At 35.7% G+C, this 72,089-nt stretch overlaps 1 protein-coding gene across 1 annotated transcript; it reads right to left on the reverse strand.

Moving 5' to 3' along the window:
• Positions 1–257: 257 nt before the first annotated feature.
• LOC145664542 (uncharacterized) lies at positions 258–43,749 on the reverse strand. The gene is made up of 3 exons (XM_081731305.1): positions 43,556–43,749; positions 27,592–28,195; positions 258–873 (listed from the first exon to the last, which is right to left on the reverse strand). Exons 2-3 carry the CDS (start codon positions 28,137–28,139, stop codon positions 303–305), a joined length of 1,119 nt encoding a protein of 372 aa, XP_081587431.1. The 5' UTR covers positions 28,140–28,195; positions 43,556–43,749; the 3' UTR covers positions 258–302.
• Positions 43,750–72,089: the final 28,340 nt, after the last annotated feature.

The raw sequence follows: 72,089 nt of genomic DNA on the forward strand, positions 1-72,089 counted from the left end.
AGGATTTGTGCGTTCTCTTTTATATAATAGATTAACTTTGTATAGTGATATGAAAACATTCGCTTACGAGCTGCTAATGTTTAATTTTGAGGTGTCTTTTAAAGAAATTCGATCCCGGTGGTAATTGAGAATAATTTGTGCAAGGGTAAGGAGCAGAATTCTGGCAGAGATGAAAAATAAATCCCGCTCTAGATTAAACATTAACTCATCACTTTTTCACTTCTATGAATACGTAATAAATAAAGACAAATAATATGTACTTTTTAAAAAAATAATTTAAATTTTATGAGAAAGTAAAATCATTACACTTCTTTACATGGCTCGTCTTCATTGTCCTTTACTTCCTCTTCCTCGTTTGTGTATTCTTCATGGCTTGGCGATGGTGGTGGAGTTGGTCCAGGTTCAATTGAGGTAGGAGTTTCAGATATAATTGAGTCCCTACCTTTTCTTGTGTCCTTTGAAGAATTTGATACCGTCTCAAGTAACTTCTGTAACTCTATACAATCTGGAGGATCCTTACCCCCTGAAGTCTTCGAGCCTTTATATTGATCTGACTTTGCTGAGATTTTCGAACTCATTCTCGGAGATGATTTTGATGCCCTCTGTGATCCCTGCCTCGACAAAATTTTCACTTTAGTTTCTGGCGATATTGCGAGATTTTCATTAAGTTCCCTTTCTGGAATTTCGTCTGAAGTTTCTTCAGGTTCCTCAGCTGTTGCTTCAGGATCATCTGATTCAGGACAAGTCTCAAATTTTGAACTTCTTTTCGACCCTGTAAGACTTTCTGATTTAATCTCGACAGATGAAATCGTTCTTTTAGAAGTTCGAGATTCTTGTTTTGACACACCATTATGACGAGAAACATAAGGTGATCTACAACAGAACAAAGATAATTGACGTAAGTACTTAATATGCGCTAGAGAATATGATATATATACATATAAACTTTCTAATAAAATATTAGAAAAAAGAAAGTTAATAATACAAAAATGTGAATGTGTAAGAATGTGAATTATTCACTATTTAAGCCATAATGAAAATTCGTGCAACTGATACTTCGATCGGCACATTAAAATCTAGCGCACTTCGAGAGTTGAGAATCATTTGCGTACTATGTGCTTGGAAAAGATGAATGTATATTGTGTGAACAAACATAACCTGGGCCATGTATTTTAGATTTTAAAATTTAGCTCATTTACTTCATTAAACAAATCTGGTGAACTTTCGTGTATTTTCTATTTTTCACTAGTTTCTAATGTATATACAAAACATTCTAACGATTTCTTTGCATACTGTACTCCGTTTTTCAAAATTACTCAAAATTTACGTTTTAATTGCTACATGATACATCTTCTTAGGGAAGTCTTAACAAGATGCTTCCACTGAAGGGTGAGATTAATCAGGGAAGAATATGTTATTAAGCATAATCATCGCAAGATATAATCAAAAAGTAAGGGGATGTTGTATCCATTTCGACTAGTAAGCCCGATAGCCTAAATCTTTGGTACAGTCAGTGTCGAGTTTGAACGAGTTGTGACATGTTAGTTGGCTTCCAGAGGCAGAAGAGTGAGGACGTCTTAAGAGTGTCTGTCGCGCCCAACATTAACTTTTGTTCTAAGCTGAAAAAGAAAAACAAAGAGGCTCACGAAATGACAAAAGCAGTCTATGGCAGTGAAGCAGTGGCATTGAAAACTATTTACAAGTGGTATGAGCTATTCGAAAGCAGCAAGAAGTCGGTTGAAAACAAGCAACAATCGAGATGTCCTACCATGTCAAAAAAAAAAAAAAAAAAAAAAAAAATGAAAACGCGCAAATAGTGGCGCAAATGATTTGTTCAAATAGGCGAATGACTCTTCGAGAACTTTCCAAATAACTAAATATCTCATATAGGTTCGTGAAAAGCATTTTAACTACCAATTAAATGGTTAAATGGCTTCCTTCTTAAACATGAAAACGCACCGTGCCACACCTCCCCATTCCGTAAGCTATTTTTTTTCCGTTCGCTACGCTCAGTATATCGCTAGAGTTAAGTCTTTTTTCACCAGCGTCTTCACGATACTTATTTTGTGGGGGAATGAGATATTTTGGGCCTCTATTATAAACCAAATTATTAGCTTGAGGTGACAATTCCTTTGAAATACAATTTGTGTCATTTGAATGTCGTTTAATGACATAACAGAATTCTTTGCAGAGCAAAAATGTAAGAAGAAAACTTTCCTAACAATGTAGCCTTGTACAGCTTTACTTATTTGTATATGATTTTTCTCCTTTTACTCTACTAGTGTTTTTGCAGAGACTGTTGACGATTTGCCTTGTATTTGTGTGTTACACTGCAGTATATGAACATTTACCTGTTAATTATGAATGTAATTAAACTAATTATTGTAAGTTTGGAGCGCATTAAAATATTACAACAGTTTTTGGTGTATCGGTAAACCCATAAGTCTGTCGAAGACAGCAAAGAAAATTTATGCGCTGGAATTTTTCGTAACATAGGACCCCTGGAAGTAGTCGGCTCCAGGAACCCAAAAACCTTAATCCGCTCCTGGTCACTATTCAGATTTTGCAAATATTGATATTCTAATATTTTCAGTGTTGTTATATTTCAAATACGATTGCTTCCACAGAACGTGTATTACTAATTATCCTGTTAGTTTCGTCATACTTTATGTAACAAATTAGTTTACTACACTGAGAAAAACAGGTAAGTGGAGTACTTAAAAACGTAGGTTACATGCGTAATTTCTTTAGTTTTTGGACTTAACGTACAGCAGACGTATAACTGAAAACGTATGTTTTATAATATTTTCCGTACAGCAGACGTATAACTGAAAACGTATGCTTTATAATACTTTCCGTATAGGTGTTCTGTGACATACTGTCACAGCATTAATAGTACAGAATTTTTGTTGGGAGGGAACACACTTTTTATCCCGAGTATACCTCGCTAAAATTTTTTTATACTTTTCGGTCGGTATATTTTAGTTATTTGATTATTATTGTTCTCCAAATTAGTATTTATTTAAACTACAAATCGGTAGAAATTATATTTTGAGGGAAAATTACTTTTATTTTACATTAGTATATGATAGTTTTAGAAGCAAACACATTTATTGCAAAGAATTATGGGTAGTACCGTTTCACTTCTAGTTGAAATTATATATCCGCCATTGGGTAAAATTTTTGGCTTTAAACACTAATCTCAATTTAAAAGAATATTTTAAATCCCCTTCCACTTAGTCTGATATACTTTAATTATGTTAAAATTCAGTTATATTTAGAATTTTAGTAAATATTTATTCGGTTTATTTTCTCAACACCAAGTTCCTTGCTTTCATTGGTACAATTTTATTTGGGGATTATGGGTGATGAAGAGGTTGCTTGCGTACTTTGGCATCGGGTTCTGTGGTGATAAGTCAAACTGTTATAGCCGTTCGTCAAACATTAAATTTTACCTGGATTTTGTGGCTGAGTGAAGGTAAATTGATATTATTTATATAGTTAAAACAGTATAGTTCATCGAGAGAAGCAAATGAATTAATTAATCAGTAATCAGAAAAGTATTTTTGAATATCACTACTAAACGGTGGATTAGTGACCTGCCATGTTTCGGAAGCAATAGCAGGACAGGACAGGAATTGGAATTGGTAAGAAATAGTGTACAGTTCATTTTATTTCAAAATTTCCTTCTAAATCCTTTCCCAGATTCAATTAATAGCCTGTCCTAAAGTAGGTTCATATTTGCAGTTAGTATAATTTGTATTATTTATAACATGGCGGTATCTCTAGTATTTTATGTTGTTAGGGTAATTTCAGTGATTATGTTTGAGTAAATTTAGATAGGGGCTCCCGCTCAGATTTCTAGAATGAATACCGTTTCCCACCAAAAAATGGGTTGAATTACCAGTTTTTGGGAGACTTCCCTTCAGGAAGGGGATCTCCAAATCCTCTTCTGTTTTGTTTTGGTAAAGATGTAGTAATTATAAGTAGGGCCACCAGGTCCTAGATCAGTTTATTCTTTGAATTCAGAGCCGGTTTAGTGATGATTTATTTGTGGTTTTGGTGTGCATTTAATTTTGAGTAGTATGTGTGTAATTGTGTAGTGATGTGAATGGTAGTTAATTGTAGTATGTTGATGAGTATGGGATATGAGTGTGCAGGACTGGACAGTGTGTTGTTCATTACCAAATTTTCCATTATAGTTCGTGGACATGAATGCCAAAGCATTTCAGTAATTTTAGCAGCGAATTAATAGACTGAGTACAAGGAGAATTCACATGCGAGTACAGCGCCGTTGTGACCAAATTTCGTACTTCATTAGTGAAATAGGTTCGTCGACATTTGTGGTAAATTAGTTATTATTTAAAATTCTATATCGTTACTGGCTTAGATAAACCATTTCGTGGCTATATTGATATTTGATACAACATTACGGAAAATCTTGACGTTCTATCTAATCAAACAACTGAAATATTAACGTTAATAAACTTCACTTATTTCCTTAAATAGTATTTCAGCCATATAAACTAGTGTTTCAAGTCAGACCATAACATTAATTTTATTTTGATTCGTAACCGCAGAATAAAAGTTCATTGTTGTAGTTTAAACAAATTGCATTAAATAGAGAATCAGTTTTGATAATTTCTCTTTCTTAACTGTGTAAACATATAATTTTCCTGGCTGTGAGGGGAAATGTATTAGGTTTTGAAGCTAAATGGTCTTGAGTTCATACATGGTTTCCGTGTGTTAATCAATACTACGATTTTATTGAATTTTAGTTGAATATAAGTATATTAAATGAATGTGACTGCCTCGAACAGTAAGTAATATGAAGTATAGGGTGCCTATTAGTAAATCGACGACATATTAGTTATGAGTATATATGAATATGAATGATAAATATGATTACTGATTATAGTGAAGTAAATATTTACGAATAAGAAGGCGCTTTGAGAAATATATGTGATGTAATGTGGGATTATTAGTATTATTATGATTATTTCGGGTATTTATTTTCACACCCGAGTCCTGTATGAAGAGGTTTGTGCAAATACAGAAGGCTACATTTCTACTTCACAGTTTGGGGGAGGATTTGTTTACATTGACATACAACATCGAAAATTTGGTCTGACATTCTAAATAGTATTATATGGTTGAATTACAAAACATTTTTAGAATATTCATGGAATTTATTGACCAGCTGAAAACATAGTTTGATGAAATCCTTGCATTTTGGTTCAGTGTAACTCTGTAATTTAGATTTTTTCCTTTTTCGCGTCACTCAACAAGCCTATTTTACTATTGTTTATATTGCTCAAAACGGAAATAATTTGGATGGTAACAAGAAATTAGATAAAAATATACAGTAGACTTTCGATATACCGTACCCAGGTGTCAATTTTCCCCCGCCACACATTTTCATTCTCTTTTAGTTTTAAATTAAGTAGTTACGAAATTTGATAGACACCTCAAGACTGGCACTCTTGCGGATGGGTAGCCACTGGCGTTATTTGGCTGTTAAAATCGCCAGTACAAAATTAGATTTATTTTTTTTTAATTTTGGCAAATCCCTAATTAGGTTTTCCTATTCTTATTGTAGTTCACTTTAGTTTCCGCTCTGTCCTTGAACCTCTAGACTTCTAAGGGGTCGGATGATTTTTTTTGGGAAATTCTAAATTAGAGGCTACACCAACCTTTCGGTGATTCCGGGGTCTTCAATGGCGTTGACCGGATACGATGAGTAATGGGATTTCCCTAAAGCCTTTGTCTTTCCGAAAATCCCATTGAGGGCACAGACTCGCCTCGTTGTTGAAGATATTTGTTTTTCGGCTATTTATTTGGTAAGCCGAACCCCTTTTGGCATAATAGAAAATATTTGGTTATAGTATGATGTATACGTAAGTTTGACCACTTATCTTTCGTAGTTGTAGTTCTGTCTCCTCTCTTTTTTACCTATTCTTTCTTCTACTCCTTCTCTAAAGGTTTTTTTTGTTTAATTTCAACCTCCCCCCCCAAGGTTTGAACCGTATAATTTTTCATTGCCTAGTATATGTTCACATTTCAAATCTAAAAACTGAGCTATTGTAAGACGTAATTCGTGGAGGTAATTCACTAATACATCGTAACAAGGGAACGGGTTTTATCGTGATTTGACCTGCCACAGAAGCGTCTATGGTTCTTTTGTACTTTCAAAATTATTTTTTTTACCTCCGTTTTCTCCAGCCTTGTCTTAATTTTTTATTTCATACTAAAAGATGGATCATCTCGATACCTGTTTTCAGTTAATTAAAATAGATATTCACATAGTAATAGTTTGGACCCAAAAGAACTTAGTATATCAACGTAGATTTGTTACCATTTAAATATATATATATATATATATATATATATATATATATATATATATATATATATATATATATATATATATATATATATTGTACTTACATGCCTGCCGGAAATAATCAATAATATTTTATTTCTGAAAAGTATATCCTATTCTTTAATATTGTGTATGCGCGGGTATTTATTAAAACATTTATACTTGGTGTCGGATTTTTTTCTTTCTTTCATTAATGTAAAATGAATGTAATGTAAAATGTAATGCAACCGAAGAAAAGTTTATTGATCGGGGTTGTGGATATTACAGAGAATATGATTATTTAATGAATGTTTATTATATATATATATATATATATATATATATATATATATATATGGAGATATATATTAGAGTATGTATGACGAATTATTAATTATGAACGACGGATGATTATAGTGTAAAAGTAATTTAATATTTGTTGATGAATTAAGTAAATATATATATATATATATATATATATATATATATATATATATATATATATATATATATATATATATAAAATGTCGTCGTGCTTAACCCCGAACATTAGTTGGTTGCCATAGTAACAAAGACCCGACATACAGTAGTAGTAAGAATACCGCCATTTTCTGTGCATGATTCTGCTTGAATAACTTAATCTCAGTAAGTAAACTAGTGGTTGTTATTATAAATGGCATATTAGTTTAACTGAAGACAGGCTATCCCCTATTTCTGTGACATCATACATAAGAAAATTCGTTGCAAATTAAATAAACTTATATATCCATATTTGAAATATTTTACCTGTCCCGCTATCCTCCAAGCAAGATCAGTGAAGTTCTTATATTCTCTTCATCGAATAAATAAAATAAAGTGAATTCTTCCTTGGACTCGGAGTGAAAATATGTGTGTTCACACATACCATATCGACTATGTGATAACGATAACTATGATGGTATATGACTGAATATAACTGAATATGACGAATATGGCTATAGTAAAGAAAATATATTGATACGTATTCCTCGTAGAGTGGAAAGTCTCGAACTATATATATGTGTGTGTGTTTATTTACCGAGGGTGTTAAAGTGAGCACCCAGAGACTACATAATTAGTGTATAATACAGGGATAAAATTAGTGAACGATACCCAAAAAGGTAGTAGTTCCCTGTGGTCTTAGTTGAATTAGTAAACATTTAAATTGTGGAATTAGTAAGCATTTCATCAAATGAGAAATGGACTCATGATATTCCAATAAAACTTCAACTTAAATTTATATAAAGTGATCGAGTGAGAAAGGACTCACCTTTATCTAAATTCCAAAGTTTCTTTTGTTTTCATTGATAATTTTTTTCTCAATCAACGATTCAAACTATGTATGTGAAGTACGTTAAATATGTGATGTGATCTAATTGTACGTTAAATAAGCAAACCTAATTTTTTTCTTTCTTTTGTCAGATATACATATGTATATGTCGAATGTGTTAGTATGACGACGTATGTTTTATTTTATATATTAATCGTAACGTTGATGTACTAATATATGTGTAGATAGTGCATGTTGCATAATGTTTCATAATAGATATTAATAAACGTATAACCCACTGTAGTTGTTTTGTTTCCTTTGACTATGATATCACTGTCCTGTATGAGTGCGAGTGTGAGTGGGAATCGTATTTAGTGTTAAGTTTAGAATTTAAGACTAATTTGTAGTATTTAAAACAATCATAGTCGTATAAGGTGATTTATGTATGTTAATTTGTTTTGTATATCATACAATCTAACCTTCAATTAAAGTTAAATCGGCTCTGAGAAACAGTTAAGCCAATAAAATAACTCGATCAACCAAATTGATACGATATACTAAAATAAACGACGATCTCATCAAATGTCCAGAAGTTTCATCTATAAAAGAAAATACGGTTATTAAATTAAATAAATATTGATATCATATATATATATATATATATATATATATATATATATATATATATATATATATATATATATATATATATATATATATATATATATATATATATATATATATATATTTCCCTGAATAGTTCAAATGTGCAAGGTATCTCAACTGTGATCAACAAATGCTAAATATTAGTTGGATTATTGGCATTACAAAATAATTAACAGTTCTATCTATACGTACTTTTCGTATGAAACAATATAGGCGGTCAGGATCTCACATACAAATTGACGTATATAACATATAGCTGAGGAGTCTAACATGCATCTGATATACGGAAAACTGTTAGATATCAGACATCCTGCAACGGCATGATGTAATATCTAAGGGGAGTGCGTATGTAGCATATGGATAATGTATGCTTCTTACTGATTTCTGTAGTAAACAAGGGGATTCCGTATATTTTTATATACAATATATCGCTGTCGAGAGAAACGATTTTTCTCAGTGTGAGTCATTAGATTCACTGCGTGCTCATTACTTCAAGAAAACTGTAATGTATTTTCTTATTTCATCTATCGAAAATTAACCCTGCATAATAATATGGATTCGTTTAGCAAATAGAGATTATAAAATATCATGAGCTCTAAAATTAAGTGCTTGGTTTGCAATTAACTCTCAATAGCTATAGTTATTACTGTTATATCTAGATTGGGGAGTGTTTATGTAGAGTGAAGTTTTGTAAATCATTAAATCATATAGTGATACATGACGAGGTATAATAATTGAACGTGTTTACATATACTTTTAATTAAATTTTAAGTACTTTTTCGTATGGAAAAAATCTCTATCTCTCAAAATTTAAGGAATTTGTTTCGCAATTTTTTAAACTAACCATCTCAGTGAAACTAGCATATATTTTTATACCTTAGGTTGCGTAGTATTTTCCGAAATATCTCTTGTGCAGCTACCTGAGCAAAGACGTTTGAATTTGCTACATTAAAGGATTTTTTTTTCTTTAGGAAATATCGAGAACATTTATCGAATTTATGCAAAGTAACACATGGTATGCATATCGCCTGTTTATTTCAGGAGTGACATAACTAAAAAATCACTCTTATTGACTTATGGGCAAAAAATGAAAGCTAATCTTAATGTCTATCTCTCTTTAAAATTTCACAGATGTGCTTCCAAAACTGAGCGCTAGAGAGCACATTGTGTTGTTCTTACGCCCATTTGTTTTCATAGCGTTTCGAAACTTTTAAACGCTTCTCCTGAAAAGTTAAGAATTTTGAGTTACGTCTTCTTGAAATAAACGCGATTACGTTTTTCTTGAAATAAAGAGGCGATTACGATATCATCTGAAAGTCTGACTCTGTTCTAAAGACAATGATATACGACTCGAGATTCTAAAATATTTAGTGTACGAGCAGCATGTTCCTAATTTTTTTTAAATAACACTAACTAACTCTATAGCCTATGGAACCCAAAGGTTCAATGCCGCGTTCACGAAAGCTCTCCACCGAATTTCATGTAGCCAATTGGATCCAGTTTCTACTTTGTATTCCTATCTCTGCGAGATCCATCTTAATATTGTCCTCCCATCTGCGCCTAGGTCTCACTAATGGTCGTTTTCCTATTGGTCTTCCAGTCAAGACTTTGAAAGCGTTTCTCCTTTCTTCCATTCTAGCTACATGACCTGCCCACCTAAGCCTCCCAGACTTGATGACCCTAACGATGTTGGGTAAACCGTTTAAATTATGTAGTTCCTCGTTATGAAGTTTCCGCCATTCCCCATTCCCGTTCCTCTCGAGCTCGAATATTCGTTTCAGGATCTTGTTCTCAAATACTTTCAGTCTATGTTCTTCCCTCAGAGTAAGCGACCATGCTTCGCAACCATACAGAACAACAGGCATGATTATGGTTTTGTATATTTTAAGCTTCGATTTCTCGACAGAATTCGCGACGACAAGAGATTTTAAACAGAATAGTAATACCAATTTCCTGCTTAATTTCTTCGTCAATATGATTTTCGTCTGTTAATACTCTTACTAGATATTTGAAAGTCTCCACTTTATCAACAGTATTATTTGATATTTCAACGCTTCCATAATTTGCCGCATTACGGTCCCGACGCACTTCCATGTATTTAGTTTTCTCTGCATTTACTTCTAAACCCATGTCCCTGCAAGCGTTTAATAAGATCTCTCCATTTCTTTCTATTGTTCTCCTATCATCCCCTATTAAATTTACATCATCAGCATATGCCATAACCTGGTGAATACCGTTCCACTCTAGACCCTGGTTGCAATCTTTGATTTTCCTTATAGCGTATTCCAGAAGAAAGTTAAACAATACTGGCGACAACGCATCGCCTGGTTTCAGGCCATTTTTGACGTGAAAGCTCGTGGACAAAAATTTTCCTACCCGGGCTTTACTTTGGTATTCATTTAAACATATCTTAATTAATCTAATTATCTATCTCGGTATTCCAAGTTCTTTAAGAACGTTGTAGAATGTTTCTCTCCTAAACGAGTCGTACGAATTTCTAAAATCAATAAATAGTTGATGTACCGGGGTATTGCATTCTCACTTTTTTTCGAGTATTTGGCAAATGGTAAATATTTGGTCGGTAGCTGATCGATTTCGTCTAAATCCGCACTGATAATCTCCAATAATTTCATCTGCGTATGGGGTCAATCTTTCTAATAGAATATTTGAAAGGATTTTATAGGATGTTGACAGAAGAGAAATGCCTTGATAATTATTTCAGTCAGTTTTGTCGCCTTTCTTGTGAATTTGAACAGTGATTGATTCTTTCCACTCTTGTAGCAATTCGTCCTTGTTCCAGATAAGGAGAATGAGTTTGTGTATCTTCTTCCACAGTTTTTTCCCTCCAGCTAAAATTAACTCAGCCGGAATTTCATCTACACCCGGAGATTTGTGTTTCTTTAATTTCTTTATAGCGATTTCTACTTCTATTCGGTTGGGTTCTGGAATATACGGTTCTGCGGTGTGCATCTCCTTTTCTCCACGCACATTAGATTTTGGCTGCATATTCAGCAAATCGTCAATAAAATCTTTCCATCTATTTAAGATGCAGTTTTGTCGCCTTTCTTGTGAATTTGAACAGTGATTGATTCTTTCCACTCTTGTAGCAATTCGTCCTTGTTCCAGATAAGGAGAATGAGTTTGTGTATCTTCTTCCACAGTTTTTTCCCTCCAGCTAAAATTAACTCAGCCGGAATTTCATCTACACCCGGAGATTTGTGTTTCTTTAATTTCTTTATAGCGATTTATACTTCTATTCGGTTGGGTTCTGGAATATACGGTTCTGCGGTGTGTATCTCCTTTTCTCCACGCACATTAGATTTTGGCTGCATATTCAGCAAATCGTCAATAAAATCTTTCCATCTATTTAAGATGCAGTTTTGTCGCCTTTCTTGTGAATTTGAACAGTGATTGATTCTTTCCACTCTTGTAGCAATTCGTCCTTGTTCCAGATAAGGAGAATGAGTTTGTGTATCTTCTTCCACAGTTTTTTCCCTCCAGCTAAAATTAACTCAGCCGGAATTTCATCTACACCCGGAGATTTGTGTTTCTTTAATTTCTTTATAGCGATTTATACTTCTATTCGGTTGGGTTCTGGAATATACGGTTCTGCGGTGTGTATCTCCTTTTCTCCACGCACATTAGATTTTGGCTGCATGTTCAGCAAATCGTCAAAAAAATCTTTCCATCTATTTAAGATGCTATCCGTATCAATGAGAACTGTACCGCCAGCTTTCCATACTATATAAGCCCGATGTTGATAGCCTTTCTTAAATTCGTTGATCCCCTTATACATGTTCCGAATATTTTTATTTTTACTATTATCTTCAAGTTCCTTAATTTTAGTTTTCAAAAAATCGCGTTTCTTTTTTCTAAAAGTTTTGGAAGTTTCCCGCCTGATATCTGCGAAATTTTGTGTGGTTATTTCATTCGGATTTTGTAGCCAGCGTAATTTTGCCTGTTTTGTCTTCTCTGCTGGTGTAATGCATTCTTGGTCGAACCATGGTTTGTTCCTACGTATTTCTGCGTGTTCCAATTTTTCTTTTGCTGAAATTTTAATGCTATCTTTAATTTCATTCCAAGTATCCTCAACACTAGTGCATTAAGAATCTTTTAAAACCGAGAATCTATTTGAAACTTCAATCTGGTATTCCTCTCTTACCTGGCTCTCTTCTAATTTCTTTAAATTAAATCTCTCCGTTTTCGGACATCGAATATTATTATTATTCAACGATAATCTCTCTCGTATCATCGGTGCTATCAGGTAGAGATCAGTATCATAATCAGCCACTCTAAACGACCGGATATCAATTAAGCTAGACTGCCTTCTTCTATCTACCAAAACGTGATCAATTTGATTATGTGTTTTTCCGTCTGGTGATGTCCAAGTGTATTTATGAACATCGCGATGTGGGAATTTTGTACTTTTCGGGATTAGGTTTTTGGATGTTGCAAAGTTCACGAGTCTAACACCTTTATCATTACTTTCCTTATACAGACTTTCGTTCCCTTTAATCGGATTGAAAATATCCTCTCGTCCTACCTTCGCATTGAAATCCCCTCTTAGAACTTTCATATGGTATCGCAGGAGTTGGTCGAATATCCGTTCCACTTCTTCGTAAAAGCTGTCTTTTATATCGTCATCCTTATCTTCAGTTGGTGCATGTATATTTAAAACAATAATAGTGTTTAAGTTTTAGTTTAACAATAATAGTTTAAGAAAGAAAACTATTATTTCCTCATTGAAGTCATTCGATATAATATATTACTTTGCTATACTATACGTGAGTAACTATTTTAATACTCTTTATCATAATATTTGTAAATGAAAATCGTAAACTATATATCTCAAATCGTACGATTTTGCTTTAGAAGTGACAACCACACTAATGAAAATTATGCCTTATACCTCACTACAACTATAACACGAGAACGTTATTATAATACATGTTTTACAATTGTTAAATTGCTGGTATGAGCTAATATAGCATACCAGTAGTAAATTAAATTAGTAAGATATATACCAGTAGTAATATATATAGGTTATAGTACATTACCAGTAGTTAAAATGAAGTGAAATGTTTGAGTTTTACGTCCCACGGTTATGCCGGTTAGGCTAAAGGAGACGGTGATGATGAGAGATGAATGAAATGGTGGAATGAAGAAAGTGGGAGGAAACGGGACAACCCCGAGAAAATCCACGCACACGGTGTTTGTCCACCACAAAGTTCACTTGGCGAGAGCAGGGTTTGAACCCGGGACCACATGCACCAGAGGTGAACGCTCTACCACTGAGAAAATTTTAGTTTTCTTAGAACTCTTAAAGAAGTTTGTGCTGTAAAATATACGTGGGGCAATTGTCAGAAACATTGCAAAGAAAATATGGAACAATTTAATATCGCTTCAAAACAAAATACACATTAAAATAAGATAAATAAATATTGCGGAGTGAGACTCTGCGCGCGTGCCTTGATGTCACAATTGACCACGCGTGCTATGGAGGGTTAAATAAAGGCAGGCAGCAAACGTAGCCTTAGGAATTAGGGCTACTCACAGGCTAGGATAACTTTGTATTACAAACAGATTGGTGAGTTTAATTTTTAGTGTATTTATTAGACCTAAATTGAATATATTGATGCTTTTCTATTTATGAAAGAATACTATTGGATGCGTCCTCAATGTTACATTTATTTTAAACATTTCTATATTAACACGTAACTACAAATACGATATATTACTGCAAAACAGAAATGGAGAATGAAATAAATATAGAAATGAAGAGAGAGTAAATTTTGGTTAAGACGAGCAATTAAAAGCGATAACATTTTTAAGAACTTCTCAATAAGTATAACGAAGACTGGTCTCTTTTACAGAGCTTATCGGTACTAATTTATTTTCAACTCGATCACTGCAGTTATATACAGCTACTTGAAATATACAGTATGTATATTCTATGGGATACAACGCAAAGAGAAGATAACATTGTATTGCAGTACCAAAATACATGCATTTTTGTAGAAATTGCACTTACTGTTATGGTAAGGTTTTCGCCTATTCAAACATATTGCAAATTGACGCTTAAAGTACTCGTATATCTTAACTCCTAATTCAACTACGAAATCTTGTATTGTACTGTTTGTAGGCATTTTCCGACTATTAGTCATTTTGGAACTTCTATCCCCAAGTTTAAAAAATCTTGTTCCATTCATTTTATACTAAACATATTGTGAAACTATCGTAGACTATAAAACTATGGGAATTTAATGATGAAACCGGAAGTGACGATTTTATCACCTTTGGTTGCAATACGAAGATAAGACTGAAGATGGAATCTATTCTTTTGATACAGAATCCTTATTAAAAAAAAAAAAAGATTTCCACTATGTATTGACAATTTTGTTTTATGGCAATCAGCGTTGAAATCGGAAATCGTCAATTTATATTACTTCCGTTATAAATAGAGTGAAACGAGTTGGAGATAAAACGTATTCTCGAAGCGCAAAATCCACATCAAGAAGCGGTATCTTGCTTCCTCTTACCGTTTCTCATTTAGGATTAATATTGAAACCTAAAATTGTACAACTTCTTGTTTTACTAAAGAAATAAGGATGGAGACAGAAACTTTTGTTTTCATAAAGAGATAGGGGTGGAGATGGATACTTCTGGTCTTTTAAAGACATAGGGGTGGAGATGGAAACTTCTGGTCTTTTCAAGATATAGGGGTGGAGATAGAAACTTCTAGTTTCGGTAAAGATACAGGGGTGGAGATAGAAACTTCCGGTTTTAGTAAAGAGATACGGATGGAAATAGAAACTTCCAGTTCTAGTAAAGAGATAAGGATTGAGATAGAAACTTCCTTTTTCAGTAAAGAGGTAGGGGTAGAGATATAAAATTCCGATTTCAGTAAAGATGTAGGGTGGAGATAGAAATTTCCAGTTCCAGTAAATAGATAAGGATGGAGATAGAAACTTCCGTTTTCAGTAAAGAGGTAGGGGTAGAGATGTAATCTTCCGGTTTTAGTAAAGTTATAGGTTTGGAGATAGAAACTTCTAGTGCTAGCAAAGAGATAAGCATGCAGATAGAAACTGCCGTTTTCAGTAAAGAGATAGGGGTGGAGATAGAAACTACCGGTTTTAGTAAAGAGATACGGATGTAAATAGAAACTTCCCCTTTTAGTGAAGAGATAAGGGTGGAGATAGAAACTATCCTTATAATGTTAAATCAATTTCAAGGAAATATTTTTTGGTATTATTACGATTTTTCCCTATTATAATCAGAGTTGAAATCGGAACTCGGGTAATTCTATCACTTCAAGGTAGAGATTCAACTTATTCTTGGGACGATCAAGTTACATCCAACAGCTGTATATCGTAATCTCTTATTGCCTACGATCTTTGGAGATAAGCAATGAAACCAAAAGTACTACTAACTTCATACTACTTCTGATTCCAGTAGAGATATACAAAAATAGAAATTGAATCTTTGCTTGACACCCTGGGTCAATTTATAAAAGCTTCGTTTTCTTCTATTATCAAGCTCATTCTGTGATATAAAGAATTATATTTTTATATGTTCATCGAAAAATCGAAAGCATGAGAATATATCTTGGAAACGCGCTCTTACGGATCAGATTAAAACAAAGAGAACTTACAGAGGTCGATAATTTCAAGTAATTGAGAAGTATTTTGATGACAGACGCTTATTGCACCTAAAATATCAGGTCAAAAATTGCCATAACAAAAGAATCATTCAACAAGAAAACATCACTCTTAACTAGTAGGCTTAAGAGGCCTCATCACTGCGAAATTAAAATACCGCTAATTTTACAGTAATTATGTGATATCTTCAAATAGATAAAAACATAATCGAAAAGTGAAACAAGACCTCCCTAGACAATATTATTTTGCATGAGATACCGTTATCATGACTCACTTATCTGCTTTCGATTTCCAGCTATTTAGAAAATCAGCATTTATTTTCGCGTTTGTAAATAACTGCAAACGGAAAGCTACTAGGTGACTCGTGATAACGGTACTTCGTGCAAAATAACATCGTCTAGGGAGGTCTTGATCCACTTTTCGATTATGTTTTTATGTATTTGAAGATATCACATAATTACTGTAAATTTAGCGGTATTTTAATTTCGCAGTGATACGGACTCTTAATATTAAACTAAGGAAAAAGTTGATCAGGTGCTTGTGGAGTATTGGGCTGGCTGTATGGTTCAGAGACTGGGACATTACGGAAGTTAGAGAAGAAATAATCAGAGATATTCAAAATGTGGTGTTGGAAGAAGATGGAAAAAATAAGACGGACAGAAAGCATAACAAATGAAGATGTTTTAAAGCCGATAGGACGGAAGAGAACGCTTTCAGCCATCATCCTTCGGAGGAAGGCGGATTGGATTGGACACATCTTGCGAAGAAATATTTCTTTTATGCCATTATTGAAGGAAAGATGGAAGGAAAGCGAGGAATAGAAAGAAGAAGGATACAACTGATTGGTGATTTGAAGAATAGGAGAAAATATTGCAAGTGAAAAGAGGAAGCGAGAAACTTGGAAAAAAGATTTCCACGTCGAAACTTACAAAAAAAAAAAAAATATTAGTCCCAGGACCCGCCAAAAGCAGAATACTTAATTGTAGTAATAATAATGTATATCTGCAGTGCCCGAGAATTATCCTGGCAGTGACGTGGACACCGCTATTGCTCAAATGCCATCCCACTGGTTAAAGCAGACGCTTCGTTCAATTCAACGTCCAATCCCAGGAAAGAGAAAATGCGCGAGCACAAATACCAACTTAAAAGCAAGCTCCGTTCTCTACAACAGGAAAGCGAAAGGAAATGAACCGAATATGGGAGATTCGTTTCTAACAAATATACTTGTCCTCTTTGTATAACGATAACTGGAGTTCGAGGAGACATAAATGCTACGTTTTTCGCTATTATATTTATATAACTTTCATAAAGAATATGGTTATTTTATATTTGAATTTTATATTACAAGTATGTGGAAAATCATTTTAAATGATAGCCATTTATGCTTTATTCTGTTCTAACAACATTCAGATTTTAACATGCTACAAACTTTCGTTTTGTTGAAGATAGACACAAACATGCTGTGGACGAAATGGGCAGGGAAGTCCAACGTTTATTTTAAAGAAACCCCCATGTCTTTACCTATCGCGGTCCTTGAGTTAGAGGATGATATGTGAACGAGTTTTCTGGTCGCGGAAACAGAGCGTGGGGGTTAGTGAATAGCTTCGAAGAGTATAACATTTACCAATAGAACACAAGAACATCGCTTCCAGGAAACACACACACACGCACAAATAAACCAAAAAAAAAAAAAAAAAAAAACAAAAACGAAATGAAATGAACTGAAAAGCGCGTCTCTTCTTTGTATAGGGCTATAGAGTATGTGGTGACTTGTGAAAGTTGTCAATCCTTTAATCGGTTCTCGTTCTCGAAATTTTGTGTATAAGAATGGGTGATAGTACCATAAAGAAGGACAAGCATTGCATAGTGATGCAAGAGACATTGTTTTTAATGTTTACAACTTTTTTGCAGCAAACAATAATAAATCTGACAGTCTTCGTAAAACTTCTCGAGCAACATGTGTCAGTGAGAGATCCGTGTAGCGAAATATGAAAGAGAAGGAGAAAAGTCTAAATACAGGACAACCCGTCATAACACACGGAAAAGCAGACCAAATATACAAAAAAGACAAAAAAAAAATGTAGATTTTAGACCCCCTAGACCGGCCGGCTAAAGTTAGGGGGAGCGCGATTCAACCATATTATAGTTCATTTGCAAGCCTACCGTGAAAATTTTAGGGGAGCAGAAAAAATTTAGGAGGCAGCCCCTAGACCCCCCTGGATACGGGCCTGGGAAAGGCTGTTGAAAACTCCCATAAATGTGAAAAGTTTTACTGGGAAAAGGACTGTCTTATGGACGGAGAGGTTGACAATTTAATTGTGTGTTGGAAGCCATTCAGAACCCGATGGTTCTTTAACAGATAGTGATCGGGAAGACGGGCCTGGAACTTATAGCGACTATTCAGACGATCTCGGGTGCTCACCAATCATAGACTAAAGAGTAAAATATTTCCACGTTTACTGTTATAATTTCTTGTGTACATTTTAAAATATTCTAATCATTATTAGCGTAATCTTATTTTTTTTCCTTCTTTGTCATAACAATACACGCAAATAGGTCTACTAGTATTATATAAATACAAATACATTGTTATCTAAGTTCTCCCTAGTTTGCTACCAGTTTAAACTGCAGTTACGACGTGACGTGTCAAGCGTTTAGTGTTCCATCTAAGCACTATTTGTGAATAGCGTAAGTTGGTAGGCTTGCAACTGAGAACGCTGACGTCACTGCCAAGATAGTTCTCGCCGACTTTTTTTTTTTTTTGTAGGTGGAAACCAGAAATGGCTGATTTCTAGCACTTCTGCTTGGAACATAGAGTTAATATAGGAGAGGGAACCTATTCTTAACACGCTAAGTCGATTAGAAAACACCTCTCTCTACATCGTACCGTTGTTGCTCTAATATATGTCGATAGACAGATGGACGGACATCGTTCACGAAGTTTGTGAAAGCGTACTTATTAATAATATAGTTTGCAAGAGCAAAAAAAGAAAGTTGATTTCTGCCCCCCTTGAGTATTGATCTGTACATTCTCTAAGAATATTTTTGTGACACAATTATCTTGTTTTCAAGCGTAGCGGAAACTTATCAGCTATATTCAATGTCAATGAAGAGCACTTCCGAGTACTGATAACACATATGAGTTTAATCAACGTAATCACCATAACGTTATCAGCTTCTCCATACAATAATACTGGTTATAGCAATTGGTAAAAGAAAGTAGTTTATGAATATGGTACTTGTTCGCACGTATGAAAATATTCTGTACTTGAATTATAATTACCTGGGATTTGTTTAACATAAATGGCTGGTTCCAGTGAACAACCGGTTAAGTCGAGAAAAGTAAATTTTAAAGGAGAGAAGGTTAAAGGTAAATTTTACAGCAGTTTACCTGTTTAATTTTGACAAAACTGATTATGCACATGCTGTAACTTTCTCAATTTTATGAATTCGCCTTAGCCGTTTCTGCACAATGTAGAACCCACCAAAAGAAGCTTATACCTGTAAAATCTCAATATTAAAAAAAAAAAAAAGTCTACTTAGCCGGTTATTCACTGAAGCCAGCCAAATATTAGTCAAGTTATCGTAGTGTACAACTAATAAAATGTTTTTAAGCGTCCTAAGTCACGTATGCAATTCTTGACTTTTACTTAAGTTTCCATATTTTAAAATTACAGAAGCGGGGCATTCTAAACCGTAAGTGCTGACGTGAACTTATGTATTGCAATTGCTGACCTGAGATCCTTCGGACCATTTTTTTAGTGATTTCTTTATTAAGTGACACTTACAATGTGCTTTTGTAAGGAAACTAGAGTAAAGCAAATTTAGTTTATGCCTTTGATGTTTTATTAAATTCAACAAATGTGAATCCCGAATTGTGAAGTAAATATTAACTAACTAACTCTATGGCCTATGGAACCCGGAGGTTCAATGCCTCGTTCGCAAAAGCTCTCCACTGACTTCTATCCTGTATCTTACATCCTTCCAATCTCTGCGAGATCCATCTTAATATTGTCTTCCCATCTGCGCCTAGGTCTTCCTAATGGTCGTTTTCCGATTGGTCTTCCAGTCAAGACTTTGAAAGCGTTTCTACTTTCTTCCATTCTAGCTACATGACCCACCCATCTAAGCCTCCTAGACTTGACGACCCTAACAATGTTGGGTAAACCATATAAATGATGTAGTTCCTCGTTATGAAGTTTCCGCCATTCCCCATTCCCGTTCCTATTGGGTCCGAATATTCGTCTGAGGATCTTGTTCTCAAATACTTTCAGTCTATGTTCTTCCCTCAGAGTAAGTGACCATGTTTCGCAACCATACAGAACAACAGGCATGATTATGGTTTTGTATATTTTAAGCTTCAAACTCCTTGACAGAATTCGCGACGATAAGAGATTTTGAACAGAATAGTAACACGAATTCCCTGCTTTTAGTCGACATTTAATTTCTTCGTGAATATGATTTTCTTCTGTTAATATTGATCCTAGATATTTGAAAATATCCACTTTATCAAAACTATTATTTAATATTTTAACGCATCCATAATTTGCTGTGTTCCGGTATCGACGCACTTCCATGTATTTAGTTTTCTCTGCATTTACTTCTAAGCCCATGTCCCTGCAAGCGTTTAATAAGACCTCTGCACTTCTTTCTATTGTTCTCATATCATCCCCTATTAAATTTACATTATCAGCATATGCCATAACCTGGTGAATACCGTTCAACTCTAGGCCCTGGTTGCTATCTTTGATTTTCCTTATAGCGTATTTCAGAACGAAGTTAAATAATAATGGCGACAACGCATCGTCTGGTTTCAGGCCATTTTCGACGTGAATGCTCGTGGACAAAAATTTTCCCACCCGGATTTTAGTTTCGGATTCATTTAAACATACCTTAATTAATTTAATTAGCTTTTTTGGTATTCCAAGTTCTTTAAGAACGGTGTATAATGTTTCTCTCCTAAGCGAGTCGTACGCCTTTCTAAAATCAATAAATAATTGATGTACCGGGTATTGTATTCCCCCTTTTTTTCGAGTATTTGGCGAATGGTAAATATTTGGTCGATAGTTGATCGATTTCGTCTAAATCCGCACTGATAATTTCCAATAGTTTCATCTGCGTATGGGGTCAGTCTTACTAATAGAACATTTGAAAGGATTTTATAGGATGTTGACAGATGAGAAATGCCTCGATAATTATTACACTCAGTTTTGTCGCCTTTGTTGTGAATTGGAACAATGATTGATTCTTTCCACTCTTGTGGCAATTCTTCCTTGTAACAGATAAGGAGAATGAGTTTGTGTATCTTGTTCCACAATTTTTCGCCTCCAGCTAAAATTAACTCAGCCGGAATTTCATCTACACCCGGAGATTTGTGTTTCTTTAATTTCTTTATAGCGATTTCTACTTCTATTCGGTTGGGTTCTGGAATATACGGTTCTGCGGTGTGTATCTCCTTTTTTCCACGCACACTAGTTTTTGGTTACGTGTTAAGCAAATCGTCAAAGAAATCTTTCCATCTATTTAAGATGCTATAAGTATCAGTGAGAACTGTACCGTGAGATTTCTTATTATACAAGCACGAGGTTGATAGCCTTTCTTATATTCGTTGATTCCCTTATACATGTCCCGTATGTTTTTATTTTTACTATTATCTTCAAGTTTCTTAATTTTAGCTTTCAGAAAATCGCGTTTCTTTGTTCTAAAAGTTTTGGAAGTTTCCCGCCTGATATATGCGAAATTTTGTGTAGTTATTTCATTTGGATTTTGTAGCCAGCGTAATTTTGCCTGTATTGTCTTCTCTGCTGGTGTAATGCATTCCTGGTCGAACCATGGTTTGTTCCTATGTATTTCCGCGTGTCCCAATTTTTCTTTTGCTGAAATTTTAATGCTATCTCTAATTTCATTCCAAGTATCCTCAACACTAGTGCACTCCGAAACTTCTAAAGCCGAGAATCTATTTGAAACTTCAATCTGGTATTCCTCTCTTACCTGGCTCTCTTCTAATTTCTTTAAATTGAATCTCTCTGTTTTCGGACAATGAATATTACCTTTATTCAACGATAACCTCTCTCGTATCATCGGTGCTATCAGGTAGAGATCAGTATCATAATCAGCCACTCTAAACGACCGGACATCAATTATGCTAGATTGCCTTCTTCTATCCACTAAAACGTAATCAATTTGATTATGTGTTTTCCTGTCTGGTGATGTCCAAGTTTATTTATGAACGTCGCGATGTGGGAATTTTGTACTCTTCACGATTAGGTTTTTGGATGTTGCAAAGTTCGCGAGTCTAACACCGTTGTCGTTACTTTCCTTATGCAGACTTTCATTCCCTATAATCGGTTTGAAATTATCCTCAAAGTATTAGGGAGGATTATCCTCGAAGTAATTATTACAGGAAGATATCTGTAATTGTGAGGATATCTGCAAGGCAACTCTTCTCCCTCTCAAAGGAAAAAAAAGCGATATATGATAAATGTTGTTCATATTGTTTTCTCTCTAAGAAATACAAAATAATTTATATGAAGTCAAAAGTCATAATTCAAGTATGTTTGTCACAACATCCCCAAAGAATATTCACTCGTGTAGAACCACCAGTACATCACATTAAAATTACATGAACTACACAAAGAAAACCACTATGCATTAGAGAAAATCTCTGCAGCTCTGCGCACGTGCACTGGGCAAATATCTCACAGCCGAAGCCTGAGAGCGAGTCCAAACTTAATCGCAATTGAAATTGACACAGAGATTTAGCTGATTACGTTTAATATAACAACACTTTATCAACAAAGTCGTCTTAGAGTTTTCTGCAATCCAAAACAGCGGGTGGTTTTTCGTGATCAAGAGATAATTAAGTAGGGGAAGAATATAAGACCTGAAAATCGGTTGGTACCCGTTAAAATCGGGTAATATGGCAACCCTACTTTTAAGAAGTAGTATGGCCCCTCTATTAGATATAGGCTTATGCATGTCACTGATAGGAGCTGATAACTATGGACTGAAATTGCATTTTTACATGTACAGTGCATAACAAAAATAAATAAACAAACTCTTCAGCCGAATAAAAGCTATTAAGAATTATGGCAACGAACGATATACATTTTAGCTCCAGAAAAATTGTTTTTCTATTTTTATTCTTTTTGAAAACTTTGCATGAGAATTAACTTTCAAGAATGCCATTTAGTTCAACTCGATGTTATCTATTGTAGTAAACAAAAATTAAAATTTGAAACTTAGTAATAATTTTCCTCAAAATGTCAACTATACTATCTTTCTAGTGTCACATTTTTTTTTTTTAAAAAAAGACTTATTTTCGATATCAGTTTTATATCTTACCGAGGTTATCATCCGTATTATTTTTCAACATTAAAATTTAGTATTTCTCGATTTGCTCATAAACTACGTGGGTTTTCTTGGGGTTCTCCCGTTTGCTCCCACTGTCTTCATTTAACCATTTCATTCATTTCTCATCATTACCGTCTCTTTAAGCCTAGTCCGCATAACTGTGGGACGTAAAACTGAAAGATTTCGTTTCATAAACTACGCATGTGGATTTTGATTCATATCATTTTGTTCATTTTAATAAGATCTTTCAATTATTATACAGTATAACCCCTCTCGTCCGTCCTCGGTTTGTCTGCTACTCCGGTTGATCCGACCGTGCTCGAGCCGAACTTGTCCCAACTCGTCGGTGGCTCACGAGGCTCATTGTCATTTACGACCGTCACGGCATTGTTGTTTACTTCCTGTTACCGCAAATCAATTTATGTTTTCCGTCATCTCTTGTCGCGTTTTTGTTTTCGTTGTCCGTGTTTCCGTACTGTACTATGCAGTTTTTAGTGATTACTATTAATTTGTTTTTACTGTAGAGAACAACAAGTAATTTTTTAGTTCAGAGATTGTTCATTTTACTGTAAATCCGCATTTTTCTGTATTTTCTGATAATCCGACCATTTTTGCATTCCGAGCATACCCCCAGTTCCAAAGATGACGAATTAGAGGAGTTCTACTGTATGTCTCATTTTTTAAATTATTTTCCCGTTAACTGCTACAAATATTGTGGAATTCATAATTGTGTTTGTTTACACCTTGTATTATAGCACTATTCACTATACCTTTTTTGACTGTGTGTAAATTCCTTACAGAAAACGACTATTGGGAAGAACTAAGAGCAGATTGGAGAATAATATTAATATGGATTTCGCACAAGTAGGAATACAAAATAGAAACTGGATTCAATTAGCTAGGTACACTGCAAAAAGTACAGAAACTACTTTTAAACACAGTAGGACACTACACATTACTGACACTCTTTGAACCTCTCCAGATGAGACATATTTACCCCTTGTAGATACTGTGTTTTCGAAGTATGTCCCAGGTGTATGTACAAAATATGCAAAATTTATGTCATTACTTTGTTTCCGAACTATTTGCCGAGAAGAAGTGTTTTAAATATAGGGCCGCGGTGGTTCAGTGGCAGAGCGTTGACCTCTGTGCGTAGGGTCCTGGGTTCAAACCCTGCTCCCGCAAAGTGAACATTGTGGTAGAGAAACACCGTGTGCGTGGGTTTTCTCGAGATTCGCCCGTTTCCTCCCGCTTTCTTCATTCCACCATTTCATTCATTTCTCATCTTCACCGTCTCCTTTAGCCTAACCGGCATAACCATGGGACGTAAAACACAAAAATTGCATTACATTTTCATTGTTTTAAATATATCATACCAGATACTGTATTCGGAGAATGAACACTTTTGGACATGCGAAATACACATTATAAACACACACTTGATATATTTTCCCCTCAACATCTGTACTAAAAGTGTTTGTTTTATTTTTTACAGAGTACAGAAGTCAATGGAGAGATTTTGTAAACGCGCCATTGAACCTTTGGGTTCCATAGACCGTAGAGCTAATTAGTTAGTTATGAATTCTATATTTTCAGAAAAGTTAATGTAAAATTCCGATGAACTATCGAATATAGCTAAATATACATTATTGAAAACGCACTACTGAACGGACAGTGTAAACCTCTGGATAGAACAGAAGAAAGGACAAATAATTGTATGTGACTTCATTAGCGAATTAGGTATTTATGTTTCCGCTAATCATTAACTAGTTAGGCATTTATGTTTCCGCCAAACTTAATTTAAAAGAAAAAAAATTCTTGTAACTGATTTTAGTGGGACAACACACCAAGATTAATCTTCCATTACCGAAATGATATAGGTGTCTTTACTCAAATGAAAAAAAAAAAAAAAAAAAAAAAAACTGATTGTTAATACCGTAATTAACCGACTTCATCGTGTGCGTCTCTACGCATAATTTCAACAAAGATGTTTCGATTTCGATTTTTCTTTCCTTGCTTCAGAGTATAGGCCTACTATACTTTCTTGCACGTTTCATCTAAGTAATATAATTATTGGCATTTTCCCCTACATTATTGTTTTTGACCACTAATCATTATCACCTTAAATCTTATATACCTAGCTTTTTTAAACAATAAAAATTTGATTGTAGACCACTCAGGTAGCTTAAACTTTTACTTTGGATTCTTTGAGTCATGCTACACCGTCAATTTAAGAGCTTTTCGTACGCCGAGATGAAATACATATCTTCCTTTTGCCGTCTTCAGAAAGAGGATATATAGATATATATATATATATATATATATATATATATATATATACGAGGGAGGACCCAAAAGAAACCGGGCTTTCGTTCTAAAAAATAATTTATTACAGTTTTTACAAAATTCTTTCAGTCTACTTCAAAGTACTCTCCATTAAATGCGATTCATTTCTCCCATCTTCTTTCCCACTGTTTGAAGCACCTCTGGAACTCTTAAACTTTTATATCGTCCAATGCGCTCTGCGAAGTTCTTTCTACAGCCTCTACACCATGAAAACATTTTCCTTTTAGATTTTGCTTAATTTTTGGAAAATGTGATCATGTTGGTCAAAAAGTTTGTATCACTTTCAATCTGATTTTTCAAGTCTTGGCTCAAATCCAGACGAATGATTTGAACCTGTGTGAGCAGGCGAGAAACAAACTTAGCGGCAACTTGTCTCATTTGCAAAACTCACGCTGGCACGAGCTCCAACTCACTCCTACCTGTTTTGAAATATCATGGATCATGAAACGACGATCCTCACTGATTTTGTGGCAGATTTGTTCGATGTTTTCGTCGTTTCGAAATGATGAAGAACATCAAGAACGGACATGATCTTCAACACTCATCTCACCACACCTAAAGCGCCCAAGCCACTCAAACAATTGTGTGCTGTTCATAGTATTCTTCTTGAAAGCCTGTTGAAGCATTTCATAAGTTTTCGTTTCCGATTTTCCAAATAGGAAGCAAACACACTCCTTGTTATTTTGAATCTGCCATAACGATTTCGCAGGTGGCAAACGGGATCAAACGTTAACTTCCTACGCAGACGCCGCTTGGCCAACTGATCAGGGAAGGTCTCTACTAGACCCACCTAGCAGAACTCGCTACTACGCCTAGGAACGACAGCGCTCTTTCAATCCGGTTTCTTTTGGGTCCCTTCTCGTATATGTATATACGTAAGTCATGTAAGAGTTTATCGTTCGTGCCATAGTTAATGCCACTGTTAATGGCATGGTCTGCACATGCATTTGTATCATGTACGTAAGTATTTTCCGGCGTTTATTCTTGCATTTAAGTCCAAAAAAAATTCCGTTTTTCTGCACCACCCTTAATAACCATTTTTCTTTCTTTCATACTTGATCAATTCAATTCCGATCTTTCTTCTTTTCTTATTCGTTACAGGGATTTGTTTTCGACTGATTGATTTGTTGTAGTTTAGCGTTCAACACCGAGGTTGCATGAGGCATGGATCTACAATTTAAAGTAGAAACTAACCACCCTATTGAATTCAATATTCTCCCACCGGGAATCAAATTTGGGTCCTAGGCCAACATGGACCACAACCAGGAGCGGAAAATAATCTTGGACCAGTATCTGCATACTCTATGCCTGGAAATTACAGAATATTGAAGGCAACCATTGATATTGAGACAGGCGGGATATTCTAATGGCTAGAGAAGGCAAAAATGTAAAATATGGTCCTATATGTAGGAATAAATATTTTCTATCTCTCAATATGTTTGTAAATGTTCAGACTACAGATTCTTCTTTAGGCCTTTTAAAATATAAAACTCTTATATGGCTTTCAAACAGTGCTAATATTAAGCTAAAAATCTGTTATAAGTTCAGGTTTTATAATCAAGGCTGATTAAAAATGATTTATAGGAGGTTTTCAGAATCAATTGGCTTTTAGACCATAGTCCAAAACGACTGACTATCAGTTGTTAGTGCCATCCGTACGACAAGGTTATTAAATACTTGAGGTTTGCATATCACTGTCCTAATATCTGGGAATATATGTAGAACACTCGCCAAACTACTATATCATGCTGGAAAAAGAAACTAGAATTGCAGGTTCATTCATTCATCGGAATTGTAAATTGACATTCTTTGTGTGGTTATAATCGCACATACATTATACTAACAGAAATGTATATCACTAAAGTACTAAATACATTTGAATAAAGAAAGTAGCCTATAGCATACTTCAGTAAACTTACTTTTGAGAACTACTTTTGCTGGCTTTTCCACCTTCAATGGCTAGTTGCTTTCCGGAACGTACAGGTGTCTTCTGAGCATGTTCAAGACCACAATAGTCACACTGATTGATATGGCACTGTTGCAAATTATGACTATGAGACGAGCAACAATTGAACATAATGGAAACTAGGAATGGATTACAGATTAATTTGAAATATTCATCGAGGAAGCAGTAAGGACATGAGTAAGGAATCATAGGATTACTCAATGGTGACATCATCCATGCGGGATAATCGCCATAAACACTTGCTGCTGGCGGATAAATGCAAGGAAGGCTGAACGGACAAGGTTCAGGAGTCATCGGAAGAGGTGGTGGTAGTGCAACATTGGTACCATCAGAACAATAGAGCGGAGGATAATAAGGATAGCACCCATAATAGTTACAAGGGAAGCATTCATATGCAGAATGGCTGGCGTAATAGTACGGAACAAAGCCAAATGCGTCATAGTAGCCGCATACTGAATTACCATCTCCCGGTTCTTCACCGTAGTGACTGTGATATGACATCGCTCTTTTCCTCTGTCCACCTTCTTCAGCCTAGTAAGTTGGCATGGAATTACCTCCTGTAAAGTATAAAACAGAAAGCATTTAGTATATGAAGCAGTATTCCAGGAAATAAACATCAAGTATTCCAAGAAATAGATTTAATATGGATGAGTGATGTAAAAACTAAGCCAATCATGATCTATTACCGGAAGGCATTTTTTTTAAATCTTGGTGTTTGACATTTCTTTATATATATAAGAAGAAGTTTAACATCGCTTAAAAGTTACGCAATCTGAATTAAATTTAACGAAATTATGTAGATGTTTCTGTTAGTGCCCATTTTCCTTTCAGTTATGCGTTAACATTTAAACTACAATAAAAAATACGGGGCTGTTAGGTGGTTAAAACAAACGGAGTACTTAACAGACGGAGACTAAAAACGGAGTACTTAACAGACGGAGACGGAAACAAACGGTGACATGGAGTACTTAAAAAAACTTAAGAACAAACTCAAAAATAGGGAAATTGTTACTTTGTTTTCAAGAAGGTTAAATGATAAACAAAAAGAGCGCAGAGTTAATTACGCCTACAAGAGAAAGGCTGTTATGTATGTACACAGGATATTCAATATTGACCTAGCGTCGTAAAGCAATTTCGTGATTTATTGAATGAAGATTACTGCTCATTCCAGCTATCGAAATTAGTGCAGTTTAATAAAAATAAAATCTGACCAAAGCAAATAATAAATTATTACTGATCTGTGTTAACGTTTTGGCAATATACCATTGCTTTCATGAGATTCATTATTCTTATTAAAGTAATCACATATTGCTGAAACTGTATCAGATATTAGTAAGAAAATTTATGAATTACGAGATATCATATTGAAATCTGGAAAGCCAGAGGTAACAGTGACGAGTATGGAAGCCGATATATTGACTTAATATATGTCATACGAAAACAAAAACAAAAACAAAAACAAAAAAAAACTTGTATAACCGGCTTTAAAATTTGACAGTTGTTATGCCAGGTATTTCAGTTACAATTTCAATTAAGCAGTTGATAACATTTGACATGCAAGAGGCGAGTTTTTCCTGAATATTGGTAATCAATACAAACATACTGGTCAACAACATTACGTATAACAGAGCTAAAGAATTTAAAAGAAGCCTTCAGTTACAAAATAATATATAAGTATGCATATACACAACGACATAGTTGGTGTATAACAAATAAGACTTTATAATAGTTATTTTCTGAAAGTTTTAGTGATGGAAAAGTGAATTTCTATAATTCTCACTTTTTTCAATAAATGTAATATGAGGGATGCGGCACTAACATTAAACTACACAAGAGTAATCTGTATTGAACATAAAGGCACAAGATCTAACAATCAAACTATTGCAAAGCTATAAACGACACAAGTCCTATACAGCACAAGCCCTAAACAGTATAACCCCTAAAATCTATTGTGACGGTACCATTGCGTATATGAATACCAACAATATTGTAGAAGCAGTACGAAATGGGAAAGAATACCGTCCTGTTTTGTTGTCGAATATTTAAGTTTGTAGTTTCTCGCAGGCGTACTCACAGAAATGAATGGCCTAAAACCCACAACATGTCATTGAAATCTTAGGGGATCTTTCAAAAGCAACGTACTTAAAATTTATCAGACACTTAATATTATATATGAAATAAGTATAATTCACAAAAAAACAAACTTCTAATCAAGGCCGCACTTAAGGTTGGAGGAGGGGTATATTGAAGTTCGAGCCATTGATCTATTTAGAAGCGATAGCTTTGTTTTTTGGACTTCTATGTTTCGCGTCCATATGCAACGTCGTGGTTATACGAAGGACGAGACCTACTATTCTGAAAGAGGGTTCTGCACCACGACTAGGGTTTCAATCCGGTTCAGTTGGAAGTTCACATTCTATCGGCAAGATCAACCATCACAGTATTGGTTCTTTCTCACCACGTTATCTCACTTTCAAGAGAGTTGCATTATAGGACCATGCCACTGGTAAGTTGGAATACGAGTTGCTATTTGGGGAAACATTTAAGGTAAATTTAATCCTGAAAGGATACCATAGCACTATCATGACACAAAGTACACAATGGAGTCATATACGAGCCATTACAAAACGTATACATTTAGAAAACACCAGTCGAGTAAGAGTTAGTACCGTATCATGTGCTAATTTATTTTAGACTAGACTACAACATGTCACACCTATACATGTGAAATTTCTTATATTCTGGCAACATCTTTGATTATTGAATACAAATGCTAATAATGTACTATTAAATTTTCGGTAACTTTCTAACTGGTGACGTTCCGACGTACTCTACAACTATAACCTAATATAACATGTATTTTGCAACTGGTTAGGTTAGGTTATTGTTATAGATATACCCCGGTAGGTCACCAGTTAGAAGAATAGCGAATTGGTTATTTAGTTATATTATAGTTATACAATTGTTAAACCCCGGTAGGTCACCAGTTAAAAGAATAGCGAATTAGTTATACTATTTATGTTATAGTTATACAATTGTTAACATTCTTTTCCAGTCCAAATTAATTGAAAGAGCTACACAAGTTTTGAAAACTTTGATTTGTTCACAGCATTAGTGAAAAATCAGTTCACATCTTTACAGTCGCCACAAATTCCAAAGCGATGTTCAGCACATAAGCTGCATAAGCAATACACACATCTTATTTGTTCCTTTCTGTCCTTATTACGGGGACAGAAAACACACCGACCAAGTCCTCCGCTTTTTGATTGTTTCACAGTTTGGGGCTGATGTCTCATCATTCAGTATTGAAGATACCAGTATTCCTTCCACTGTGTGTCCCTTACTTACTGACGCCAATATATGTTGCACTTCAGCCGCAAAGAGTTCGAAAGAAAAAAATATAAATTTCCAATAATGCTATTTTAGTATCAAGAACAACATCCTGGGGTCGCATACGACCCAGCTGCGCTAAATAAATGTAGATGATGTGCTATACCAATAATTAAATGTTCCCACTTTGACCAGTACCCAAGCACTAAAGGTAGACAAATCATGAACTATTTAAGTTATTTAGAGCAGGCGCAGAGGTGTATGTCATCACACGTGGGGTCGCTAGGGACCCCAGGGTGTCTTTCCAGGGTGCGACATGTACCAAAGCGAACGAGTTCCCCTGGCTTGCAGCATAGCGAAGTGGGCTAGAATCGATTAAAAAAGGGGGGCAACTTCTGAAATACATTTAACAACTTCTATCCCAATCAGTACAAGTAATTCTTAAGCTTCCAAGAAAACTCATGCCTTGATTCAATATTTACAATTACTTATTTATTTATTTATTTATTATTAGCTAAAGTAATGAAATATGAAGAAAATATTATAAAATGAAATTTTGAGGTTTACGTCGCACGAATATGCCGGCTAGGCTAAAGGAGACGGTGATGATAAGAAATAAATGACATGGTGGAATGAAGAAAGTGGTAGGAAACGAGAGAATCCCGGAAAAATTCACGCACATGGTGTTTGTCCACCACTAAGTTTAATTGGTGCGAGCTGGGATCGAACAAAGGACTCCATGCACCAGAAGTGAACGCTCTATAACTGAGCCATTGCGGCCAAAAATTCCATAATATCAAATCTCGTCTGTAGTATTAGTCTAGACAAAAAAAAAAAAAAAAAAAAATCACTTTGTTTCGATGTCGCATTCCGCTAAATACCGTCTGACTCTTGTTTTAGGATTCACTGGCAATATGTCGACGAAAGTTTTATTGTTCTAGACCAATGTTTTCGAAGATCTGATGAATTCTAAACCTATAACACATAGAGTTACTAAATTTATCACTAGAACTTCAGGTGGTGCCACTGTTTATGTGATTGCATAAGGCTATCATCGGATTGCCAGTTGAAGAGTCATATTATTTCTTCTCGCATTGCAAACAAGTAATGAAGTGTTGTTTTTTTGTAGTGTGTAAACGACGTTACCAAACAAAGAAATAAACACGAATTCACGTTACAACCCACTTTATGTGTATCAATTATGTAAATGCACCATATTACTAATTGATTAAAAGAACACCATATTTTTCCGAGCATGAAATAAACAGTTTTTAAATTTTAATTTTATCGATTCACAAATTTTAATAGAAAGTGGAGTAAGGAAATATATGAACATAAACACAGACAAATGCAATACAAATGTTACAAAGACAGAGTAAATATATCAGACATCTTTATACCTCACATGCGCTGCTGTTAAAATCAGGTTTTTAATTTTAGTTGCATTTGCACGGTTAACTTATATTTTAATAAGACGAAGAAATAATATACCTCCGTTGTTCTAAGCAATATGCTAATGCATTAAAAAGCATTCAAAATTCTGTCATGCTGTCTTATTTAAAATACTCCAGCGACAGCTTTCCCTGGTAAAGAATAACTGAGAAAAGTTATGCTAGATATAATAATATATAAAAGTACTCGTAACAATTAAAATAATCCTTCTTATAGGCAAAATAGCCAACGCAATCCTTCATGTGCATATGGTCAAGGGTTCGATCCCAGGTGGAATGCATCCCTCAGATACAAATCTGAGTAGTGGTTTGGATTCTACATTTAGCTATCGGTCTCGTCTCATAAGGCCTCGGCACTGAAAAGAAACGTTGAAAACCAATCAGTCGTTTGGAAATACAAATATAAATAGACTTATCATAAGACGCTTTCCAATTCTGATTTCTTAGTATCTGTTATTTTATGCAGAAAATGCTTCAATTAATTAATGCACAGTCATATTTCACTTATACATATATTTTTTATTGTGTTACTTCTTGGTTTTATCTAGATCACTGGAATATAAATGAAAATGACTTTCAGATAGCAAAGCATGAACAAACCCAGACAGCAATTTAAACTTGCTGCAAGGTTGAGACAAACTTGCCATTGCAGGTCGATTGGCTTGCCGCAAGCTCTACTATACAAGCCAATTTGATTGCTGCAAGCTTGTGGCAAGCTAGTTAGTTACATCAGGGCAAGGATTGCTGCAAGCTTGTCTTCACAACTGAAATACAAGTCAACTTATCTCAAACGCAAGCTAAGTATAAGCGTAACTCATCAATGGCAAGCCTTGTTATGCTAAATACAAGCGAAAAACACGACAAACTAGCCATATACAAGCTTGCGACAAGCGAATTTAGATAAAACAGTAAGAAATCCATGCTATAATCCTTGGGAACATCTTAAAAAAATTATGACATGTAATTTTACCCTTACTTATCCAATAATTCAAGCAAGAGCACAGCCGTCAAAACATCCACGACTCCGCTCTACTTCTACAAAAATCAAAGTAATAATGATCATAACACTTTTGTTATGGTAACGAGCACGGTCACGGTCACGGTAATGTTGAAATTGTGTGAAGAATATCGGGCCGAAGCCCCTGACTCCATGAGTAAGATGGCATAAAGAATATATACGGATGTGCAGGTGGCTTGTTGGGTATTACTAGTGTTTTGTTATGTCTGGAAGTGTACATCTGCAGCTGTCGCAGAGTAGCTGATGATGATGTTATTACGAGCTATGGAAAGATATTAAATGCGTGGCATGCGATGAATATTACGTAGAGTGCATTCGATGCCGATGGTAGCTATAGCTCGATTAACATGTCTTGGTAAAGTATGCCGGAAATTAGAGATGGAGATACCGTAGAACTTCCCTAACAGGGGACAGCTCTAAATCTTCCAGAATTTGGCTGTTGCGTGTATATCTGTCGTGATGATACGACCGGCTCTCGTTTGCACACTTTCGAATGTTTGGAGATGACTATTAGAAGCATGTTGCCAGGCAGGCACGAATAAGAAAGTGTGGACAGGACTATCATCTTGAATATGTGGACGCGGACCTCATGTGAGATTGAACTGCAGCGAAAGATGGGGTACAATGTTGAATTTTTTCGTAATGCTCGTTGCTTTATATCTTTGATGTGTGGGGCGAAAGTTAGCCCACGATCTAAAGTCACACCCAAATATTTCGCGTACGTGGCGAGAGGAATGTGTGCGTTCTCATAGATTAGATTTCGAGGGGCACGGATGCGTCTTCTTCTGTGGATGACAGCGCAACTTTTGTCGGCATTTACTTTAATACTCAAATGTCTGTCCCATTCCTGAAAACCGTCTAGTTGACGTTGCATATAGATGTAGCACTGTGCAAGTGAACTACTTGTTGTGAAAAAGGCGGTATCGTCGGCATGCGTTACGACAAAGCAGTTTGGTAGAGTCGGGAGATCTGCTGTATAAAGATTATATAAAAACGGTGAAAGTACAGCGCCCTGTGGGACACCTGCTTTAATTGGCCTAGACGAGGATTTGACACCATCAACCGACACATGAAAGGTTCTGCCAATAAGATGAGAATGAAGTAAATGCATAAGACGATCAGAAAGACCTTGAGTGTATAGTTTATATAATATTCCTGCTAACCAGACTTTATCAAAGGCTTTTGACACATCCAGGTATACTCCAAGAATGTGGTGTTTTCTATTGAAAGCCACTATTAAGTGATCAACTACTCGTATGAGTTGCGTAGTAGTGCTATAACGAGCGTGGCGTAGCTTCTAACCAGTATCCAATATCTTGGTATATTAGCTGCGAGTACTTGAAATTTCTACCTTTTTATATATAAAGGCAGAAATATGTTTAAACTTCAATTAAATTTTAAGTTCATATTAAATTATCTGCAAGAGTTCTGTATTCTTTAGCGAAATAAGTAGGCTCAAATCTGCTGCCATCTATGTTCGCATTTATGATTTATAGATAAATACCACAATTCGTTATGCTTCATGATTACCGAAATATGATGAATTAAAGAGGGACATTATAGATACGTAGGACTAGAGTACTAGACGGTATAATTAAAAAAGTAATTAAATTTTGTCCTTTATTCAAGGTGACTGCTAAAAAGAAGCTAACAAGTGAAAATTACCTTGGCAGAGAAAGTTAAGAGGTCAGCGTCACGTGGTTTTTGAAGTAAATAGCCAATCGCGCTCGCTTTTTATTTCAAATTAAAGAAAAGCATCTCGAAAGTGAAGCTTGGGTTGCTTGCACGACAGCTTACGCTAAGCAAAAATAAGCTTTTGTGTATAAGCGAAAACGAAATAACATCAAATAAAAGCGACAAGCAAGCTTGCGGCAAGCAAGCATGCTGTCCAGAAAGGCACATCTACAAAATTTTACTTACTAAAATATATGCAGGAGGAACATACGTGTCCCTCCAAAACATGCTCCAGTACCTTAAAGGATGCTGGTGGAGGGTAATGAGATCGAACAAACCTTTCTAACTCAGACCACAATGGCTCGATGATGATCAGATCTGGTGATTGTGAGAACAGAGTAGGTGTGATAGCTCTTGGTCATGCTCCTCAAACCATGATTTCACCGTTTTTGCAGCGTAACAGGGTGCCAAATCATCTTGGTAGATGCCATCACCATCAGTGAACAATATTTGGGTGGGCCATGGGTAGAACCGGGTTCCCCAAAACAGCCTCATACGTTTTAGCATTCATCATTCCATGCAGGGCTATGATGGGACCTGCAGAAAACCACGATATCACTGCCCATACTATAACATAACCACTACCGTGCTTTACAGTTGGGAGCAGACAGTCCCTATCATAGGCCTGCGACGCTGTTTTCCATACGTAAAGACGACCGGTTGTTGGAAACAATGAAGGTCGATCATCGGACCACATTACGTGTTTCCAGTGCTCATGAGTCCACGCCTTGTGGTCTTGCACCACTGGATACGAATCTTCGCATTTACTGCTGTGACTAGGAGTTTGGCGATAGCAGCCCTGCCATGAATTTTCATTTTATGAAGTTCCAGTCGCACTGGTTTCGATGAAACCGGGTTCTGAAGGCCGGAATTGATTTCAGACGTAATTTTCATTGCAGTGGACTTCTTTTTAGCTGCTGCAATCCGTTTTAATGCCCTCCGGTCCCTATCTGACAGGATTGTCTTTCGACCATTGTTGTGCTTTGCAGACGTCATGGGTTCGCTTTTTGCCCATGAATTGTGTATGCTCTGGTGACATTGGACAGTGCCTTTCGATACCCCTACAATATTCGCCACTGATGCCACTGGAGCTTCAACCAGACGGGCACAAATGATCATGCCTCTTTGGAAGTCTGTCAGATAGCCCATTTTACCACACTAGTTTTACACCACGACACTCATAGGTGAACTGGTTGCTACTGAGGGAAGAGGAAGGTCCACATGACACATTGAAAACAAAAAACGATTGGCAATCGCAACATGTGTTGTACAGTAGACAGTGGTGCCCCCCTGTCATGTCCATGACGCACCCCCTCTCAATTGCCTATCCGTAGGTGCTCTTTCATGAAAAAAAATCTTTTCTATTAATTTTTACACCCTCTCAAACATATTTATATAGATTTTTAACCCCCCCAAATATTTCAATGACGCACGTTGCGTCATAGCCCCCCCCTTGTGGGCACCCCTGCAGTAGAGGGCCAAACTTACTTGTCCTGTATGAAGTGTTTTTAGATTTTTTGTCATCCCCTGTATATTGTAAGGCTCCTTCACATGTGTTGTAGACTCTAAACGATGCCGCTAGAAGATTGGAAAAGATTGGGAAAGGCTGACCTAGACGAAAATTGTGATCAAATGACCGAAACGACCTTGATCTGTTGCATGACCAGTTCCATCATTAGTTCTAATAGAACTTTCTGTAGTTATACATAGAACAATTTGCAAGTCTTAATTAAGTAAATTCACATAAATTATACTTTCTTCACACTCACACAGGCCTGCTCACAATGTGTTAACAATAGAGAACTCCAGTTGTATTTAATATGAACAAAAACACCAGAGGTGCAAAAAGTGCAGCCAAGTTCGTCAGCCTCAAAAAGTGTTGAGATGAGGATGGATGAGCCAAGTTCCTTGGCCACTGCATCTGAAAGGAACACTGAAACTTGGCACGAGGTGTCTAACATATTTGAATACATTAAGATGTCTGTTCCTAGTTTCACGGCCGGGACATTTCAGTCCTAAGGCTAGTGGTGACCCCCAAATCCACCACGCTCACAAACATCACCCCTAAGGCTCGTTAACATCATTTGCTTTGACACTTCGTGGAGGAATATAAGTTTTTCTTGTCTGGGTTTCGAACCACCAATCTTACTGCAGTATTCTGTATATGTGCCTTAACTCATTAGCAAAGTTGATATTCCTAAGGTTGATGGTGGTCCCAAACCCACCATGCCCACCACCACTATCCCTAAGGTTCCTTAACATAATTTTCCTTGACACCTCGCGCCAAGTTCCAGTGTCCCTTTCAGATGCAGTGGCCAAGGAACTTGGCTCATCCATCCTCATCTCAACACTTTTTGAGGCTGACGAACTTGGCTGCACTTTTTGCACCTCTGGTGTTTTTGTTCATATTTCACTTCTTTTTGTAGTTCACCATGTCAATATCGTATATTGGAATTCTCAATTGTGGAATATTGCTGGATTTAAATTTAAAATTGTACATTTTTAAAGGAGTCATAATGTGTCACATACAACATTAGTTCCCAAGGGCTCTCCCACTGGGAATCGAACCCAAGACCTGTACAAGAAAGGCGCACATGCTAGCCACTAGAACAGCGGGGAGGATTTATTCTATCAAATATCTGTCAGAGCGTTATGTCCAAACGAGATTCCAATTCATTTACCCGAACTACAAAATCACGATCGCTAACATCTCATTTTTCATTGCCTAAATACAAAGAGTATCAGCAGGGCCCAAAACCCTTGATACTGAATCCTCGCTGCTACATCACTAGACATAGCTGGTGTTTCAATATACCTAGTTGTTCTCTACTTTTTCACATTGCGAAATTACGGAGTTCATTACATGATGCGCATGTTGCACAGTTTCATACTGCCTCGGGTTTTCTTTCCAATGATATACACCTTTCAAAAAGCTTGTAAACTTAATAATATTTGCCACCAACATATCCTAACTGTATATAAAGCTACATGAACTGGCATAAATTAAAGGGATGCTTCCGGTTGACGTGGAAAGTTGAAATGATGAAGGGGGATGAAGAATTTTCCCATGTTATTTAAATGGGTCTTCTTTTTAAACATAATCTCATGTTTTAGGAACTTGGAATTGGAATAAAAAATTGAAATTCGGTATGCTTGTACGTTTTCATTAGTATTACCTAAGTAAATCAGTAAAAATAGACAATTCCAACTTTAGAGTGGTTTTCTGGGGAACTGAAAAATCTTTCCCATGGTACGTATTTATATGCGACACCTTTTACACCCCAAAATTATACGGCACTTCCTGTAGAGCAACAATGATTAAATTTGATGTGATTGTAGATTTTCGGAACTAACCGACAGAAAAATTGCCAAAAGTGAATATTTTTAATTTTTAGGGAGTCTAAAGGGGAGATGAAGAAATTGGCCATGCTATTTAAATAGACCTTTTTTTGGACAAATAATCTCATATTTTAGGTACTTGAAATTGGAATACAAACATGAAATTCGGTATGCTTCAACGTTTTCGTCAGTATTACCTACGTAAGTAAGTAAAAATGAAAATATCCAAATTTAGAGTGGTTTTATGGGGAACAGAAAAACCTTTTCCATGTTATTTATATTGGACGTCTTCTACACCCCAAAATGTTTAGGCACTTCCGGCAGGGTTAGAATGATGAAATTTGGCACAATTGTATCCTCCCGGGACTAACCAACAGGAAAATTGCTAAAATTGAATATTTTTAATTTTTAAGGAGTCTAAAGGAAGATGAAGAAATCACCATGTTATTTAAATAGGCGTTTTCCTGGAATACAAAATCTTATCTTTTAGATAGTTGAAATAGGAAAAGAAACTTGAAATTCGGGAATTGTAACCTTAAAAGGTGTGAGGAAGTAGGACGAGCAAAGGCGACGGTGTGGGGGCGAACCCCCGAAGGGCAAATTCAGAAAATATGAAGAGCAAAAGGCACGAAATTCACTGTTGATGAAAAGGATGATACGTAAGAGATTCTCACTGTTCACAGATAGAGACACGAAGTATCAAGAACATTTTTACATAACGACTGTGGTAACTATAATATAACTCTGATACCAATATATTTACTAAATCGGTTACATTTTCTTGCTAGTCTCACATAAATTCGAACAATTGGATTTCTCATTTCTTCGAAAACTTCATTAGGACAGTTTTATGCCTATAAAAAATTTCCCATAGCACATTCCTCAGATTTCGGACTTTTTCCATACTCAAGTTATTGTAGGGTACCTTTATGCAAAGTTTCAAGTTTCTATCTCATTGGAAAGTACCTAATCAATTTGATGAGTGAGTGAGTGAAACGATTTTTTTCCTGGCTAAGGACAGTTTTTTTTGCCTATAAAAGATTTCCCATAGCACATTCCTCAAATTACGGACCTTTTCCATACTTAGGTCGTAATAGGGTACCTTTATGCAAAGTTTCAAGTTTCTATCTCATTGGGAAGTACCTAATCAATTTGATGAGTGAGTGAGTGAAACGATTTTTTTCCTGGCTAAGGACAGTTTTTTGCCTATAAAACATTTTCCATAGGACATTCCTCAGATTTCGGACTTTTTCCATACTCAAATTGTTATAGGGTACCTTTATGCAAAGTTTCAAGTTTCTATCTCATTGGAAAGTACCTACTCAATTTGATGAGTGAGTGAGTGAAACGAGTTTTTTCCTGGCTAAGGACAGTTTTTTGCCCATAAAAGATTTCCCATAGCACATTCCTCAGATTTCGGACTTTTTCCATACTTAGGTCGTTATAGGGTACCTTTATGCAAAGTTTCAAGTTTCTATCTCATTGGGAAGTACCTAATCAATTTGATGAGTGAGTGAGTGAAACGATTTTTTTTTTCCTGGCTAAGGAAAGTTTTTTGACCATAAAAATTTCCCATAGGACATTCCTCAGATTTTGGACTTTTTCCATACTCAAATTTTTATAGGGTACCTTTATGCAAAGTTTCAAGTTTCTATCTCATTGGAAAGTACCTAATCAATTTCATGAGTGAGAGAGTGAAACGATTTTTTTCCTGGCTAAGGACAGTTTTTTGCCTATAAAACATTTTCCATAGGACATTCCTCAGATTTCGGACTTTTTCCATACTTAGGTCGTAATAGGGTACCTTTATGCAAAGTTTCAAGTTTCTATCTCATTGGGAAGTACCTAATCAATTTGATGAGTGAGTGAGTGAAACGATTTTTTTCCTGGCTAAGGACAGTTTTTTGACCATAAAAAATTCCCCATAGAACATTCCTCAGATTTTGGACTTTTTCCATACTCAAATTGTTATAGGGTCCCTTTATGCAAAGTTTCAAGTTTCTATCTCATTGGGAAGTACCTAATCAATTTGATGAGTGAGTGAGTAAAACGATTTTTTTCCTGGCTAAGGATAGTTTTTTGACCATAAAAGATTTCCCATAGCACAATCCTCAAATTACGGACTTTTTCCATACTTAGGTCGTTATAGGGTACCTTTATGCAAAGTTTCAAGTTTCTATCTCATTGGGAAGTACCTAATCAATTTGATGAGTGAGTGAGTGGAACGAGTTTTTTCCTGGCTAAGGACAGTTTTTTGCCCATAAAAGATTTCCCATAGCACATTCCTCAGATTTCGGACTTTTTCCATACTTAGGTCGTTATAGGGTACCTTTATGCAAAGTTTCAAGTTTCTATCTCATTGGGAAGTACCTAATCAATTTGATGAGTGAGTGAGTGAAACGATTTTTTTTTCCTGGCTAAGGAAAGTTTTTTGACCATAAAAATTTCCCATTGGACATTCCTCAGATTTTGGACTTTTTCCATACTCAAATTTTTATAGGGTACCTTTATGCAAAGTTTCAAGTTTCTATCTCATTGGAAAGTACCTAATCAATTTCATGAGTGAGAGAGTGAAACGATTTTTTTCCTGGCTAAGGACAGTTTTTTGCCTATAAAACATTTTCCATAGGACATTCCTCAGATTTCGGACTTTTTCCATACTTAGGTCGTAATAGGGTACCTTTATGCAAAGTTTCAAGTTTCTATCTCATTGGGAAGTACCTAATCAATTTGATGAGTGAGTGAGTGAAACGATTTTTTTCCTGGCTAAGGACAGTTTTTTGACCATAAAAAATTCCCCATAGAACATTCCTCAGATTTTGGACTTTTTCCATACTCAAATTGTTATAGGGTCCCTTTATGCAAAGTTTCAAGTTTCTATCTCATTGGGAAGTACCTAATCAATTTGATGAGTGAGTGAGTGAAACGATTTTTTTCCTGGCTAAGGATAGTTTTTTGACCATAAAAGATTTCCCATAGCACAATCCTCAAATTACGGACTTTTTCCATACTTAGGTCGTTATAGGGTACCTTTATGCAAAGTTTCAAGTTTCTATCTCATTGGGAAGTACCTAATCAATTTGATGAGTGAGTGAGTGAAACGAGTTTTTTCCTGGCTAAGGACAGTTTTATGACCATAAAAAATTTCCCATAGAATATTCCTCAGATTTTGGACTTTTTCCATACTCAAATTGTTATAGGGTACCTTTATGCAAAGTTTCACGTTTCTATCTAATTGGGAAGTACCTAATCAATTTGATGAGTAAGTGAGTGAAACGATTTTTTTCCTGGCTAAGGACAGTTTTTTGGCCATAAAAGATTTCCCATAGGACATTCCTCAGATTTCGGACTTTTTCCGTACTTAGGTCGTTATAGGGTACCTTTATGCAAAGTTTCAAGTTTCTATCTCATTGGGAAGTACCTAATCAATTTGATGAGTGAGTGAGTGAAACGATTTTTTTCCTGGCTAAGGACAGTTTTTTGACCATACAAAATTTCCCATAGGACATTCCTCAGATTTTGGACTTTTTCCATACTCAAATAGTTATAGAGTACCTTTATACAAAGTTTCACGTTTCTATCTAATTGGGAAGTACCTAATCAATTTGATGAGTGAGTCAGTGAGTCAGTGAGCCTGAAAACTGCATATTTTGGGGGTACAATACTCGAATATGGTTGAAGGTAGGAATGTGAGATTTGGCATATGGGTACATCTGTGAGATATCTCCTAACATTCTAAATTTCATGTTTCTACTCTTAATAGAATCCTTTTTACGAAGCCTCGAAATCGGCGATTTTACCCAAAACTCTTGTTCGTGTATAATATGCTTACGGCAGTGCAGGCCAGTTTTCATTTGCTTCGTGGAACTTGGCTGCCATGCACTTCCGTGCATGTTGATTGCTTGAAAGAAGCCAGAGAATTAGGATATGTGCGGTTTACGTTGGTATTTTTTTTACAGTATATATATATATATATATATATATATATATATATATATATATATATATATATATATATATATATATATATATATATATATATATTTACAAACGGATTGCCATCTTTAATGTTTCTTAATAAACGTTGCAAAACTTGCAAATTCTCTACTTCATGTGTTAATAACTTAAAACTTCCTCAAATATTCACATCATCTTAAGCGAGTTGTAAATGTGGTACTAACAGTAATATCGGAAACAAGTATGCATATGATCATGAAGGAATAAAACCTGGGAATTGGTAATTTGAATCAGTGTGTAAGTATGTAGTGCTAAAAGAAGTCGGTGAATCAAGTAGTTGTAGTGCTGTTAGTGTTTGAATTATCCAGTGTCATCTGAGATGCCCTAAAGGATGTTCATGATACTTGAACGGCCTTCTTGGATAAACTCCAAGTGCTCTGTGGCAAAATAAACTACTTCAGTGCTATGAAAAGCTACAGAAGGCATATGACAACGATGTGCCACCGCATCGAATATTTGCATGATGGGTCAGCGCATTTCGTTCAAGAAAAGATGAATCAGCAAATTGATAGAATATTGGTCATCTGAAAGAGCAAGTAAAGTTTGTGTGAGTTATCTTTCAAATTGATCATCGCTGGACATCAAGGAGGATCCGTAGGAATTGGACTATTTCCTGAGTTGAAAGAATTCCTCCGAAGTATCAGGTTACCAAATATTCTGTCCTTGCTACGCGCTGCAAGACAGTCTATCATTGAGATCAACAGAAAAAGATCCATACGACAGCTGCCACACATTATGAAAACTGTGCAGGACAACATAGGAGAATATATCAAAGGCCTGTAATACGATTTTATGTGCACATTTAATAACATGTCTGTACTATTTATATCGACAGTACTTGATTTACAGCCCAAGCATTTTTCATATGTTGCACAGTCAATAATATTAAAGATTACACAGTCTTTCTTCTTAGCATATTTCGTGTTTCAAAGCTAATGTATTTTCTTCTAAAGATAATTCGGTCTGAAGCATTGTACTATTTTGCAATAAATGTCCAAATAAAATATTTATTTTGTACTCTATCTTACCTGATATTACTGACGATTACAATCATAGGCATTGACTCATATGAACGTTGTTCCTTCCGTTGATGATTTTACATAAGATCTTTAAATATTTTATAAGATGACTCAAAGGACATTTTCGTTGCCAATTAGGCAACTATTTAAAACTGCATTTTATATTTCGGTTCTTCTATACATAACTGCAAAATGTCTTAATATTGTTATGGTAACTTTTCAAAGAAGCAATTGTTGAGAGTAATTATTAGGTTCAGGCGTGAGAGATTTTTCATCCAGAGATACTGTTTCTGCTCGATAGTTGAGGCTTCGAAAAGCTAATCCAAAGAACGCATCAAAATTTTCGAAATTGTGACTTCACTGCGCATTAACGTATGGGCAAATTTCAATGCATGACTAGAAGAGTTAGAGTAATTCGGTTGGAAGTGAACATAGTAAGCATGAAAGTAAAAAAACATATTACATAGATGTGGTAGCACTGCTGATTAACAATTATATATGAATAGGCCAGACCTTCTGCATTCTGAAAATACAAGTATGGTTCATATCGTGTCTGAAGTAACGTGAAAAGAAAGAAATGAATCATATAAGGTAAATTATTCACTTCACCCCACATTTGGGGGTGAGGTAAATATACAACGAGATATAGACTGCTATATAATGAGTATACACAAGGTGACCAGAACTTTTACTTTCAAAAACGGGATGCATATGAATCAGCGACAGTGGAGGGTGTTCCACATTGCAGTTTGGGACTCATCAGTGTTTTTAATTTACAAAATACACAAGTAGGAATGATAACACAGCGTTTCTAACTTAAGTACTACCCAACAATACTTTTAACTACTTGAACACTCAAAATTCCCCACTCAATTCCCACTTGAACCACAGAACGCCCAATTCTCATTTGAATATTCAGAAATTGTAGGCACGGCTTGACCTTCACAATGAGTGCTGGTACGGAAGAGTGTGAAATTTGCATTGACCATTTATATTTTGAATAATAATTACGGGACACCTGGGTGATTTTTGCTTTAAAACGGGACATTTAGGCGTCCCGTTTGAGAATCAGAAAAATACGGGACAACGGTTGAAAATAAGGGACTGTCCCGGCTAAAACGGGACGTCTGGTCACCTTGAGTATACAGTTAACGAAGAGCACCTACATGGTGTAAAAGTGCATAATGTAGAAATGTTTAAGAAGCAAATAGACATACCAACTCGAGATCGTGTCTGAAGTACCGTCTCGGGGGCATTGAGTTGTCTGACCTTACAAGAAAGAGCACAATATTTGGATTGCCAATAGGTCTTGAACCCAGGTTTCTCGTATAGGAGAAACCTGGGTTCAAGACCTATTGGCAATCCAAATATTGCGCTCTTATACGATACTGTGGTTTGGAGGACAGACAAGAAATAGATGCAAATATGTTATTTGGTCCATATTGTATACATGGAATGATTAATGATATATATACTATTCACATCACCCCAAAATATGTTAGTCACTTCACTCCACCTCGTCATCTTTTTCCAAACATGTTTGGTATCTTTATGTTCGCAATATATTGAGGCGTATCTATGTACATTAGGGTGGAGTGTTTTGCACTTTTGTTGGAAATTCGATGACGGCTAGTGCGGAAAGGTGCCGTTAGTGGCACCGACCTTACTGATTTATTTTATTTTATTAATTTTTTTGGACAACCCCTTACCCTGCCCCAACGGACTTAAAGTTTTTAAATGTTTGGTTAGGCAACACGCACAACACTAATGACAGAAAAGCTACTTGTGGTCATTTTTAGAGTTACCTGATGGCTATAGTACAAGTATTTTATTAAAAGAAACTTGTAGCAATGCCAGTAAATAACTTTAAAATGTTTATGAGTTAAAGTACAGCCATATTAGCTCATGGTTGAAATTAATGTCCAGATTTTGTTTGAAATGCCACGTTAACGATGATTATAGGCATGGCTCTTGATATAACACGATTTGTTTTTGGCAACTCTTCGTTTGTTATGTACACCGACAGCAAATGCCATCTAGCGACAGGCTACACAACTTCGTGGTTGCTGACTTTGGCCATGCTCTTCGAGCGTCGTCGCAACGTCCGGCTCCTTCCAGAAAATTCGCGCACTTACCTCTCGCCTCGTTGGCTCCAGAACCTACGCTGACGTTTCTAGAATATTCTCGCTCGAAGTTCAGCGGTGGTATAAATATTGGAATTGCATACTTTCATATGGCGATTCTTGTCTGTCAGTACGATGTGTGGCATTCATGAGTCGTAAAATATCATTGGTATAGTGTATGAGAGTTCACTTCCAATATTTTCTAAAGAGGTTATCAGAACATGTGATTGCGGGACTCAATTTTTAATATTGTACTATCTACATGAAATTTTACAACCCCTCTGATTGATTAGGCACCCCAGTTTACTTTCTGAGCATGTATAAGGTTTTTTTTTACACATAACTTCGGCATATCCATTAGTTGATTACAAAGAGCGATTTTCAGCTAGACGTACACTGTAAACAATTACGTTTACATTTACTGACCGATTACTGCCAACTGATTACTCTAAAATTTACTGTATTACTGTACAATTTATGATTATAGGCCATATTTATGCCATATTACCGTAACTTCAACACTAATACCTTAAATTTGAGGTTAATTTGTTGGCAGCCAGAATTGACGGTACTCGGTTTACAGTGTAAAAGCCGACATTTCAATCACATCGATTCAAGCTACCATGTACTCTTGCCGTCATGAAGCAATAAGCCACGTGCAAAGTAGTTTAATTGCGTTCCCAAGGAAGAAAACTATAGAGAATGCTAAAATAAATGAACAACTTCCCGAAAACAGTGTTCAATAATGAATTTATTTTTATAAAGTTAATATTTTCGTAATTGTATATTTGTGTAATATTTTCAAACCTTTTTGTTTACATTTATTATTTGAAAGTCTATTACATGATATTTATAAGTGGTAAATGTAGTTAAATAAAACCGTATCGTTCTCTAAAAATAATCATAAATGGAAAAGAAGAAACTTTTAATGGTGATAAGTACCCACTGGTGTTTTTGCTCCTTTGTTTTATTTGGATTGTGTTTTTCTTTGAAAACTGCTGTGTGAATATGAGGAGGTTAATTGAAGACCACTGTGCATTAAAGCTACTTACTCTGCAGCAAGCGGTCTGCAACAATTCCAGAATTACTATGATGATGATGATTTAAGTGAGTTGGAATTTAACTGATATGGTCGTACTGCTTTATAATTGAAGTCAATCTGAATATCTCTTTTCAAATTAATTTACATTGTATTAATGTATTACAGACTAAAACAATAGTGTGGTCATTTCCTCTCTGTTACCACGGTGATTATATTTTTTTCTTCTACTAACGAGTGAAGTGCAAAGTGTATTGTGAAGTCAAACTGTACAAACAAGAACAGTGACTGTTAAACTATTCGGAATGGTAGATATTCTGAAAATCAAATAGTATTTGTTCGAAAAGATAGAAATTAAGGACGTGGGGACCACTATTTAGAAAATTTACCAGTAAACTCACAAAGAAAGACTAACATTTTAAGAACTTATTTCTACATGTGTCACATATGTAAGTAGAGTTATCAAATAGAGAACTAATAATTGAGGAGTTTGATGTAATAAGGGTGTAAGCGAGTTTACGCCCTTTTTGCATTAAACGCATTTGTGGCTTTTGCCATGCTTGTTCAGTCTCCTGGTAACATTTCAATTCAATATCGGAATAAAATGTTGCATATCACATTGTTTTATGTAAAAAGGAAACACTACTTAAATTTTCAACGTCGATTTTCTCCAACTGCATGTTTTAGGCTTACGCCCTTATTGCATTAAACTCCTCAATTAATGTAGTAGTGAGATTATCATGCATTGAAATCCGTCGTAAAGAGAAACAATACACACAATATAAACTCTCAATGTCGGATTGGAAGGCTGCCACCAAAAATAAATTAATAAAAATATGATTTTTTAAAAGCAAAGCAATTATTATAATACTACCAATTGTATTTTCGCGTGTATATATTAAACGTCCACTCCTTAGCATATAATTCCACAACTACGAGGAGGACCAGAAACTAGGGATGGCCAGAACCGGTTCCTGGTGGAACCGGTTTTCGGGTCTGAACGGATCCGGTTCCAGAAGATCCGGTCCCGGAACCGGTTTTTCGGATCCAGTTCTGGAACCGGGTTTTCGGATCCAGGTTTGAAACCGGTTCTTCGGATCTAGTTCCGGAACCGGTTCCCAACATCCAGTTCTGGAACCGGGTTTTCGGATCCAGGTCTGGAACCGGTTCCGGAACCGGTTCTGAAATCCGGATCTCCAAAAACCGGAACCGAAACTTTGTGACCATCCCTACGCTAAACCCGAGCTGCTGGCAGACTGTCAACAGTGTGCTAGATGAAATGGTGGAAGCGACAGGCAGGCGCCCAGGCGGTGGCCGCTTGTCTCATTTGTCTAAATAAACTGGGTAACTGGCAAACTCATTGGCTGAACAGGCAAACTGGCCAACTCATTTGGCCAAACACCCACTGGTGGACCATTTTTTTTTCTGGAGGCACAAGCGGGTCTGGGCGGGGAGGGCACAAGCGCATGGTCCTCTTTGCAGTGTTTTAAAGATGAACTTTGTGCCTCCTTTACGGGTCTTTGGGGGCTTTCGGATCCAGGTCTGGGACCGGTTCCTAAGGTCCGGTTCTGGAACCGGGTTTTCAGATCCAGATCTGGAACCGGTTCCTAAGATCCGATTCTGGAACCGGGTTTTCGGATCCAGGTCTGGAACAGGTTCCTAAGATCCGGTTCTGGAACCGGGTTTTCGGATCCAGGTCCAGAACCGAGGAACCGGTTCCGCCAGAACTGGATCTTTGTGGCCATTCCTACCAGAAACTAAGGTTACCACGCGGTTTCTGAACTTTCGACTGTTATAGACGAATGAGAAGTGAGCGGTAAATTTAATGCATGTAGTTGGCAACTGTGCAGATTTCCAGCCACTTACGGCGCTAGTTGTAGGTAAACACAAATGGTGACTCGTTTGGAAAACTGGTCTCGCGAAGAAATCTGCTCAGTTATTCGATTTCTGTGGTCGAAACATGTAACCGCGCCTTAAATTCACCGATACTGTGAGACTTGGACACGATTGCGTGAAGCAATCAGGAGGAAACGGCCACGACTTCTCAACGAAGACGTCATCTTGATGACAACGCGCGCTCGCATACAGCTCAAAAGACCATCACGTTCTTGAACTACAAATCAATCCCAAAATCAACAAATTAAAACTGAAAACTTAAAACTTTGTTTACAACTAAACAAGAATCTTCATGTTTTATAACTTCTTTCATATTTTAGAATATAATTTTTGAAATGAATGCAATTGAGTCTTGAAGGATAATAGAATGATTGTTTCTTGCTATAATTTCGAAAGGTAGTTTTTACGGTAAAATGGTGTTAAAATGTCAATTCGATTTATGCTGCACTTTCTCACTGCTAAAAAAAAAGAAGTTAAACAAATTAAAGACGTTCATACATTCGCAATAACTTTCATGCTCTTACATTTTATTTCCCATTAACTTCTTAAATTTTCAAGCAATTATCCAGTAGTATTCTCAGAATTTCAAGGAGAGAGAGTTCAAACTCCAAAGTTCATGTCATTTCAAATTTTGCATATTTATCCTAATACTAGCATCAATTACCCGCTTCGCTGGGTTAAATTCAGAAAAAAGTAGTAATATGTTTCGTTAGTCAGTTATTTTTTACTATTGGTCATTTTGATTATAGGTCTCTCTCTCTCTCTCTCTCTCTCTCTCTCTCTCTCTCTCTCTTTATATATATATATATATACAGTAAAACCTGCCTTCAACGGACCCTTTATTAAACGGAAAACTGTCTTAAACGGAAATATTTCACGGTCCCATAAACTTGGGAGTAAAAAACGTGTAAAAGTTCCTTCATTAAGCGGAAACTGTGTTATGCGGACAACGGAAAGCAAAATAAACCTTTAACGGAAAATTCTGATTTCCGGACTACAGAGTAGAAAATTTTTAGACATCCTGTGAGAGGACAAACATATGCATTATAGTATGTGCAATAAATTCTTCGTTCTTTTGTTAAATTTTTCTGGACAGTGTTGACCTTCACCGACCACTACGCACATTCACCCCCACAATTTTCGGCTAGCCCTACGGAGCACGTCAGTTGTCAGTCTTCTTTGTAGGCGTACCGTACTTCTGTCCCGCTTGTGCAGCGACTAGCGACAACTGACATAAATGAGGAGAAAACTGACAAAACAAGGTTCTGGATAAAAGGAATTGAGGCAATAAGGCAGGAATCATGATCTCTATCAAGGGTTGTGAAGAAAAGTAGTGAAGGGTTCATATGGCTTACAAAATTTAAGAGAAATTTTTTATGTGTTCTGAAGTATACCGCTCGAAGTTTTGTACAAAATGCATCTTGACCTGAAGCAAAAATTCATGTGCAGAACATTTGAAAGAACTATGTTATTGTTTCTCATTTACGCTTTTTAATTCCCTCTCTTGTGGGTCCCTTTTCTACTCTCCCTTACTCTCACAGGGATAGTTCTGAAATCTCAATACCAGATTGAAGGAAGCAAAAAGTTCCTTGACAAACATTTGCAACCAATATTCAGAAGTGTACAATTTGTTGTCCTTAACTTTCGCAACCCTCAGTTTTCTGTCTTGTCAATCACCTTGCAATCCAACTTTTAGCAATAGGCCTACACCTCTAAACTTACATTTTTCCATTAGTTCTGCACAGTCATTATGACTTAAAAACATGGCTTGTGCTTGATCTTAACAACCAGGGTAAACGTGATTCATGCTTGAGAATGAGAAAATTGAATGTAAAGCAAATTATGAAGATGCTCAATGTCAGTGAAACTTAGGTATACGAGATTCTATAAGAAAAATGGAAATTTGGAAGCGATGAGAAAACTGCAGTAATGTAAAAATAAAGAGAGAACTTAAGAAAACTTAAAACCAAGACATTAATAAAATAGTGTAGGAGTGGTTTGTTAGTGTCAGGCTCAAAAATCACATCATATCGGGAATACGGTAAAACGGTAGCTAAAAAGTGGATAAAACTAAATTCAAAGCACCTAATGGATGGTTAGAAAGTATCCGTAAAAGACATAAGATAGTTCTTAATGAATTTTTTGTTGGATCGTGTGATGTAAATAGTGAAACATTTGATGAATGAGTTGCTAAACTGCCTTTCATAATCGAAAGACATAAAATTGTTTTTCTAAAGGAAATATCTACCTCCATTAAGCGGAAACCTGACTTGAACGGAATTTTTTGCTAGTCCCGCTCAATTCCGCTAAAGACAGGTTTCACTATATATATATATATATATATATATATATATATATATATATATATATATATATATATATATATATATATATATATCCATCCCTTCCCTCCTACAATTTTTGCAGGGCTAAATTTCCTCGGTTCGCTGGTTCAAGAGTTATTAATTTTTATTTATTGTTACTCTTTTCCCCTCCTACCTCCTCCCCTAACTTCTATCGTCAAACTGAATAGATAAATACCATACCAGGCCCGAACCTCATCTACAGGTTGAAAATTTGATCGAAATCGATCAGGTGGTTCAAGAGTGAAGTCACATAGACAGTTACTTTCATTTTTATTTTTTACATATATCTCCGCTTCCCCTCACCTATCCCTACATTGCGCCGTCAAAGTTAAATGATAAGAATTATCCTAAAACCGAACATCATATATGCTGAAAATTTGATCCAGATCGGTTGGGTGGTTCTAGAGTTATTAAGTTTTATTTATTTTTATATATCTGTCCCTTCCCCTCCCCAAACCCCTAACGTCAAACGTCAAAGTGATATGACAAAAACCACCCTAGGTCCAAACTTCATCCATATTAAAATTTGATTAAGATCGATCCTATGGTTAAAGCGTGATGAAGTTACAAAGACGGTCACTTTTATTTTTATTCTTTTTTACATATATCTCCCCTCACTCCCTACCCTAGGTTCCACCGTAAAAGTGAAATAATCAAACATCCCAGTCCCGAACCTTATCTATGTTGATCAAAATACGTCTGGTGGCTCAAGCGTTATTTTAATTTATTTTTATAGATTTCTCCCCTCCTCTTTCCCTCTTCTAAGTTCTACCGTTAAAGTGATATGATAAAAACTACCTCAGGTCCGAACCTCATCTATGTTGAACATTTTCTTTTTTTAGATCTTTAGGATGGATTAAGTGTGATGAGGTCACAAAATAAGTCACTTTTATTTTTACTTTTTTCACATATATCTCCCCCTCCCCTTCGTTGCACTGTAAAAGTGAAATGAAGAAATCATACAAGGCTCGAACCTTATCTATGTTGAATGTTTGATCGAGATCGGTTGGGTGGTTCAAGAGTTATTAAATTTTATTCATTTTCATATATTTCCTCTCCTCCCCTAAGATCTACTGTCAAAATGAAATGATAAAAATTCCCAGGTTTGAACTTCATATATTTTGAAAATTTGATTGAAATCGATCGGGTGGTTCAAAAGTAATTAATTCACAAACACAGTCACTTTTATTTTTCCATTTATTGATTTTTGTATATCTCCTCCTCCACCCTTCCCCTACGTTGCTCCGTCAAAGTAAAATGATAAAAATCATTCCAGTCCCGAACGTCATCTACATTGAAAATTTGATCAACATCGGTCGGGTGGTTGAAGTTTTATTTATTATGTTTTATTTATTTTTTCTATGTCCCCCTCTTCCCCCTCTAAGTTGTACCGTCAAAGTAAATAGCCAAAATAACTCCCAGGCCAGAACTGCATCTCCATTGAAAATTTGATCTAGATCGGTCGGGCGGTTCAAGAGATTAAGAGCCACAAACATAGTCACTTTCATTTTTATGATATAGACTAGCTTGTGGCTAGCTGGGGGCTCCGCCCCCAGACCCCAACGTTTGCTCGGCCTACGGCCTCGCATCTCTTATGTATCAGCCTTTGCATCAACAGTGAATTTCGTGCATTTGCTCTTCATATTTCCTGAATTTGCCCAGCTGGCGACTTCGCCCCACACCCGAGCCTTTGCTCGGCCTACGGCCTCGCTCCTCTTAAAACCACAATTTTACCGAATTTCAAGTTCCTTTTACTATTTCAACTATCTAAAATATAAGATTTAGCATCCCAAGAAAACGCTCATTTAAATAGCATGGGAATTTCTTTATCCCCCCTTTAGACACCTTAAAAGCTAAAAATATTCACTTTTGGCAATTTTCCTGTAGGTTAGTCCTAAAAGGATACAATCATGCGAAATTTCATCATTCTAATCCTGCCGGAAGTGTCTAAACATTTTGGGGTGTGGATGATGTCCCATATAAATAACATGGGAAAGATTTTTCAGTTCCCTATAAAACCACTCTACATTTGGAATTTTTTATTTTAAGCGATTTACTTGGTTAACACTAACGAAAACGTATAAGCATACCGAACTTCAAGCTTTTATTCCAATTCCAAGTACCTAAAATATGAGATTATAGCTACAAAAGAAGGTCCATTTAAATAAAATGGGAAATTTCTTCATCTCCCCTTTAGACCCCCTAAAAATTAAAAACATTCACTTTTGGCAAATTTTCTGTCGGTTAGTCACAAAGAGCTACAATTATGTCAAATTTACTCATTGTAGCCCTACATGAATTGCCCAATAATTTGGGGGTGTAAAAGGTGTCCCATATAAAAAGCATGGGGAAAATTTTTCAGTTCCCCATAAATCCACTCTAAAGTTGAAAAATTTTATTTTTACTTATTTACTTAGTTAACGCTAACAAAAAGATACAAGCATACCAAATTTCAAATTTTTATTCCAATTTCAACTACTTAAAACATGAAATTATAGGGCCAAAAATACACCCATTTAAATAACATGGGGAAATTTTTATTCCTCCTTTTAGACCCCCTAAAAATTAAAAATATTCCCTTTTGGCAATTTTCCTGTCGGTTAGTCTTGGAAAGCTACAAACATGACAGATTTCAACTTTCCACGTCAACCGGAAGCACCCCTTTAATTTATGTCAGCTCATGTAGTTTTATATATAGTTAAGAATAAGATTAAGATTATAGACAGGCCTGCCAAGCATACGATAATTTATCGTTATATAATTTAAGCCTTAATACGATATACGATAATGCCCTTGCGATAATAAGTGAATATACGATAATTTTAGAACGCATACTTTTTTTCTTGCAGTTTTTGAATATCAAATATGAACAAAAACACCAGAGGTGCAAAAAGTGCAGCCAAGTTCGTCAGCCTCAAAAAGTGTTGAGATGAGAATGGATGAGCCAAGTTCCTTGGCCACTGCATCTGAAACAAACACTGGAACTTGGCGCGAGGTGTCTAACATATTCGAATACATTAAAATGTATGTTCCTAGTTTTACGGCCGGGATATTTCAGCCCTAAGGCTAGTGGTGACCCCCAAATTCACCACGTTCACAAACACCATCCTTAAGGCTCGTTAAGTTCATTTACCTTGACACTTCGTGGAGGAATATAAGGTTTCCTTGTCTAAGTTTAGAACCATCAAATCTTACTGCAGTATAATGTATATGTGCCTTAGTTCCTTAGCAAAGTTGATATTCCTAAGTTGGTGGTGGTCCTAAACCCACCACCACTATCCCTAAGGTTCCTTAAAATCATTTTCCTTGACACCTCGCGCCAAGTTCCAGTGTTTGTTTCAGATGCAGTGGCCAAGGAACTTGGCTCATCCATTCTCATCTCAACACTTTTTGAGGCTGACGAACTTGGCTGCACTTTTTGCACTTCTGGTGTTTTTGTTCATATTTCACTTCTTTTTGTAGTTCACTATGTCAATATCGTATATTGGGATTCCCAATTGTGGCATATTGCTGGATTTAAATTTAAAATTGTACATTTTTAAAGGAGTCATAATGTGGCACATGCAACATTAGTTCCCAAGGGCTCTCCCACCGGAAATCGAACCCAAGACCCTGTACAAGAAAGGCGCACATGCTAGCCACTAGAACAGCGGGGAGGATTTATTCTATTAAATATCTGTCAGAGCGTTATGTCCAAACGAAATTTCAATTCATTTACCCGAACTACAAAATCACGATCGCTAACATCTCATTTTTCATTACCTAACTACGAAGAGTATCAACAGTGCCCAAAACCCTTCATGCTGAATCCTCGCTGCTACATCACTAGACGTGGCTGGTGTTTCAATATACTTAGTTGTTCTCTACCCTTCCACATTGCGAAATTACGGAGTTCATGTCGCGCAGTTTCATACTGCCTCGGGTTTTCCTTCCAATGATATACACCTTTCAAATAACTTGTAAACTTAATAATATTTGCCACCAACATATCCTAACTGTATATAAAACTACATGAACTGACATAAATTAAAGGGGTGCTTCCGGTTGACGTGGAAAGTTGAAATGATGAAGAATTTTTCCATGTTATTTAAATGGGTCTGGATGAAGAATTTTCCCATGCTATTTAAATGGGTCTTTTTTGACATATAATCTCATGTTTTAGGAACTTGGAATTGGAATAAAAAATTGAAAGTCGGTATGCTTGTACGTTTTCATTAGTATTACCTAAGTAAATCAGTAAAACTAACAATTCGAACTTTAGAGTGGTTTTATGGGGAACTGAAAAATCTTTCACATGGTACGTATTTATATGGGACACCTTTTACACCCCAAAATTATAGGGCACTTCCTGTAGGGCTACAATGATTAAATTTGATATGATTGTCGTTTTTCGGAACTAACCGACAGAAAAATTGCCAAAAGTGAATATTTTTAATTTTTAGGGAGTCTAAAGGGTGAGGAAGAAATTTCCCATGCTATTTAAATAGGCCTTTTTTGGACTTATAATCTCATTTTAGGTACTTGAAATTGGAATACAAACGTGAAATTCGGTACGCTTCAACGTTTTTGTTAGTATTACCTAAGTAAGTCAGTAAAAATGAAAATTTCCAACTTCAGAGTGGTTTTATGGGGAACTGAAAAACCTTTTCCATGTTATTTATATTGGACGTCTCCTAAACCTCAAAATGTTTAGGCACTTCCGGCTGGATTAGAATGATGAAATTTGGCACGATTGTAGCCTCCCGGGACTAACCTACAGAAAAATTGCTAAAATTGAATATTTTTAATTTTTAAGGAGTCTAAAGAGAGATGAAGAAATCATCATGTTATTTAAATAGGCGTTTTCCTGGAATACAAAATCTTACTTAAAAACGTTGGTTACATGTGTAAATCCTGTAGTTTTTTGGACTTAACGTACACTAAACGTATAACTGAAAAAGTATATTTTAAACATACTTTCCGTATAAGTGTTCCGAATAAACGTACTTTCCGCACGAACGAAAAGCCTGTATGTAGGTGGTCATGATCTCACATACAGATGGCCGTATGTAGCATAGCTGACGTACGTAATGTGCGGAAGACTGTTAGATGTCAGATATCCTGCAACGACATTGTGTAACATCTAAGCGGGAAAGAGGGCAGTACGTATATAGCATATGGATAACGTATGTTAAGTATTGATTTATGTAGTAAGCATAAGGATCCCGTATATTTGTACACTATACCGCTGTCCGGATAACGGATTTTTCTCAGTGATCTTAGCTCGTTTTTCTATTAACCTAGAACGACAGAGACACGAACACAGAAACATCGAAGAGAGTTAAGATTCCAAACGCTCTTCCACCGGAAATCGAACTCAGGACCCCATACAAAAAGGCGCACATGGTAGCCAATAGACCAGCGAGGAGGGCACCAACTCGACCACTCAGATGATTGATAACATTATCACTATGCACATGATGTGTTTAATAGCGGAATCGTTCCCGATTTCTGATTCTAAGGACTGTTTTTTTTTTTCAATGAAAAATTTTTCACAGCAAATTCCTCAAATTTCATTTTCAAGCCGTTATAGGGTACCTTTATGGCGACTTTTGCATCTTTATCTCATTAAGAAGTACCTAATGGCTATGGACAGTTTCTCGCCCATAAAAAATCCCGTAGTACATTCCTTAAATTTGGAACCTTTACTTACACAAGTAATTACATAAAGTGGGTACCATTATGCAGGATTTCAATTCTCTATTTCATTTGGAAGCACCTAATCAATGATGAGTGAGTAAATGAACTGATCTCTGTTTGAGTAGCACAGTTTTTCGCCCATAGAAAATTCCATAGCACATCCTTAAATTTCGGATATTTTTCATATTCAAGCCATTATAAGCTACCTTCGTGTAGACATTCACATCTTCATCTCATTGGGAAGTACGTAATGGCTACGGACAATTTTTCGCCTATAAAAAATTTCCCATAGCACATCGGTCACATTTCGGACTTTTTCCATACTCAGGTCATTATAAGATACCTTTATGCAGAGTTTCACGACTTATCTCATTGGGAAGTACGAAATCAATGTGATGAGCGAGTGAGTGAAACGATTTCTGCTTGACTAAGAACAGTTTTCACCCATAAAAGTTTCCCATAGCACATTCCTTACATTTCAGACTTTTTGCATACTTAAGTTATTATAGGGTACCTTTATGCAAAGTTTAACGTTCTTATCTCATTGGGAAGTACCTAATTAATTTGATGAGTGAGTGAGTGAAACGATTTCTTGCTTGGCTAAAGACAGTTTTTTGCCTGTAAAAACTTTCCAATAGCACATTTTTCAAATTTCGGACTTTTCCGTACTCAAGTCATTATAAGGTACCATTGTGCAGAGTTTCACGTCTCTGTCTCATTGGAAGTATCTAATCAATTTGATGAGTGAGTGAGTGAAACGATTTTTTTCCTGGCTAAGGATAGTTTTTTGCGCATAAAAGATTTCCCATAGCACATTCCTCAGATTTCGGACTTTTTCCATACGCAAGATAATTTAGGGTACCTTTATGCAAAGTTTCACTTTTCTATCTCATTGGGAAGTACCTACTCAATTTGATGAGTGAGTGAGTGAAACGATTTTTTTCCTGACTAAGGACAGTTTTTTGCCCATAAAAAATTTCCCATAGCACGTTCCTCAGATTTCGGACTTTTTCCATACTCAAGTCGTTATAGGGTACCTTTATGCAAAGTTTCACTTTTCTATCTCATTGGGAAGTACCTAATCAATTTGATGAGTGAGTAAGTGAATCGATTTCTTGCTTGGCTAAGGACAGTTTTTTGCCTATAAAAACTTTCCCATAGAACATCCCTCAAATTTCGGACTTTTTCCATACTCAAGTCATTATAAGGTACCTTTGTGCTCAGTTTCACGTCTCTGTCTCATTGGGAAGTACCTAATCAATTTGATGAGTGAGTGACTGAAACAATTTTTTTCCTGGCTAAGGACAGTTTTTTGCCCATAAAAAATTTCCCATAGCACGTTCCTCAGATTTCGGACTTTTTCCATACTCAAGTCGTTATAGGGTACCTTTATGCAAAGTTTCACTTTTCTATCTCATTGGGAAGTATCTACTCAATTTGATGAGTGAGTGAGTGAAACGATTTTTTTCCTGACTAAGGACAGTTTTTTGCCCATAAAAAATTTCCCATAGCACGTTCCTCAGATTTCGGACTTTTTCCATACTCAAGTCGTTATAGGGTACCTTTATGCAAAGTTTCACTTTTCTATCTCATTGGGAAGTACCTAATCAATTTGATGAGTGAGTAAGTGAATCGATTTCTTGCTTGGCTAAGGACAGTTTTTTGCCTATAAAAACTTTCCCATAGAACATCCCTCAAATTTCGGACTTTTTCCATACTCAAGTCATTATAAGGTACCTTTGTGCTCAGTTTCACGTCTCTGTCTCATTGGGAAGTACCTAATCAATTTGATGAGTGAGTGACTGAAACAATTTTTTTCCTGGCTAAGGACAGTTTTTTGCCCATAAAAAATTTCCCATAGCACGTTCCTCAGATTTCGGACTTTTTCCATACTCAAGTCGTTATAGGGTACCTTTATGCAAAGTTTCACTTTTCTATCTCATTGGGAAGTACCTAATCAATTTGATGAGTGAGTGAGTGAAACGATTTTTTACCTGGCTAAGGATAGTTTTTCGCCCATAAAGAAATTCCCATAGCACGTTCTTCAGATTTCGGACTTTTTCCATACTCAAGTCGTTATAGGGTACCTTTATGCAAAGTTTCACTTTTCTATCTCATTGGGAAGTACCTAATCAATTTGATGAGTGGGTCAGTGAGTCAGTGAGCCTGAAAACTGCATATTTTGGGGGTCCAGTACTCAAATATGGTTGAAGGTAGGAATGTGAGATTTGGCATATGAGTACATCTCTTGGATATCTCCTTATATTCTAAATTTCATGTTTCTACCCTTAATAGAATCGTTTTTACAAAGCCTCGAAATCGGCGATTTTACCCAAAACTCTTGTTCGTGTATAATATGCTTACGGCAGTGCAGGCCAGTTTTCATTTTCTCCGCGGAACTTGGCTGCTATGCACTGCCGTGCATGTTGATAAATTGTAGGTGCATATTAAATAATTATAAAACACACACATTGAGATTTTTAACACTCGTACGCGCTAAAATAAATCAATTGCAATTTGAGAATTGTCAAATGGCTACTTTGCATCCATTCTTTAAATTCAATTACGAAGGGGTGAAAATATTGTTGTTCAGAATAGTGTTAATAAGGATTTTTTTTTTTTTTAATATGAAGACCGTGGCGCCGATTTGGTGTTCGAAACTGAAGTTTACTAGATAAATTTATAATATATTATTGCTATTATTAGTAGTTTCACTTGTTTCTACAATTAGCACGTACATAACGAATATACTTTTTTTTTTTTTCAATATACGATAAGTTTAAAGACAAAAATGAATAATTTTGATCTTTGGGGTTGGTACCTCTGATTATCCTTTTGCAAATCTTGCTGAAGGGAGGAGATAGTTCGTTCAAACTCAGAGTACCTAATGGATATTCCATTGACCAGTCATTTTTGAAACTTTTATTTATGAACAAAATTATAATAGGCGATTAAAAAAAGAAGTTTTGCTTTTAGATCACATCTTGAGACGAAGAATTAAAATGGTGAAAGAAACTGATCTCCTTATACATACAACGAGGGGTTAAGAAGGCATAGATTATTTTTTTTTAAAAAAAAGGCCCAAATGGACAAGTGTAGACTGACTTTGTGAAAAGGTTTGTGGCGTAGAGTTCAGGATGGCTCCATATTCATGGCCGTGCCGGGGGGGTGAAGTGAGCGGGGCGGCGGCCCCGGGGCGCTGCAGTAAGGGGGCGAAAAATTCGGGAGAAAAAAGGAAAAAGATAGGAAAAATTGCTTGGAATATATGTATGGGGGCATCGTCGTATACGTGCGCCCCGGGCGCTGATTTTCCAGGGCACGGCCCTGTCCATATTAACTGGTCGGTGAGGAGTTGTATGTCATTTGTAGATGGATGTTGCAATTCACATCTCATGTTATGTCTATAACTACATCTATAACTTTTACCTATAGCATACACCGAAAGAAAAATATATAACATGAGAAGGAATAATCTGTAGATTCCGGCTACAGGCGGCTTTTCTGGTGTTACTCCTGCCACGACAGAAGAACTGCAATATGTGTTGCGATGCAGATTTTCTGTACTGTGTTCGAAAATCAAAGTGATTAAAAAAAAAATAACATCCATTGTTATGCTAATTAGGCCAAAGAAGAATGATACACTATCCTACAAAATTTATCCTTTTTTTTTCTGTAGAAGTCACGGAGATTGATGTTCTTAAATAATTCTGACCCGCTAAATCTAAAAATCAAGTCAAATTTTTCCCATTGCGTAACACTTTTTATCTACAGAGTGCCTCAGAACTCAAGTTACATCATATATTTAATATTTATCTCGACTTTTGGTGTTCAGGAGAAGTTATTATTTTAAAGCAAAATGATGTGCAGAGCTCAAAATTTAAGTGGAAATTAAGTATATATAACATTATTTAAGGTTACTGTCAGTTTTTAGAGGTTGATTAAAAAATCAAAATCACAATGAAAGTAAAATTTTAAATATATGTGTGTTTTATACTTTTCACAATACAGCTATTTATTTGAATTATAACATTTTAAATATAAGTGTATTTTTTACTTCTCATAATAGTTATTTTTTTTTTAATTTGACTTGAAGAACAGTATATTAATGTAACTCTTATAGCTTAGAAAAAAGAGATGATAAGTGTCAGTTTTTCGTTATACAGGGTGTTCTACAAATCACACAAACAAAGAGTTTAACGTTTGTCCACTAAGCTGCAAGCCAGTAATTACACAATGGGTTTTTAGTTAGGTTTCTTTCTCCAATACATCTTCTCTGTGATTTTGAACAAATGACACACAGCCATAACAGAAATTATTAAGTGAATACTTGCCATGTATCCCTCTTTTCTTCTTAGTGCTTGTAACGTAAGAAAAATAATTTAGTAAAAAGAGCTGCATCTCACAATAATAACTCTTAAAGAGCCCATACACGGTCCACGATTTGTGCAAACAAGGCTGTTTGTGCAAACAGTTTGACCATGTATGGTGTTGTATGAACTGTTTGCGCAAACGTTTGTGCGAACCTTTTTCACATCGAACTCGTTCGAAAATTGTTTACACGAACATGATATTTGTGCAACCACGTGGACGGTGTATGGGCATGTTTATGCAAACACGAGGTTTATTTCCGAGTAGGAGGCCTAGTGTATAGACACTTATTTCTTGCGCTATGTCGTCAATGAATAGGAATCAAGAATTCTGGCGAGAATTTATTGAACTTTATCGAAATTTACTTAAACTGTGGAAGGTAAAGAGTGAAGAGTATAAAAACAGGAATCTGAAAAATGCGACATACGAGAAATTGGTGGATAAAATGAAAGAAATAGATCAGAAGGCGGATACAGAGTCAGTGAGGAATAAAATCAATTTTCCAGTATTTCATCAAATGTAGTTGAATCCATTCGTAAATATTTTTTATAGTCCACAGTCGAACTTATCTCAAGCTCGGCTATTAAATTTTGATGACTAAACTTAGACCATTTCTTGAACCACTCTTTCGTCCACACCCTCTTCTTCCATTTGGGTTTCGCAGGTATTTCCGCTTCCAAAGCACAAGCAATTACTATCGCTAAACAAGTTGGTTCAGTGGACATGCTTACGCAATCAAACTTAAAACTGAACTGAAGTTTGTGCAAACAGTTGAACCGTGTATGGCCGAGTGTTTGCACAAATACTGTGTTTGTACAAACATGATGTTTGCACAAACAGGCACGTAGCCAAGGGGTGGGTCCGGGGGTCCGCCCCTCCTTCAGACAAAAAATAAAAAATATTAAGAAAGGATGAAACAAAAAGAAACAAGAAAAAGAAGAACCAGCGTTAAAAATAAAAAGCCACACCAAGCGTTTGGTTACCCTTTGCTATGAGAAGCTTTGCGTGGAGGAAACGAGGGATTTAAGTTAAAAATGGATATTATTATAATGGAGCATTCCGGATTCCGTCTAGTTCCATGCTAATCCTATGGACCACAAATGACGATCGATAAACTGGTTCGATCACATAGACCAGCGTTTCCCAACCGGTGTGCCGCGGCACACTGGTGTGCCGCGAATGGACCGCTGGTATGCCGCGAGGAAATCGAAACAAAATTATTAATTCTTTAGCAACCAAATTGCAAGACAGAAAGAAAATGTATATTTTTGTATTTCACATTACTATAATTTTCTACCATGGAAAAAATTACTGTAAATGTAATATATTATTCTACATCTATTACTGTGTAGCAGATAGTATTTCGACTCGTACACATTTCTACGGTTAGCTGCTATGTTACGCTTCATTTGAGAGTCATACTAACACCGAGAAATGGAAGCACTTGTACGGTACGCGTCATGTGAACGTTCGTAGAACACTCATTTGCACGTGGATGACAGAACAACACTTTATTCAACAGCTGTGTTTTGACCTCGACGCATCGCAAGCTGTGTGATTGCAATAGTATGCACCGGTTTTGGTTAAAACAGCAAAGCTAAAACTACAAAACATTTGCTTGTTCGTTCGTTATTTAGTGATCTTCCTTCTTAGTGAAAGGTTGGATACAGGTTTCGAAAAAGAAAGCATATCTTTAAAAATCTGAGTTCTGTATTTCATTGCAATTGTTTTCTATTTTAAAATTGGAATAAAAAATAAGCATAATGAATTAGCATAGGGGAAAACCAGTAATCGAGCTTTCATCTCTGTGAGCAGATCAGTAATCATAGAAAAAAAATTACCATGGTATTTTATATTTGCAAATAATAATAATAATAATATCTATGAGTGTGCCGCGAGAATTCAAGTTACATCTGTAGTTTGCCGCAAGTTGAAAAAGGTTGGGAAACGCTGATATAGACTCTCAGGTAGAATTTAAGAAATGCTCCCAATCAGCAATGATATGAGCCTGGCAACATAGCTTTCAGTAACACTTGTTAAAGAAATGTTCAATTTCGCGGCAACACTAATCTATTTTATAGGATGTGTTAACTGCCGAAAGATATCTCGTTGCTATCCTTTAACGAAGATAAGAAAAGAAGAAGAAAGAAGACAAGAAGAACCGAGTTCGAATGACCTCGGAAGGCGATATCTTTTACTTTTTAAAATATTCTTTTACTCGAGATTTCTTCATAGTTTGTTATTAAAATACTTACTAACATATTCTCATTTTAGTGTCCTAATAAACCAATATGGTATGTTGCCAGTAAAATAGTTTAGATGAATCGAGCCCTTGCCGTGTAACCACAGTATTTCATGTCACGCCCCCCCTTCCCCTTATTACGAAATACTGGCCAAACGAACCAACACATGTTCCCAGTAAAATAATTTAGAATGATCGAGCCGGTGATGTGATAACCACAGTATTTCGTCGCGGACCCCCCCCCCCCCTATTACGAAATCCTAGCTACGTGTCGTGGATAGTCTATGGGCCCCTTTACTGTTATGGTCACAAATACTACTGGTAACGTCACCTAGAACTTGGGAAAGCAGCACGCATGCGCTACTCTATTTTTATTTTCGTGGTCATTGTTTCCAAACCAGTCACTGTTCAGTGAAAGAAAGAAAAATGAGTACAACACATATGGAGTATTTTAAGTGCTATGTAATAGTACACGTACCTAAAATATGTGATACATAAGTTATAGGGGTCATTGTTAGATCTCCATCTCGTAATCAAATGATAACAATAATAGTAATTACAGAGATGGAATATCCTAACGGACGATATGCTTTTTGTTCCCATATTCATTGTAAGAGACATTTTTTTTTTTTTTTTTTTTTTTTTTTTGCTACGTACACTTTTACGTTGTATAGGGTGACTAGTTTCTGACAAGCAAAAAGTAGGACATAAATATAATAGTATATGATAGTTTACTGCGTCGGCAGTACGTATGTCCTTATTTCATTTAACGTTAACCTTAAATTAATCATTCATTTTTGTTAAAAAGAAAAGTACTGAACAAAAGTATTCCAGGAATTCAACACAACTCCAAATGCTTTGATGAATGACAAACAGTGGTTTATTTTTATGAATGCACAGTGATTAGGGATGCGCACGAGACAAGATTTGTAGCTGTCCCGTCTCGAAAATGTGCTGTAAAAATGATGTCTCCACTCGAAAAATGTATATTTCACTATTGAAAGAGCCGTGTCTCGACTCGAATTTTGTCAGGAAAATCCTGCCTCGACTCGTCTCGTGCGCATCCCTAACAGTGATGAATCTACGTGTTGGGCTAAAGATTTTTTAAACCAAATTTCGGAGCGTGAGATTATTTTAAGGATTGAGGTAAAATTTAGACCGGCATGAGGGAACGTTTACTTATCTTGTTAGTGTCACTGTCGTAACTTGAAGTAGAAATCTTTCCTAACTTACTAATATTTCAACAAGCCCTTCTCAGTAAAAACAAAGTATTGCAAAACAATGGTTTATTGATTGCTTTGTTTTCCTGATCTTTCGAGGAGTTTTATAAAGCAGAACGGTTCATCATTCAGGAAAAGAGTGCATGTGATTCAAAATGTTGTGAATAAACAATGAAACGTTAAAATATTGCAAATGAGTTACTATACTTCAGGACATTTCGCAGGACATTTTTAAAAAAGACGGACATTTCTCGATTTTCTAGGCATCTTAGCAACACGCAAGACAGCTATTTAGAAAACAATACTGCAGTGCGAAAATCAGTACGTCTGGTCACCCTAACGTTGTATAGGATACAATGGAGACATAAGTTCACCAATGAAATCTACGTTCACAAACTTTTCGAACAGTGTATGGCTCACGGCTTTGTGACAATTAGAATGGGAATAATGGTGAAGCGCATAAATGTCACATCGTGGCATGAAATTCCAAAATTTTAAAATCCATCAAGGCTTAGTGAATATTACACTTTTCTTTTTACATTGTGTTGTGTTGATCTTTCAAATTTGTAGATACGATAGGCACTAATGTATGGTGTTTCTGTGGGCGAAGTTTTGTTGCTGTGCAATATACCTACAGTGTTGCCACCTTCTAACAAATTCTAAATTTATCAATTTTTAAATATTGTTTTTAGTTTCTTCTTTCTCTTCTTCTTTCAATAGAGGACAATTGACACAAATGTTACACCTATAATATGTAGATTCCTTCATATTTCCGACATTGTATCAATCATGGACTTCTGAGAATTAGAAGGAGATCAGAAACGTACGAAAAGTAGCAGTCCACAAAACGTTAAGTGAATAGTCCGTTTCTAAAAGTCACATGTAAAATTGAAAAAAAAAATGTCGGTGCCTCAAACTTTGTACACAGTTTGCAAATATCAGGGAAAGGAACACATTCAGAATCAGCAATTTCCCAAACTTCTACCAAATGTGTGTTGGTTAGTGTAATTAATGAAAATCAATCATGTGATTTTTTTGTGTTTACGCACCGGGAATCAAACCCAGGGTACACGTACTAGCCACCATACCAGAGGGAAGGTTACACTACTGTAAGTTAGCCTAGATATTTCATAAATACTCCTTATTTTTGTACGCATGTACCGTAAAATTTTTCAAGTGCTGCTACGTATCTTCTTCGCATATTTATTTTCAGCCAGAAAGAAAATCTAAAAAGTTAAAATAATAATATGTGTATTTTATATTTTAATTTTATAATATAAATTTCAGTACTGAGTTTCAAAATATTTCGGGGGCGCGGTGGCTCAGTGGTAGAGTGTTCACCTCCGGTGCTTGGGGTCCCTGGTTCGATCCCAGCTCGCGCCGTGTGGACTTTGTGGTGGACAAACACCGTGCTCGTGGGTTTTCTCGGGGTTCTCCCGTTTCCTCCCACTTTCTTCATTCCACCATTTCACTCATCTCTCATTATCACCGTCTCCTTTAGTCTAACCGGCATAACCGTGGGACGTTAAACTTAAAGATTTCATTTCATTTCATTTTTTCAAAATATTTCATAACTGGGTTGAACCTATTTCATAAATGGTTTATATTAGTACATAGTTTAAGGTAATGATATCTATTGATTTAGACTGTACTGTATAATATTGTATATGCTTTAGAATTTGATATTATATATTAATTCTATAAGTTAGGTAGATTTACGTATTATCCTCTGTGCTTCTTTTTTAGAGCCTGTTTAGAGGTTACGAATGGAATTTTCCGTTCTTTTGTTCAGTTCCACTACTCTTTCCCCTCCCAGCTGTTTTCCTATTCTAATATCTAACCTGTCCTTAAAATGTAGTTAATTCCTTTTTGTGGAAATTTCTATGTACAGAGTTTACAAACAGGAGTACGCCAGACCAACAGTCTTTAAAATGAAAGAATACGGACCTAGAGTAGAGAGAGTACTGGTCTCTGTATTTTTGCAGATCCCCAGAACTTGAGGAAATTTTTACTTAGCAAATAGGACATCTGAATGGAGAGCACAGCTCCTTACCCGCTCCATAAATTATTGGGGAAGGTGAGCAGAATATTTTCAGCTTCCTGAGAACGAATTAGAGTTCTCCTGCTCTCTCGTCTGAACCCCTATCCATGTACCTGAAACTAGAGGAATTTATTTATTAATAAAATAATTAATTTCTAGTCTAAAGACCTCAATTTTGTTTACTCTTTGATATGTACCCCTAGACACTAACGAGTTTGGCCGGAAGTTTATTAGCGGTTAGATATGCAAATGAGTAGAGAATCTCCATATCGCAAATTTAAATGGAGGGGAAAGAGAAATATATTTGAAAGAGAAGAGCAATATAAGTATTAATAGGATTTAAATTGGAAGAGCCGAATCACCCATGCATTAAATATATCTTTTTTTTTTTTTACCTTACAAGCTATAACATAATACCTAACCTAATCTAACCAATGATAATCATGCAAATAGACTATGTTCCATGGATACTTGTAGATGTTATTACTTCGGGTTTTTTGTTCACGAAAGATTTCCTTCGAATTTACAGTGAAAATAACCTCATTACAAATGGCAGCACAGCTTCATTGAGATGGTAGTACAGAGATTTAGGTGAAACATTAGCCGCACAATTTCCACATATGCTATGGGATGCTCCTTCAAACCGCCAGAAAAGGTCATTTTCAGACAGAGTACCTGTTCACGTAAGTATATATTTAAATCTTCCTCTCACTCCTACCTATCTAGTGTTTTACCTTTTGGGACTTTTCGCACCTAATGAAGCTTAATTTCAACTACAAGTTTAGATAGGAATTTGTACTTCTTTCACGTGACACATGGTGTTTGCAAAATGATTTTTATGAATTTTAATTTGAAAATATTCACAAACTAGATTCTATTTAACTTCTTCTAAACAAATTTTACAGCTTTATTGCACTAACCACTCATGGATTCAAACTGCATTTCCTATGCGAGCTAAATCTAACCTGAGTTCTTTTGAAGTACATGATTTTTTTTTAAAGGAAGGACAAAACAATGTAATAGACAATGGAATTTAATACGTTTTATTGGTTACTATAGCTATGAATTAGACAAGGTACCAAATCTTTTTAACACGGGTCACATTGTGCCTTCTTGATTATAATTCCGTACCGAAAAACAATATTATAATTTCTAGTAAACTGTTAAAAGTAATGAAAACATACTGAGGAACTTGTATTTATTTCTTTCAGTATCTTTCGAAACGTTCTGGCAATTATGCTTATAATTTCGATATAGTTTGGTGGTAGAACGAGCAAAGTTTTGCACAGCTGGACACCATGAGCTACAAGCGATTGTTTAGAAACAATAAACTACAGATATTAAAGTAAAATTATACAGATGTTTTAATTTACATTCCAGAACTTTTAGTTCATTATAACGCTTAGCTTTAAAAAATTATTCACACTGTATTCGATTGTATTTCGGCATAATTATTTTGGTGACTTCATTCTATACACTTCTTTCGTCTGTTTCACATTGTTTACTATATCTTCACTTGTGGATACAGGCCTGTCATTAATCAAAATGTATTTTTACAGAGCGTGTTTATTCATGAGAAAGAAAATGCAGAAATTTAGAAAAAGCAAGTCGAAACACTCGTCACAAACGTCACAACAGGAGGAAAGAACAGAGACTACAAATGAAGACAATTCATCAATTGATCCTATTACATACCTTTTTAGAGTTAGAGGTAGGACTCATTTTTTTTTATTTCAATCCATTCCATGTCGTTCTTCCCACTGCATTATGTTTCTCTGTAATTGCTTTGTTAATTAGATTTTTGAGGCTTTTAGGCATCTATGGCTCAAGCCGAGAAACGGTGGGAAAGAGCATGTTGGCAGGTAGGTGCCCAAGGGTTATTTTGAAGGTACCATTCCTGTATTTATGTGGTATGAATGAGAAGAAAGCTCTAGACTCCTCAATCTGGACGGTCAGCCATTGGAAATAATATTTGTGTCGTTGAAAAGCTCATTACACGTAGTTTCCAACGATGTGCCTTACAGCCAAATTGACCATTAATATGTGTTTAGGGTCAGTTGATTTGCTACTTGATCATGTATATATAACAAACAAAGATGTACACTTTCGATTTTCTCTAAAAAAAATAGACCTATTTTTGCTATCAATGTGAGTACTAATAAGTACCCGAAGACAGGTTGGGACGGCCATTGGATCAGATAACATTAATGTCATAAAAAATAATTAGAAAAACATACAAATGGTTTTGCGTCATTCTGATTATTAATTCAGGACACTGTGCGGACGAGTTCGTTTAAAAAGTGCTTATCTCATATACTTTTCGTAAACGCATTTTTAAGGCTTCAAACGCTTATATGATCCACCTTCAAAGAACTAGGTTATTGACGAAGTGAAAAGTAAAATATTTTTCCTGAGAATTAATGGGATGCGTTTTTCAGGATTTCCAGATGTGAGTACTACACCAATTAGAATTTGTTTTCTCGATATGTTTAGTAACTTACCAGTTCTCGGAAATTTACTTTTAAAATGGCAGCGATACAGGTTAATTAACCTAATTAGACATAATTGTTTTCCCGTCTCAGGCGATTTCTGAAAATATATTACCGGAAAGTATAAGTCGTGTCAGAGGACTCCTACGGAAGACTTTCAACTAAGAAAGGAAAATCCAACTTCCAGCATATTTTCAATTTCAGTCTTCGGTAAGAATGTTGCTTTAAAATATAAAAACCACACATAGTCATCTAATATCTTGTAGAAATCAATGTTTGATATGTAATGCAAAGTGATATAATGTCGGATGTTTTAAAATTATACTTCGATAATACTAGCTTCACTGTATCAGGGGGCGAGATTATATGTTCCTCATGCTTAAGAAATTAGCACAATTAATTAAGAAAGAAGTCAAGTTGGCAAATTGTGAAGCTGAAAATGGCCTCACCTCAATCTTTTGTGCAGATATATTCACCACTTTAAGGTGTGAACACAAAATTCTAGTGATAATGTATATATTAATAAATCTGACATCCCATACCACACAGAAAATATATATTTGTAAATCTGACATCGTTATGAAAGGCTTACCTTAAATACTCGTTAAAAAGTTAAAATTATACGCCACCTACCAATATCTCTCTAATCGCTACTCTTTGCTATTTTTAAGGTAAAAGAAATATACATTAGGAAATGGAGAGGAAATGGGTGAGTTCACAAAAACGAAGCTCTACAATTCTTACCTTATTGTTATCTTTGGTTTCAGCAAACTTACGCAGCTGCATCAGGGTATCCACTTTCTACAAAGTCAGGGAAGGTGAGGGATAAGCCAGGGAAATTGAACTTGTTCAGGGAAAATCAGAGAAATGTGCTGGAAAGTGCCAAAAGCCTGGAAAAATTACGCAAATTGTCCCAGTAATGGATTTTGAAAATATCAAGTATAGTATGCATTTGTCAGTTGTTAATCTGGGATGAAACCGACATAAAGGATACAAAATGGATTAGATTGCCTATTTTTCCCAGATTGACAGCTGGCATTAAATAGGATCTATGCACATTACGGTTTTCGTACAGCCTTAAACACCTCAAAAACTTTAGAAAAGAGCATCACACAATTTAAGTGTTGTTACACGGATCCCAATGAAAAATTGCGTATTTACGAAATATAATGCAGTTGTCAAGATAGTTACCTAGGTATATAGGGAAAACGAAAAGAAGTTTAGAAGTCCGAATAAAGGTATACATTAGAGAGTCAAAAGCGGAAAATCCGGTGTCAGGTTTATCGAAACATTTAAAAGAAACGCAACACATGGCAGAAAATTCACAACTTTTATTTGGAGCTAGAAATGAAATAGAGAGACAGAGGTTTGAAAATGTATTTATCCATTAAAAAATTAAATCTAGACAAGGGAAATTGACTGGAATGGGAGGTGCTAATTACAAAATTTTCACAGAAATAGCATGACAATAAAAATAATAACATGCCTACCATATTTTAGTTCGTATCAACCTTATCCGTATATCGCTGGCGCACTTGTCAACTTTTTTTTTTTTTTTTTTTTTTAAACAAAGCTCTCTTCTTGGTAAGTCCGTTCCTTTCTATTCCATTTCCTGATGTTTCTATTCCTTTTCTTCTTGTTTCTAATCTCCGTGACCAAGACTCCAGGGGAGAGTCGAAAGCTTGGAACTCTAAAAATTCATGAATTACAGAAATCTGAAAGTAGAAAGATAGTTAGAATTCTTGAGCGTGGTTTTCAAATGTCTGAGAACGAGTATTAGCTCATTTACCTACACTGTAACTTGGATAAAGTACTTATTACTTACGTGAATTCATGAAGACTACTATTAGATTCATTTTCTCGATCCATCTACGCTCCATGAATATTATAATCTACCGTAGGATAGTATGAAGGAAAAAGATTTACGGATTTTTCTTACTTTTATTTTTTATTTTTACTTTCATTTATTTATTTTTCCCCCTCTATTTCAGATGGAAACAGAGGCAAGTCTTTACTTTGGCTACGACGTAAACACTCTTAAAATTAAGCTGGGAGACGCAGTGTCAAAAGTGGCACTAGCAGCCAACATAGTAAATAATAGTTTCGCCGTAGAAAGACATTTGCATCCAAACAGATCTACGCTTCGAACAATTTCCCAGGTAGGTGTACATATAATAGAGTTAAGGGAATTATTATTACTGAAAATTGTTTATCACCAACGAAATTTGAGTAAACATTAATTTTAAATTTCATTTAGTACTTTGTATTATCATTGTTATGAAGATACACTTCTGTGCATATTAATACACATCATTCTTTTAGTATAAGAATGAAAAAAAAAATTACATTTAATGTGCAACCCATACTTTGGCCTCTCCTCGTCCCGAAAGTCCTTAACACATATATTGATACCTCCAGTAAAAATAATAATATCGGAGAACTTTGAAATGGCTCTCTATCTTCTATTATGTTACGTGTTTCCAAAGTAGATAATGCTAATATGGTCAAATTTCTAAAAGAATTGTGGAAGTATGAAGGATGTTTATTTAGACCATTATAGGAAATAAGATACATGCATTTTTAAAATTATTCCTTGGAGAGGTGGCACCTAAAACATGATAAAGGAAACAGTGACGGCCTTATTAGGTACCATCTGCAAATTCACCTGGTGAAACTGAGTAAAATGGTGAAAAACCTCAGTCAGGATGCTAAACATACTGAAGGGTTCGAATTCGCGATCCTCTAATCCAATCCTCCCGATCTACAATAATCACATTGTGACCGACTCAGACTGTCTTGTCTCGAATGATATCTCCTGTGAAGCATTTTTGGACGTCCTCGTTTTCCACAGACATTTTTCATGTATGTCGTCTCTTGGGGTACACTGATTGCCACTTATTCGATAGCAGTAATATGGTTTATATTATTGCAATATTCTTTTATTTATAAATGAAGTATTAGTTTTCCATTGTTAAAATATCTAATACACGTCATCAAGAGTATGATTTTAATGGTCGTTTGAGATTTGATATATTATTGGGAAGAGCTCCGCTGTACTTGTTTCGACGCTAATATTGCGC

This window comes from Thermobia domestica, chromosome 11, assembly GCF_964235325.1.
Source record: "Thermobia domestica chromosome 11, izTheDome1.hap1.1, whole genome shotgun sequence".
Classification (NCBI taxonomy): Eukaryota; Metazoa; Arthropoda; class Insecta; order Zygentoma; family Lepismatidae; genus Thermobia; species Thermobia domestica.

What these genes read in the sequence shown, in the direction of transcription:
- LOC145664542 (XM_081731305.1), bottom strand. Translation starts at nt 28,139, where the DNA reads ATGTCATATCACAGTCACTACGGTGAAGAACCGGGAGATGGTAATTCA. An exon ending in AGCAAAAGTAGTTCTCAAAA is followed by an intron (nt 874 to 27,591) that starts GTAAGTTTACTG and finishes GTTCTGTTGTAG; the next exon opens with ATCACCTTATGTTTCTCGTC.